This window comes from Ciconia boyciana, chromosome 3, assembly GCF_034638445.1.
Source record: "Ciconia boyciana chromosome 3, ASM3463844v1, whole genome shotgun sequence".
In the NCBI taxonomy this organism is placed as follows: Eukaryota; Metazoa; Chordata; class Aves; order Ciconiiformes; family Ciconiidae; genus Ciconia; species Ciconia boyciana.
In genome coordinates this window covers 91,256,048-91,328,136 of record NC_132936.1, presented here as the reverse complement: position 1 = coordinate 91,328,136, position 72,089 = coordinate 91,256,048, and the positions used below count along the sequence as shown (strand labels likewise).

Below are 72,089 nucleotides of genomic sequence, written 5' to 3'. Positions count from 1 at the left end.
GGCACAGAATTGCTGTGTGACCTGGTAATGTCACTTTGTCTCACCAAGACAGTTTGAAGAGCAAGGTCTTCCATTATCTTTTTGTTTCATGTGTATTGATTGTCTTCCTACAAGCATAGTCAAAGGACAGATAAAAGGACAGAAGTGGAAAACAATATTTTTGATTTTGAGACTGTTTGTTACATGGAGTAATAACATGTGGAGCCAGATTGTGGCCGTGGTGCTCAGTTGTTAAAGTCTTACATAAAGCCCTCAATGTCAGTGGGAATTGTTTCATTGATGCAGGTGAAGCCTGGATCAGAGGAAGGGAGTGAGTGCATGGCTCACACTATTTTTACATGAAAGTCTAATTTTGTTGCCTGAATCTGTATATAAAACAAAGCAGCCAAACCACCCTTCAGCCATGGAAGTTTGCAGCTGAACTAGGTGCACAACCTACACAGAATAAATGTTGCACTTGTGCCAGAGCAAGTGATGCTGTGTTCACACTTGGCATAAGAAAAAGTTGGAGCAGGGAAGGTAATGAGAGCACATGCCCAAAGGAAGGCTACCTAAGAATTTAAACAGTTTCTGACATGCGGAGAATACAAAGTGTTAAAGCTTACTTGTTTAATGAACCCACATAAAATCCCTAAATAATTTCAGCAATAATTATTTTGTACATTTTGAGCCAGAATTTCAAACGATAGTCCCCAATCTGACACCTGCAGTTACAATCACTTGTATATGCAGGTACCTGATTGCATCTGTAAATCAAATAGTTAGATGTTTAAGTAACTTCTGCTGTGCTTGAGAAATTGCAGATGCAAAAATGCAGTCCTTACTGAGGGCATACTGGAAGTTTGGCCCTGCATTTCTGTTAGGTGCCTCTAATGAGGAAAAAAAATGCTCACTGCTGTGAAAACTGATAAATTATTTCTCCATAATGGCAAAGTAGCATGAACTCAAAAAAGAGGTTCAGCATGACAAAAAAGAAGGCACGTGACATCTTTTAATTTTTTTTGATAAATCTTCATCGAACCTAATAGTTGTAAGTTGTGTTCAGAGTGAAAGGAAAGAAAGAGAGTGTGCAGAACCTGTAAGTAGAAGAAAAAAAATGCTTCTGAGTTTTTCAGGATATTATAATCTTTGGAACTTTGCATTACTTTTTATAATGATATTTTCTCTACATGTCCTCAGCTGGTTTTCCAACTTAGTAAAACTTAAATTTTCACCATCAAAGTTCAACCTTTGTTGGACAAGTACTATTAATTTATATGCCATGTTCTGGAGGATGTACTGAAATTTAAGTTTATCACAGAAAATAATTCTACTTGTAATGCCTTTTTGTATCTTACCTGATTTTATTTATTCACTTTTTTACCAGTAAGAGAAATGCTATTTTTCTGCTTCTCTAATTCTAAAATGGGTGCAGGCATTTCCCTTATAATTCATCTTGTGCTTGAATACATTTCAAAACATAAGATGATCTTCATTAAGAAAAAGCTATGAGTATCAAAGTTGAAAATGAGGTTTGAGGAAAAAGTATTTCATGGCAAAATTTTCACTTTAAAATGCAATTATCAGTAATTAAATTCATGAGTGTTTCATGGAAAATTGATAACTTGAGTTACACATGATAAATTTGCATGATTCATGAGAAACTCCTCTGAAATCAAAGATATTACAACAGTGCAAACTTCATGTAGGGGGTTCAGAGTCAAGCTGATAAGGTACAAATGTTATGCTGAGGAATATTCCAGTTTCACTAGCCATTTCTGTCTATACGTAAGGATATTTTCTTATGGCATGCTAGGATAGAGGGGTTCATTTAATTGATTTTCCCTCACCTAAGCAAGGTACTACAGAGTTACTAACGTGCATGCCGTCTTAAAATATCACAGCAAATCATTTTTCCCCATACATTGAAAAGATCTTCTTGTCAATATACTCCAGGCTTTGTACTCTGATAGAGATCTGTAATTACAGGAACCTTTCAGCTTTTTAATGGTGATGCATTCTTTGTTTATTTTTCATACCTTTGGTCTACAACAGCTGCTATCAAACTGTGATCTGTGGATCATTAGGAAACATATGGCCCAATATGATTAATTTAGTCAGGAACAATTGTGGCTGGTGACATTTTGGCTGAAAGGACAAGAAATAAGCATTAGCACTAACTCCTCCAGTGTGCTGGAAAACAACAGCAATAATTTCACTGTTATGTTGTTCTGTGTTACTGAATTGTATAATGTCTCTTCCCCCATCTTCTCTTTCCAAGATCATTGTACATCTGTAAAGCGTATACATAGTAGAATATTGCTAACCCGTATGCTGTGGGACGGTACAATTTTTTTTGCAGTAATGAAAGTTTGAATTAGAAATGAAAAGATTGTGCAATTACATATTCTCAGCTGTAGCATGGACTTTTTTGACTACACATGTTTTAGCATAAGGCAAAATAAAAGGAACAATTACTTTAAAGTAAGTGCATTGTATTTAAATAATTGTGAAAACAGCAGTTTAGTGAGGAGCAGCAGATGCGATGGCAGGTTATCTTAGCTAAGCCAGTTTGGAAGAGGGAGTGATACGATGAAGTTTCACACATATGCTCTTCAGTCCTTTGGTAGCAGGTGACCTTGAAAGTGTGAACTAAGCACACACAGTGCAATATTGTCTTAATGAGTCTACAGACAACCTGAAACAGTAACTCTGAAAGTCAAAATCAGCCCCATCCATTTCACTGGGCTGTTAAGCTTGAGACATAAAGGTGAACATTTGAATGTCATCATTATTAATTCTATCACCAGTGATTATTTTACCAGGAAAATCCAGCTAGCTTAGAGTCCCAACCAGTTTCCATGCCTTCTGTGTACTAAAATGTCAATAGTCATCCCTCCATCCATGGTTCCCCTGATAACTTCTACAATACTGTGAATTATTTGGCCTTTCCAAAACACAGATGAGTTAAATAATTATAAAGATAGTGACAGGGAAAATCCTATCAATCAGATTTAGTACTCAGAGAAGTAACCCAGTTCTGCTTCTTTGATTATTTTACTTGTCCCTCTATTTCATTCACTGGAAAATGGAATTTTTCACTGCTCATGCCAGAATTCTGTGGAATCCAGAAAGAATGGTGCAGAATTTAATTTCTACTTGCTATAGAGAAGTCAGGGTCCTAACTCTACACAAGCTTTTTTACTCACCTAACAAGCATGTTGTGGCTATTAAGTAATGGTTGAGAGCAGTATACATGTTTTAATAAGAAATCTTAGTTGCCCTTTCAGCTACCCACCCCATGTATGGACTTGCCAAACTTTCTCCGTGGATAATTCAGTGCAGGAAAAGAAGAGCTCATTACTCACCAACACAGATTGGTAGGTGGGAAATCCAAGCGTGCGCCCATCAAAAGCTCAGCATTTAAGGAGAGAAGGAACCACTGGATCAACTTGGCTGATATGTATTTTGCAGATGCTAAAATTTCACCGTGCTACTTTTTTGTTCATTGCAGCCAAGCTGTGCTGGACTAAAGTATGCTGCTCATGAAGGAAGAAAAAAAAAAGAAAAAAAAGGGTTCTGACAGACCAGACAGATGGTACTTGAGTTAAGTTGGAGGGCCAAAGCTGGTACCATCTCATCTTGGCACCCCGTTTTCTGAAAAGTGTTGCCTGCCAGGGACAGAGCAGTGCCTGAAACATTGCAGTGCTTAACTTGGCATGTTAAGATAGGTTGAGATCACAGGCAGAGAGGCCACTGTGGAAAAGCAGACTCTTTGGTAGACTTCCCCTTGTAACCTCCTTACATATAAGATGCAACGTTGCTGAATAGCAGTTGTTGCGTGTTTTTCTTTCAAAGGTACCCTCTCAATTGTATGCATGAAACAACAGTATTTCCAAAGGGGGCTGAAATCTGTGGGACAAGGTATTGGTCCTTGAGGGAAACAACTTTAGAGCCATCCCCAGCCAGTTCTAATTCTCCAGAACTGCCAGACAATTCTTAACTCACTTAATGATGGTTTATAGTTATTGCATCTTGCATCATACTAATAACACACATTATTAACTCTCTAATGTTGAGCACCTTGTTGTAAGCTTCATCATGTACCTAGCCTTCTACAGGTCTACAACTACACAAGGTTGCTTTAAGCACCTGTATTCATAGCTGCAGTTGTCTTCATTGTGTATTTGGAACAGAGGATGAGGCCAGAGTGTATTAGTGCTGTGATATTTTTTGTCTCATTCACTTCATATAAATGCTATCATAACTTTGTTTTTTTTAATATATATATATGCACAAGTCCCTTCTTTGTTTTCTAGGCTGCGCATAAAAGTTACCAAAGTACAGCCATATGCATTGCTGTGTCATGTAATTGTTCAGTAGCCAAAGCACTTCAGTCAAGAAGTTTAGAGTTCCAGCTAACTGCAGAGAAAAGAAAATTTTATTGCCAAAACCACATTTATTTATTATATAACCCCATTACTATCTTGTAAATTTCTTGGCTATAGTGCTTGGTTCCTTATGGCAATTGCAGGTACTCAACTACGGGTAACAGCGTGACGCAGAAAATTTGATTTATCTGTACTTCAGTAATGATCATGCCTACTAGTAAAAGCTACATTCTGACAAACCCACCAAGTTACTAAAAATTTTTATATGCATACAAAAAAGCTTCTTAAAGTTTCAGTTCCACCTCTTCGGTGGAGTTTTTGATTGAGTAGTTAATACCTATCTATCTGTAACAACACTGTAGAAACACTAAAGCTGGATTTGACATTGTGAGCCATTTCCAAGGGTATGCAGTACTTCTGATCCTGGTATAATGTCTGTGACTAACTAAATAGGTTGTTTGGTGATGTCTTTAAAAAAACACATGTCAGTGGAGAATATTCATTATGGAATTTATCTGCCTTCCTACCTTCATTTGCTTTACACCTATTTTTTCTATCAGCTTCTGAGAGATTAGTTTTTTGCATGTTCACAATACAAAGTACATTCCTAATCTTTCAAAACCAACAGAGTGTTTTAAGTGCAACTACTGGTTCTTATTACAGGGTCTGTCTATTTATGGGAGTGCCTTGCAAACTGCCTAGGCCTCCTCATTTTTTCTGAAAGAGTGGCATGCCTTGGACCAACCCAAATACTAGAATTAAGGGTCACAACTGGCCCCAGCAGTTCAGGACACACCAGTTTAGGGCCCTGTCCTACCTGAGGGGGCTGAACTCATGTCTTGGCACCATGCCCGCTTACCAAGCTTCTAACTGTTGCAGAGCAAGTTTCTCTAAATCCCTGCTCTTGAAGCTTTTCCCAGCTGCATGGGCTAATAATTCATGAGACTGAGCAGGTCCCGAGCCCGGTGGTTAAGGCACACCACCAGGATGCACAGCACCAGCTTCCACACTCTGCTCTCGTGGTGGGCTAGTTAGTTGCTTGGTTATTTACTCAATGTAGAGCAGGTTCAGTAGGTAAAAAGCTTAACTCAGAAAGCCTACAGCGTGGCATATGATCTCCTATCATGTAGATGTGAGTTCAAGGAAGATCAATTGAATGTGGGATTTGAACATACACACCCTATATTCAGGTTGAGCACCCTGAGCACAAAAGGGGAGGAGAAAATATTATCCTATGTTATGTCCCACTGCAAAATGTAGGCACAAATGGAAAGTTGGCCTGTGCTTATGTTGTTTTTCAGAGCTATGCTCAAACATGGTTTTGCATAATGAGATGCAACCACTGTACCTGTGAAGAAGGCAGAGATGATGTCCAGGAAGCTCCCTCGCTCTTCTGAACGGTCGTTTACCTGAAGTCTTGCTCCTGGCTTGGACCAGAGCAGCATCTGATGTACAGGCAGTGTGAGCTGGGGAGGGATAGGGGCCCAAGCTCACATCTGAGCACCCAGGTAACACCCCAGGACAGAAACCATGGGTACCTCCACCCAGCTGGACAGAAACACTGGTACCTCCACCCTCTGTCTGCCTTGTGAACTGGGCCAGACTTGCTTGTGTGATCTAAATAAAATTTGTGTTTGTGAGAGAGACTGGTATGTATCTTGCGAAGAATATATGAGTGTTATGTGTTTAGGTCTTGATGTGATAATGTTTAAAATATCTGTTTAAATATCTGTTGTCTTTGAAAGACAGATGAGATAAAAGGCATCTGGAAGAGACTGAAAAATCTTGCCAAGGCAATACCATTTTACACTACTGAAATTACCGGACATTCACCTTGATTTCAGAGTTCTCTGCAAATGATTTGTTGATGCCAAAATCTACATAGTTCTTTTTAAATCCTGGCCCATGTTTCCTTAAAAAAATGACAGTATGTTTCATATTTATGTCATATGTATGTAATTTTTCCTAAGTTGCTGTGCATCCCTATGTTGGAAAGAGTTCAGCTATTATTGAGTAACTGGAAGAAGTTATTGAAAGTTACAGAAGGACTATATCCTACTTCTGTGTAAACTCAGATGACTAACAAGAGTTGATGCAGAAGCAACAGATAAAGTGCTTGGAACAAAGAATGCTACAGACCAAAAGCCTTTCTCCTCTGCTACATAAACCAGAAACCTGCCAGGGAGTGATGTCGCTGAATATCATACATCAGTTGACACAAGCTTCTAACATTATTATCCCTTTACACACCCAGTAAATCCCATCCAAATATGTGAGATCAGTAAAGGTGACATTTTAGGCCTTCTCTGCACAAAGCTGAATTAAGTGGGTTGTGCTCAGGGGGAAGCTCCACAGCAGGGACCTGGCTTCAGACATCTCTAATGCTACCAGGCTGCAATAGCTGCTTCATTTCCTTCATTTCCCTGTACACAAAATCTGTTCAAAACTTGTTTTTGATGATTGCCTGCACTGAATCCATCTCTTAGTCTCCTCCACCAAATAACCTTGAGAAACTACACCTGAATTGTTTGTTTAGTTTCTTTAAGTTTACAGCAACATAATTAAGGAGAAAAATTCTTATCTCTCAGAGTCCCACAGGAATGACATCCCTATATGGTATTTTATTGTTGCTTAGGGCAAGGCCAGTGCACTTCGTGGAATTTACTGCAATGTAATTTATTAACTTCATTTATAAGAATAACTACAAATGTGTACTTCACTTCCCATATAGTTCTGGCATACTAATGGTTTTTAATATCCTTTACTAAGGAATATCTGGCGGTCAATACAGAAAGTTATACGAAAACAAATACTCTGACTGTCTTCAGAGATTGTTTTTAGGCAAAAATATTTGACTTTCGCAGTGGTCTCATTAAAAAAAGCTGAGCACCAAAAGAACATATTTAAAAGGTTTAGCAACATTGAAGTTTTACTAATTTCTTGTATTTTTGAGCCCAAGCATATTGTCAAGTTACCAACAGAGAGTAGGGTCAATACACAATGGGTTATGGACATAAGCATCCTGCTCCCTGAATGAGCTGCCAAGCAATTAGCAAATTCTTTTTTTTTTAACTTCTTCTCTTTATGATTTTTCACGTGGAACAAGATCTTTATACCCACATGAAAACTAACTGTTGGCCTAGCAAATTTTGTGACTTGTAATTCATAAGCATAAACATTTGATTTACTGGTGGAAGAAAAGAAAAGAAGTCTGTTCCGGACTGAACCGCTTGTCCTTTCTCAGTCTGTGCTGTTCAGAGCTTCTGGGACTGCTGCCATTGCCTCTGTCTCTGTTACTGATGTGAAGCATATAATATTTTAAAAAATTGAATGACCAAGGTATTTTGAGATTATATCTCGCAGTTAGCCTCCTGCTGAGACAACATGTCCTGGGAATAGAACAAAGTGATGTCGGCACAGGCACTTTGTTTTTATGAGATGGAAAATGACATAAAAGAACATGATTGCCCATTCATCCCCAAAATATACCTTGAGAGAAGGTGAGATCCTGTGGATCAGTGTCAGAAACTATAAATTTCAAGCTCAGAACTTAACAAAAGAGTTTCAAACTAAGAAAACTTCCATTCCAAAATAGTGACATGCTCATCATTCCTTTGGAGTCATTCCAGAGTAATATTTTAACTGCCTCCAATTTTCATGCTTCCTGCTTTTACTTCATTATAAAAGAGATTAGTTGATAGCATAGATGATTTTAAAATGCATATATTTTTGGTGTTTTTTCCCAGGGATTCTTTTTATTATTTTATGGGAAAATATCAACAAAACTTTTAACATAAAAAAATGACAACAGGTACAAAAAAATAACTAATTTGTGTGAAGTAATACTAAGGACATTTTATATCTGTGCTTCATGCCTGATACTGGGATCTGATATTCAGATAACATTCATCTAGTGGTGGCTAAGATGTCTGTGTAAAATGCTACCACCGTTACTGTCACATAGTAAACTTACTTACATTGATTTTAGTGGGACCAGCGTTTCTGTCTTAAGAATCTTTCAAACAAATTGAAGGCTAATTTTGGACAAACTCTAGAAATGCTGATATTTTTTTCCTAAAGAAAAAATACAAAAAATGAAGTATTTTAAAATACTGTTTGTGAGAAAAAAATTGTATCATAGATCTTTCTTTGGGTTTCTCTTTGCAATTTTAGATACACAAAGACACATGAATTGTTTTCAGCCTGCACAGACAGAGGAAATATTTTTTTCCTGCCACACTGTTAACATTTCTAGTTAAGTGGAAGAAGACTTAAAAGCACAAGCAGAACTAATAAATAGGAATTTTGGGGAAGTAAAATTGTAAAAACAGTTCTATCACAGAGTTATTTGCAGGAACATATAGATGATAAATAGGATCCAGCTAATATAACTAACTGATGAACACTTGTGCCCCCGAGAACATCAGCGTGGTTGTTTAAAGACTGCCAGCTCCTTGGACAACATGTAGAAGAATCATATGACCAGAAAGGCTTTCATACAGAATAGACATTTCTTACTTAGAACTAATATTTGCAGAAGTCTTTAAGTTTAGAGTTGAGAGAAAATTGAAGAGGTTAAGAGAGGCCTTCTATTTCTAAGCTCCTTTTAGAAGACTGATAAAGTATTCTTTTTACATATACCTACAGAAAAAATGTGTTGCTGATAAACACAGTTGGCTACAGACAGGGTTGGTTGTACATCCTCTTCAACCAGAAGATCAAAGTTTCTGACCTAAAGGCTACTCAAAAGAAATAAAAGAGAGGTTAGATACAAAGGCTGTGCCTTTAGAGTTTTTCTCACATACGCACACAAAGGAAGAAATAGATTTTTTGGACAGGACTGCTGTCCGATGTTCTGCAGAAAAAGGAAGAGCACTAACTCCACGCACTGGATAGCAAAGCTGCAGTGTACTGGATATTCAACGTATTCGTCAAGAGGGAGTATGGCCCCAATTCAGAGTGGCAGCTCCCATGTGCTTTGATTGCATTCTACACACTTAATGTCCAAGCCACTTTTTTCCTCCATTACCAAGGAAAAGGTCTCTCTAACTCTGCGTGTTAGTGTGTACTATCTTTGACTAACTTGAATACCACCAACAGCAGACTCTCAGCAACCACCCTCTTCAGTTACTTCCAAGTCTAGTGGCAGAAATTCTGCCGGAATTTCTCACTGGGGACCTCCAAGCAGGTAGTCACATGCCAAAATATACATTTAAATGTTTTTTCTGTGTACCATAAGGAAATCTGTTAATTTCCTCCCTCAAGAATTAGTCACCATCGTGATTATTCCAAATCTGCTGTATTACATTATTTGCACCCATGGCCACAGGTGAAACACACTGACAGGTAGTTAGTCACAACAAAATACATTCTCCATCTGCACAATTCCAGATTTCCCAAATTCTCCATTCTCTTGTGATTTTGGACTGCACTGGGCTGTCTGAGCTATTGTCAAGTCTTTGTACCTTACCTGCCAGAATACTTTCTCATGGCTGCGTGGAGCTCCTTTTGGGAAACCACCTGCTACCTCAGTTCAGCTCAGCTCAGCTCAGCTCAGCTCACTTCCATAAGAGCTCCCATCGATGCTGCCATTGCATTCACGTCTAATGGTGCAAGTAATGGCTTCCCAGAAACATGGGATGGGGACTCAAACCGGCCATCTTGGTACTGGCTCTAACCCCTACAGGGCAGAAGGTGGTGGCAAAGGAGCAGATGTCTGTAGGAGCTGTGGGGAGCAGAGACCCCAGGTTTAGTCTTTTCCACCCCAGAATTCTGTGGTTTGGAGGATGAGTCTCCTGAACCAGGAATGCTTTGCCAAAGAGAGATTTCCAGATGAGATAGGAGGTCATTATTAGAAATTTAGCAATCATTTGTTGGTAATTTTGGGATTTGAAATCCCTTCACCTGTCTCCTTTGCATGGTATTTAGAATTAATTTTTGGAAAAAAGGCAAAGTTATTAAAAATATGCAAAAATATTGGGGTTTAATTGTTTTTTCTTTTTTTGTCTTCTTTTATTTTTTTTTTTTAGTTACTCAGGAAAGTCCCTAACAACACATAGCTTAAAACCACAAAGTCCCCACAAAATGAGCCACAATATACCACCTGACAGTTATCAGCATCCAGTTACAGGCACAGACCATGCTTGCAACAAGCACCTGGCCACCGTTGCCATCATTACACCCAGATAATTTCAAGTCTGCCATTTGTGGTGTGCCACAGAGGCCAAAGATCCTGTTACAACTTTTAGTTAAATACATGCATTTCCAAGGACTAGAATTTGAACTTACATGTATTTACTTTGGGCTGAAGGTTGCCTTTAATTCTCATGTACAATTGTCGAGGTCAACAGCAGGAGTCTGCCACACGGAGAAGTCATGATATGGTTTATGGCAATCACCATGCTTATTACCAACTTGACTCACCTTCAGAAATGAATCACGTTAAAAGAAAATTACATGGGGAACATTATGGGGTACCAGGTAACACACTGATGCTGCATTTCATGGAGACAATGCCTTTTTAAATGACTTAATAAGCATTTGTGGAGAATGTGGGTCTTTAAAAAAAACAAAACCAAACAGTAATTCATTTTTTTCTCTGACCTTTTTTTAACTGGGCCAAGCTAGTACTGAGATTCAATGTCTTCAGTGGGACAGAGAAGTGAGACATAGGTATGGAATAGGTAGGCGAGTCTGGTTGATATGACTGAATTGCTAAGGACAGAGAATAGAGTTAGTTGGAAGTCAACTAGATCACCCACTGGGTGTTTTCTCTCAGGGAGTGGCTGACAAGGCAGTCAGCAGATGTAAAACCAGAATAAATGCAGTTTAAAAAAGGACTTAAGGTGCTGGGAACTGCAGTAGAAGCTCTGTAGCCCAGGGAAGTGAAAGAGATGGAGAGAGATCTCGGGTATGCTGGCAGAGAGAGGTGAGTAATGCCAGTGGGGCTGGCCTGCGTGGATGCTGTGGTTTTGCCTTCTACACCAGAGTCCTTACAGTGCCTTATGTCACCAGGCAAATATGAACAGGCCTGTTCTGAAAATGTCTGGTCTGTGTCACTGAAAACACACAACCCTGTCGGTAGTCTGGCTTCTAAACTTGGTAAGCCTCCGGGAGAAGGCTTATGACTTCTTGGAACCCTTTGAAAGAAGCAGGGGGAGAAATGAAGGTGTGGAAGCAAGTGATAATCTTGGAGCTGCGGACTGTACTGGTGTAAAAGTGTAGTGTGACTAGTATTACCAGCAGCCTAGTATTACATGGTCCCCCTCTCAGGGTGAGCACATAAATGCTGAAGGCATTGCATGGCCTGTGGATCTATGATGACGCTGTGACCTCTAGTAGGAAAGATATCTGGTTTTGCGTTATATAGAATATTTAATTTTCCAAAGAAGTGATACTGTGTGTAATAAGAGTTTAAATTACATATTACTGTGGAAACTGGCTGGTAAAGCTGCCTGGTGATGAAAACAGACCTGTTAATAATTTTTTAAGTGAACAATATGTAGGACAGCACTGGCTACCTCCAAATTGCTTATTGTACAGCTGGATGCTGATTGTGTATGACAGGTGACAAAACCAGGTCTGCCAGCCAGATCTAATTCAGTTGCATGCTCTAATTCTGGCTATATGCTGGTGTTTAAAAGTTGTAATTTCTTCCACATAAATACAAGATTGCATTTCTTGACATTAAAATGAAGAGAGTTGGGGCAGAAGCCAGAAGAAACTTTCACAACCAACATACTGGAGTTTAAAGTTATGCAAAAGATAGCTCTGGAGGCTTCAGGGAATACAGCTGAGATCACGCAGAATTGTAAATTATATACTCTACACAAATAGCTTGGGGCCACATGATAATTAATAACTACTGTATTTAAGTAGTTGGGAACTCAGTTTCATTTATTATTAATTATAGCTTTGTTTAGCAAATGTTCTCCATAGTAATTGCCTGTTTATCTTGTCTGCATATGATGTTAGCAGATAGCTTGGATGAACAAACTGATTAGTAGGAGTCTTAATTGTATTGCAACAGTTGTCCCCATTCTAGCAGGTAATAGAAAAGAAAGCTGTAAAGCAGATAAGAAAAGATAAGTTGCACATTTCCAACACTGGCACGCACCACTGGGTTGTCTGCTAGAGCAGTATGGTCAGGTTTTGTGAGCAAGTAAGAGTAAAGGGTAAGTTTCGAATAACTTAGTTCTTAAAAAAACCCCCAAAAACATAAACTACCCCGTGATCAGTGGGGAGTAACTGTGATTATGTAGGAGATGCAATACTGGATTTTTGTAGTGTAGTCCTAACAGTAACTCATGATCACATCTATAAACCCAGAAGGAATTCTCTGAAAGAGGAAAAACAAAAGAAAGCACATTGGTAAGAAATTATTTTCTGGTTTGCTGTCTCTGCAAATGACTACATCTGTACTCACAGATAAACTAGTTTCCTTCTGCAGTGGCAATAATAAAAACTGGCTGTATGAGCAAACAGAGAGAATACATTAAAATTGTTTTACAGCTAATCTGGAAAAATAAGAATTTTTATAATCAGCTATCAAACATCCACTGCTTGGTGCAGGCTTAAAACACTGCTAAAGGTCTGCAAGAGGGTTTGGATAGTGATTAGTCAGCTCTGGATCAAGTCTGCTTTTTCCTACCCAAAATCTAAAAATACATTTTCCCACTATCCAGCCTTTACTGCCTTGGGTTTTTTCTTTTTTTCTGGGTGGGGATTATTTCAGAAAAAACTAACGTTTGGAGGAGAAACCATAAAAATTAACATACTGTGTACCTAGTTAACTAATCACCTATAATTACTTCAAAACAGAAATAAAGATAAGAGATTTACCAGAAACTGCAACTCCTTGTGTGTGCAAAGGCAGAAATGTTGCTAAATGTTAAAAATATGGCCTTCCCCTGGGATTCTTATAACATGATATAATGGTGATTGAGCTGAGAAATTAGGTTTGAGCAAAACCAGCAAATGGACAGTAATCTGCATCACTAATCACTAAAATAAGTGAACTTCCTGTATTTACTGTCTAAAACTATTGTCCAGTCACCTTCTTTAACATACCCTAAGGGTGGTTTTTTTTTCTTTATGTAGGTTTTTCCTTTACAATTTTAATAATGGCTTTGTACATGCTTTTGAGCATTTTTTAATTGTCAGCGACAGCTATTTCTCTTGATCCTGATTCTGCAAAGAGCTTAGATGACATATACCCAAATTTGAGTGTGTGATGAATCTGGTTGGCTTTGGGGGCACTGTGCTGGATAAGTGTAAACTTAAACTGCAAAAATAAATGCTTTAATTGAATCAGTGCTCTGAGAACTCAATCCAGAAATGGGCACTTAATTGCCACTTTCAGCATCATATTTAGGCACCACAGAGGATCTCAAAACCCTTCTCTCAGCAGCTACCTAAATCTGTGAGCAGTCATTTTTCTGGTAGCTGTGCCAAGGTCCTCATATCACCATCATTAACTAATATTTAAAGCTCCGTGGGAGTCTTAAACGAGGTGTCCCTCTAGGTGCAGGACTGAGGTGGCCCTCTGAAAGAGTGGCTGTGTGGCACAGGGGATAATAACAATATAACACAGCAGTGCTGGGGATGGCAGTGCTGCATTGCACTGGTGGACGTCTGCCTCTTATGGTGACTCAGGTTTGAGTTCTGGTTTAGAGCGAAGACATAAAAGAAGTCCTACAAAAGCCAAGAATATTGCCCTGGGGGTAATAATCCAGTCACCTGGGCAGGAAGGGGCAGCTGACTGTATTTCCCTTTGAAGATACGCCATTCTGCAGAAAGGAACAGAAAAGGGGAAAGAAAGGTTTGAGTCTCCTACCAAGATGGTAGGGCACTGATGGTGAAGGGAGGAGGATTGTGTTGCACCTGTCTATGGAGGAATTTTAACCAGGAGAAATCAAGCAAGATGCATCTTGGAGGACTGATCACTGGATGGCTGGGATGTTGCTTTGGGGCGCAGGAGGCCAAGATCCAGGCCCTGCTATGAACCTGGTGGGCTTTGGTGGCTTCTCAGTCAACTAGCTAGCTGGAGCACAGCACCATTGATCTCCATGAGCTCCCTGGGGAGCCTGGATACAAATCTCAGGGTTGCTCATCCCATTGGGGCAGGGGATATTTGCTTTCCAGCACCGACTGTCCCCTTCAGGGAGTTTGTGCAAGTCGAAAAGTGATGGCACCCTGTTTTGTGACAGACGTTGCTGGCTTTGAAAGGGGTCAGCTTTTATGTCAGTAAAAATAAAATGGAGTTAGAATCTTTCCCCAGACCTTGTTCGGAGAAGTATTTTGCAGCTTTAATCTTCTTCCACAACAAAAAACAATCCCAAAACCATATTAAAACCGCTGCTATTGACTGAATTTGGACTTGGATTTGGATGTTGAGCTCAGAACCTGTGGTCCAAGAAGATTTAGAGCTGAGATTTCTGATTTGGTTGATGGTAGAATGAAGATGTCTGGGCCTGCAGTTACAGTTCTGACCTGCACAAGAGTGAGTCTGAGCAGACCTACAGCAAAAACTAAGATTAAGCCTTTATTGTTGGCTGAATGAGGCTCAGTGCAGTTTATGCTCTCAGCATAGCACCATGATTGGTCACAGCCATCCGAGTCCCACAGAGCTGAACGCTGACAATTTAAACTGAAATACAGACTAGCTGGCACACATTTGAGAGACTTCACATTTTGCCTTTGCCTCCTCTCTCTAATCTTTCAATCTCTTTTGGTGAGCTTTCTACAGAGTAGCCATCAGAGCACTGGAATTTATGTGAAGTGCATCATTATGATTTGACCGTCCCTCCTCTGCAAAACTGGCAGACACACCTTGTCTGTTTCAGCAGTTTTCATGTATCTCTGAATTTACGGGCTGGATGGCTGTAATTGTAAAAGAGCTTGAAATCACAAAGTGGCCTTGAATGGCTCCACGACTGCAAAGACAAAATTTGATTTTCAATCACAGTTCAGTCGTGGCAGGAAAAAAGAAGGAAGCAGCAGGTGTGGAGGTTATGGAGGTACCTGAGGGCAGTCAATCAACATAATTCGTGTTGCTGGTTAGTATAAAGTACATGTACTATCTCCTTGAATGTCCATAATGTTTGCATTTAGCAACTCCACACATAATTTGCTTTGTGTAGACTTTACAACATTTTTATTTTCTAAACTGGTCAGACTTTTGGTCACACCTCTTTCACATTCTCCTCTTACCTGCTTGCAATCTGCCTGCCTCCCTTCTATTAATTTTAGCAGAATCTAGAACGAACACGTTTCTGTGTAGCTGGGACCAGCCCAGTGTGTGTGTTTGTGCAGTGTATTCCAACTATTCGAGGCATCAGCCATCACCTATATCACTTTATTTTTTTCCCCTGTGAACTTTAAGGAAGAAAAAGGGATTATGGTACTTCTCCAGCACAAGTTCAGGTGCTTTCTGCCTTGTCTGAGCAGAGAATCATTGAAGATGTTGCATTTACTGTGTGAATGCTGCACAAAGCGTGTATATGAATTGGTGTCTTGGAAATCCTTGACACCTAATGAACTGATCTGCCACTTTTTAAATCTTCAAAGGGTATCTGTTTGGTGGAATAGCTGCCATCACCTTCCAAAAATGACCATGGAATAAGGTGTTGGAGGAAGGAGGGGGACAGTTCACGTTTTCATGAGACAACGTGAAGGGTGAGATGTCAAGGCACAGAGTCTGGGTCACAGTGGAGACAGTCAGCAAAACTCTCCTCACACCTCCTCCGCATGACCGCTGCCCTCCACTTGGCTCTTGTCATACAGGGGCTGAGCCACTTGATGAGGTTGGGTCATACAGCTCAAAGCTTTACGTACTGGTGAGGCTTAAGCTATGCAGAGGATGTGTGGGAGCTTTGATCCTGGTTGGCAAAAGCTGCTCTGTTTCTGTGTCTTGGACACATCTCTCATTCCTAGCTACAGGTGGCTAGCTTTGAGGCACTGACTGAAACATTGACATTGATTCCTGATACACCTTCTTTCTCCATAGAATCATAGAATCATTTAAGTTGGAAAAGACCTTTAAGATCATTGAGTCCAACAGTTAACCCAACACTGCCAAGTCCACCACTAAACCATGTCCACCACTAAACCATGTCCCTAAGTGCCACATCTACATGTCTTTTAAATACCTCCAGGAGTGGTGACTCAACCACTTCCCTGGCAGCCTGTTCCAGTGCTTGATAACCCTTTCAGTGAAGAAACATTTCCTAATATCCAGTCTAAACCTCCCCTGGCACAACTTGAGGCCATTTCCTCTTGTCCTATCGCATGTTACTTGGGAGAAGAGACCAACCCCCACCTCTCTACAACCTCCTTTCAGGTAGTTGTAGAGAGTGATAAGGTCTCCCCTCAGCCTCCTTTTCTCCAGGCTAAACAACCCCAGTTCCCTCAGCCGCTCCTCAGAAGACTTGTGCTCTAGACCCTTCACCAGCTTCGTTGTTCTTCTTTAGACACGCTCCAGCACCTCAATGTCTTTCTTGTAGTGAGGGGCTCAAAACTGAACACAGTATTCGAGGTGCGGCCTCACCAGTGCTGATCCATAAGTCCTTGAACAGATGTAGAGGAAAGCCAAAGGAAGCATGGAAGTGGAAATCAACTCTTCAGCTAGATCCAAGCAGTTTCTCATTGAAGCAATCAGCAAGACAAGGTTAAGTTCTTAAAACTATTTAAGTTTTACAGTAATTTCTGCTTTACCATTTATATTAGAGTATCATCCAGAACCTTACCTAGAATTAAAGCTCCATTACTTTGAGAAGTTTGAAAACAAATACCAGTGGGCATATCCTGATTTGGAGTGTCTACAGGGTCAGAAGTGAGTTAACTAAGCATATCCAAAAGCTAAGTGGCCAGGAAGAATAAGGCATTTAAGCAGGCATAATTTACTGAGTGGTGATTGATACTGTCAGTGGAATATTGGCACTATTAAGACACAGTTTGACTGAAGATCCAGATTATAGGGACTAGTAGAATCTATTTTAAATTACTACAGACAATAACTTATAAACTTGAAAATTTTGTAGGTCTTGAATAACAGTGGAAATAAATAAGTAGTAGGCCTTAATATTCTCACTTTACACTTCTACTTTTTTTGCTTCTTTACTCCTGATTATTACTCATGGGGGAAGCGCAGTGAAATAACCATAGAGGAGGTGAATTTACTGACCTTTGTTTTAACTGTGTTTTGAAAAAAAAAAAGAAGTATTAAGTGTGAAAAAAGTAAATGTTTTAAGCAACATTAAAAAAAGCTTTTTCCAGAATCTCATATTTACAATTAGAATGTTTATTACACCACAAAATTATAGTACTTGGGTGTGGTGGGTTGACCTTGGCTGGATGCAACGTGCCCACCAAAGCTGCTCTATCACTCCCCTCCTCAGCTCGACAAGGGAGAGAAAACATAACGAAAGGCTTGTGGTTCAAGATAAGGACAGGGAGATCACTCACCAATTAGCATCATGGGCAAAACAGACTCGACTTGGGGAAATTAGTTTAATTTTATTGCTAATCAAAATCAGAGTAGGATAATGAGAAATAAAAATTAAATCTTAAAAACACTTTCCGCCCACCCCTCCCTACTTCCTGGGCTTAACTCTACTCCTGATTTTCTCTACCTCCTCCCCCCAAGCAGCACAGGGGGACGGGGAATGGGGGTTGCGGTCAGTTCATCACACCTTGTCTCTGCCGCTCCTTCCTCCTCAGGGAGAGGACTCCTCACTCTTCCCCTGCTCCAGCATGGAGTCCCTCCCAAGGGAGACAGTTCTCCATTAACTTCTCCAACGTCAGTCCTTCCCATGGGCTACAGTCCTTCACAAACTCTCCCGTGTGGGGTCCCTCCCAAGGGAGACAGTTCTCCATGAACTTCTCTCTCGTCCCACTCAGTGGGTTGCAAGATGGGTGAATCTTTTCGATTCCCCAATGGTTTGTGTACCGACAAAGGCCGATCTCTGCTCGGCAGAGCCGTGTGGTCGGTAGAGTCATGACAATGACTCAGAGGAACAGTCTAGCCAGCAACTTTATTAACTGGCGAATTCAACAAACGGACAAACTTAACGAACTGGCAAGCCCAACGAACGAACAGGCGATTTGGCCATGGAGCTATTTTCCGGGCAACCTGTCACAGTTTGTCCCAAACTTACATATATTGGAACAGTAGAGGAAGAGAGAAGTGAGAAAAGCAAAGGTGAAGAGAGGATGAAAGAGAAACGAAAAGTATCACCACCCTTGGATCCCGCAATGACGATGACAGACGTGGCAATCCTCTGGTGGTGGGCGTGTGCGTGGTTCCCGGGGCGGGGGGGGTGTGTGTGTGTGTCTTTTATAAGCTAATCCCCGCCTCCAGGTATGCCCCTTCAGGACTTACATGGTTCTTGTTCTAGAAAGTTCTCAATCTTCTGCACAGGCACTGGGGGAGGGGGATGGTCACGAGGGGTCTCTTGGGTGGTCCCAAGCCCCTTCCTCAGATCAGCTCTGTGTGACCTCTGGCCACATGTAGTAAGGTCCGTCGGAACCCGGAACCACGCGTCCTCCGACGCACTCTCCCCGTCCTCCACATCCCGCTCTTGCTCTCTCCCACTCTGTGCTCGCCAACCTGCCGTCGCCCTTTCAGTCTCTCACAACTTCTCCAACGTGAGTCCTTCCCACGGGCTGCAGTTCTTCATGAACTCTGCAGCATGGGTCCCTTCCACGGGGTGCAGTCCTTCAGGAACAGACTGCTCCAGCGTGGGTCCCCCATAGCTGGGTCCCCCAAGTCCTGCCAGCAAACCTGCTCCAGCGTGGACTTCTCTCTCCACGGGTGGGTCCACAGGTCCTGCCAGGAGCCTGCTCCAGCGGGAGCTTCCCATGGCGTCACAGCCTCCTTTTCAGGCGCATCCACCTGCTCTGGCGTGGGGTCCTCCACGGGCTGCAGGTGGATATCTGCTCCACCGTTAACCTCCACGGGCTGCAGGGGGACAGCCTGCCTCACCATGGTCTTCACCACGGGCTGCAGGGGAGTCTCTGCTCTGGCGCCTGGACCACCTCCTCCCCTCCTTCTTCACTGACCTTGGTGTCTGCAGAGCTGTTTCTCTCACGTATCCTCATTCCTCTCTCTGGTTGCAATTGTGCAGTAACTTTTTTCCCCTTCTTAAATATGCTATCACAGAGGCACTACCACAATCGCTGATTGCCTTGGCCTTGTCCAGCCTTGGAGCTGGTGGCATAGGCTCTATTGGACATAGGGGAAGCTTCTAGCAGCTTCTCACAGAAGCTGCCCCTGTAGCCCCTCCTGCTACCAAAACCTTGCCACACAAACCCAATTCATTGGGAAATGATGCTTTAGTTCCTGAAATAAAGTTTCAGGGAGGCAGGCTTTGGGTAAAATAGCTGATTCCAGTAATCAAATTCTGCCTATCAGTAGGTACCATGGTCGTTACTGTATTGTTAATGTATTTGGGAAAAGCTCATACACCAGATTTTTTACTTTTATGATTAGAAAGTTGTGTTTTAATTACACAAAGAAAATTTGTGTTTGTAAATCTAAATGATATGGCAGTTTTCATTTGTCTGTAATAAAAATTTAGACTCCATAAAATGTGCCTTTATGGACTCAAAACCTCACCCACTTTTTACACAGCTGATCTACTGGGTGCACTGTTTCTAGCAGCAATCGCTATGAAAATCATCATTGTCCTCTAATTTAATGCAAAAGCAAAAAGCATTGTGATATGATGTAGTGTTTCGCAAAGCTTGCGAAACACAGATGAATATTCTAGGCGCACAGCCTGCATCCTCTTCTTTGCTGTGGTTTACTAGTACAGCAAGGCTAAGGGCTCACAGCATTGAAATGTTTAGCACCTCCTTGATAGTCCTGTCATAAAGTCTAGAAAGCATATTTAGATCACAGTGGATTTTACGGAGATGTTATTTATTGCACTCAAGAGATTGACGCTGTATGACTTACGTTCCCAGAACCAGACTTGCAAATGTGCTTCTGTTGTCCTGGATGCAGTGATTTCCATCTTGAAATGGGCCCTTCTGTAAAGCATCTGTTTAAGTTATGGCAGCAAAAGGCAGGATGACTGACAGGCTGTCTCTGCCCATCAGTTCCTAGGATGTTACTGATGTATGGCACTGGAGCTTAGGAGACTCAACAGCAGAATGTCATTTCAAGAATATGAAAAAATAATTTTAAAAGGACCAACAAAACCCCCTGTTTGCAAAATTACGTTTTCCTTTTCTTGAGCAACTGCACCTGCAAAGACAAACCTCTAGTTAATTCTGTGGAGAAGCATAGCTAATTTATCTATTTGTAGAAGTATGCACAGAACAGATAAAGGCAGACACCTGTCTTAAAATGGACAGACGTAAACGAAATAAAATTGTGGGCGGAACTTTACATTTTCAGGATTTAAAAATATATTGTGTAATAAAACCAAATTAAGTAATTTCATGCTATCCTATAAAATGTTTTCTCCATCTGACTTCAAGTGGGAAATCCATGATGATTTGGGGACAGGCAGGATAGTTAAGATTCGCTAGAGTGGAAGCAGTAGTTGAATGACATGAACGACTGTATAATCATTAGATTATTTCCAACATCATGTATTCTGGACTTAAGTAAAATATTATTTTTAAAACAAGAATTTTGAAATGCTTTCAATTATTCTAAGACCCAGGTCATGTAAGACAACCTTGGACAATTAGTAGGCTTAAAGTGTATTTGTTATTGGTCGATTGGAGACGGACACAGGATCAGCTGTGTGCTGATAGAAATCTCAAGTGCCATTGCAGCATTCAGGACTGGCTCCTGGTTGTGGTAAATCCCAAGGTGTCAAGTCTTGTAATCCCAACAGTGCTATACCTATAGGAGTAAGGATGATAGTTAACTCTTGCTTGAAATTTTTGCTGCTTAAGTAGTATATATACATTTCCAGCCTACATTTCCTGCTTCTAACACCTCATTCAGCAAAGCACTCACGTACTTTAATATTTTTAGAACCTTCTGGAATATTGTACCCAAATCCATCAAAACAATGTGATTAAAGGTATATAAGCACGTGCTTAAGTAACTTGCTGAATACATGATGAGAAGGGGGATAAATCAACTTCTTCTGTAGAAACCGGTGTTTGTGGAACATTCACAAGGCAAAGAATGTAAGAAAATTCACATTCAGCCCTGTAATTTATCCTCAGTACCTCAGTACCAAATTCAGGAAACATATGGAGTGATTAGAGTAGCTACAGTAGAATTAAGTTCTTTGTTATGTGTTCTATTTTTTTCCAAAATTTCATTCTGTCATAGCTTCAGAGCCATCCATCTTGTATCAAGAACCGCTTCTCCTTATTCCTCTAGGTCATCTGAAAAAAAAAGCACAAAAACCCAAAAACCAAACTAGCCAAAACCAAATAGACAAAAAATCTACCACAAACCAAAACAGTGGCAAATAATTGAGACATTAAAACTACTGGGCCCATTGCTAATGTTCTAATAAAATATCTGCAAATAAAAGGAAATTCCAAATGTTCAAAGCTGTTTTCAGAGTTTTATGGCATAATAAATGCCTTATGATCTCATTAATGCCATTAGGCTTTTATCTCCTGGAGAAGAGGGAAAAGAAAGGATGTAAACTCTGAACAGGGACTGTGTCAAAGTAAGTGTACAGGAAGAGGGAACACTGAGCAAGCAGCAGCAGGTTTATTCATAAAGCAATGACTTCAGGCTTTACCTGCAGATATCATGCTTTGGAACTATTTTCTTATTTTTCTGTCATTTTTCTATAACTTTCAAACTTCCATAACTTCTCTCCTTTCAGAGTCAAGTAAGTACCTCCATGATTCACCACAAACCACAGTACTTTCTGTTCCTTGCTGCTCCAGGCTTCAGGACTCTCCCTATGCAGCCTCACAGGGCACCCAGCCATTATTGATGCCTCGTCCAAAGTAACCTCTTTTGGGAAGCAGCAGCAATCTTGTTTTAAACTCCACGCTTTTCAAAAGCTCAAAATACAGCTTAACCAAGATCTGAAATGTCATCAAGTTGGTTTAAAAAGAAAGAGATATCATTGTAAAGAAGTTTTTGGTTCTTTTTATTTGCCTTTATTTTGTGTGGAAGCTGCCATGATTCTGTTTTTCGGTTTTTCTTTGTAACCTGTCAGAGCTGGAAACTTTATTCATTTTAAATCTAAATCAAATCTAGGAAGCTGACAATATTATAAGAACCATTCGCTGAACTAACCTTTTCTCAACAGTACATAATGTGCAAGAGAGACAGGGATAACTGAGATTAAGGTAATGCCATTTCTTGTTACTCCAGCACATCTTGTTAATTGAATGTGCAGTTTAGATCTTAAGCTGTCAGTTACAGAAAGTGAATCTATGTATTGCAAACCAACCCACAGAACTGTGGCCACCACAATAGTAAGCCAAGTTCTTTACATATGTCTGGTTCTTATGCATGCTTCTGGTTTTGGATACCTAATACGAGACCTCTTCCTCCAGAAAATTTTTACACCCTTTTAGAAAATAGGTATGGTATCTGAGATGAACACCAAAAAAATTATAAAGCTCCAATTTTATTTTTTTTCTTATGATTGAAGATTTTATTTGTTACAAATAATAATAATAAAAACTGCGACAACAATAAATCTGTAATTCTCAAAATTCCTGGAAACTGCTTTTTTAGGGATTGATTTGTAATTTAATTTTCCATTTGCATGTGGATACTTTTTAGACCTTCAATTATGTGATCATGATAAATATCCCTGGCTCCAGATAGCCTGTACAGTGCTTGCCAAGTTCCCTTCTTCTCTTCCAGCCAGCTCCCTGGTCTGCTTGGAGTACTTTGCAATGTACAATGAAGCTACATAATCCTGATTTGGTTCTCCCAAAGTACTGTTTATAGAGGGACATTTGTTTACCCTATAAATGGATAGCCACATCTTCACCTTGTTCCAGGACCAGCTTCCACCTTTCAAACGCCAATTTTTTAGGAATCCTAGACAGCTCTTAGAGAGTGCCTCATTACAGAGTTTTTGGCTGGAAAATTACTATCAAGAAGCACTTTCCTGGAGACTTCCCATTGCAGAGGATGTACTGCTTATAAATAAGTTTGCATTGGCTCAGGACTGGGGCATTTACTGTGACAAACATGAAAACTGTCGCTTGAGTCTTGTTATCAAGATGCCTGTCAGTGTTGACTCTGAAGTATTAGCTTTTTTGGACTGTTCAGCTAATGAAAGTGCCACCAGTCCTATGTGGATGAACCGCATAAACAGCAGAAGTACTAATGCATGATACTCAGAAGTCTGACACACAATTCTTGAGATTTGTAGAACCAACAGAAATGATTGTAGATGCACCAGGATTTGGTAGCTCTATAGGGCAGCCTCTGAAGAGCTGCTACCAGCCAAGAAGCTAATTTCTTTTATTCAAGCTGTGGAGGTTAGTGCTCTTGGCACTTAAAATCCTAGGTTCAAATCCTTCTCGTGGACTGAGCATAGTCTGTTATGCTGTCTTTAGGCAAATGTCTGCTGATACTGGCCAGGTATGAGGAACCCTGGCAAATGGCACCAGGGTTAAATTCTGCTGAGCAGAAGCCATAAGTATGTAAAGTTTTCACTCAGCTCTTTCAAGACTAAGTTTATATGAATTGTTGCTTGAAATATTCTGGTTCTTGTCTGATTAGTTGCTATGCTCCAGGTTTTATTTCCCTCAAGTTGATAGTTATATCCTCAATGATTTTTACAAGGTGTAAACTGCAGGAAGACGTAAATTCAGCCTGGGCAGAGAAGTTGACAGCTTTAGTCCAAGACAAAAAATGAAGCAGAAAATTTGGGAACAGCATTGATTTCAGAGATAACTGAAAATTTTGGGACAACCTTTTTCAGTAGGGTTTTTCCTATCGACCCCTGGACATTAAAGCTTCCTCCAGCACAAGAACATGTTGATCATAACTCTGGGCTCCCTAACAAAAATGTACCAGAGCCGCCAGATGCACTCTGAAGCACTTCCCTCTTTGCTACAGTGGTATGGGATATTGCAGAGTAAGGGCCTATTTTCCCACCTAAGCAGGTCTTCTCCAGAACAGTGAACCCTTCATCCACTGATCATCTCCAGATCTGGACTAAGCAAACCCTGATGTGTTTGCAACAAAAGCAACTTTAATATGGTGAGTACCTAAAACCCAACAGCCAGGAGACAAAGTTACCACAGGATGTTTTTTTGTGCTTTAAATATAATCCACAAGAGCTAAAATATTTGTCTTCTTTCCTTTCCATATTTGGGAGGATAAACTCATGGCCCATATGTTTAATTAGTATTTAAGCACCTGAATGTCACTGTTTTCTCTGGGAATTAGCTGCCTATGACCCATTCAGAATGTGGATTTTTGTTTCAAAAAACAATAAAGAATGAGAACGTGCTGTACTGTTTCTCTAACAGCATCTGCCTCCATGGTACATGCCTCCTTCTGAGTGGAAGTGGCAGGTACCTGGAGCAAAAAATTATTATCTTTGGAAATAATAAGGACTTAAACCACTAAAAAGACTAAAAAGTATTTCCCAATTCACAAATGAATGCCTCTTTTCACATAGCTTTTCATCTTCTTGTGACGGATGGCCTAGTTACAGGAGCCAATTAATAAATTTTTTAAGTCCATTAATGGGCTTCCTGTTCAGGGAGTTTCAAGTACACACTTGGTATTACACATGTTCTTGTGGCAAGAAAGCTGTTTTCTGGAAAGAAAGCCAACGAACAGACATTGGGCTTTGCCTAGACAAGAAGTAGAAATATTAAGTGCATACTAAAATTTGTTTCTAAAAATCTATTATTCTACAAGCAAAAAGAAAAAAGTTCCTTCCTGAAGGTAGAATTTTATGGTTTTCATCTTTCTGCCGTCTTTCCTGTAAGGAGGTTAATTAACCATCCAAATTTTCTTAGATTTTTTTCTAAGTCTGAAATGATTTACTTAAAGGAATGAAGTCAAAGCATTCAAGCTGAATGACAACACCCTCAGAAATAAGAGCATTTATGGCAAAATAAGGTCAAAACCAAAGCTTGTTTCCTGGATGATGCGTCTAGGTATAGAACTAAGACATATTAAAAAGCTAGGGAAGGAAAAAAAAAAAGGAAAAAACGATGGAAATAGAGGCAATAAGTAAACGTAGCCATGACTTTTGCTCCCAACAAAATGTAAATAGAGTATGAAGGACATAAAGATTCACCTTGGATGTATATTTTAATTACTTGCTAAATTTTAATAAAGCATGATAATTAAATTAATCAGGTAAAAATACGTGTCAATGTGTGGGTGGATGATATTTTGTTGAGCTATTTAGTGCTCACTAATGGAAACTATTAATAGTTGTATACATGTAATTTAACCTGAAATTAGAGGAAGGTCTTGGCATGAGTTAGAGATGCAGATTTACTTCAGTTTTAATTGTTGGGGTTGTTGTTTGTTGGTTGGGGTTTTTTGTTTGGTTTTGGGGGTTTTTTGTTGTTTTGTTTTGTTTTGTTTTCTTGATGGATCATCTCTGACTTTATTGTGGGCCATTAATAAATTCCAGACTGGAAGGCCTAAAAAAAGAAAAGAGAAATGCTTGGAGAAAACTCCAAGAGTACTACCAAAACATTTATAAATGCAGCTTCTAAAAAGCTGCCAATAATTTCCTCTGTATCTTTTCAGATCATAATTGTTTATGAGTTTTTTCCCAAGATGAATACTTTGCCTTATGTGTTATGATGCTTTTTTTCCTGGGATGCATAAAAAAATGACAAGCCAAAGAGCAGCAATCTGGAGCATGACACAGTAATTCTCATTTATGAGCTGTTTCATATTCTTCACCAGACTTTCCATGAGACAGGGGACAGTTCAGATGCTGTGGTTCTGCTGCTGCTGCTCCATCATAGGAAGTAGGACAAGTTTGGGGTAATAAAGTGTGCCTAATTAATTAATAAAAATACTAGCTTAGGCTAAGGTGATGATTTGGTCACAGGTCTCTCAATACTATGTGGAGACAGAAATAAAATAACACGACATGCAGTCCAGGAAATAAAGACATAACAACCTTCAGTGGAGGGAACTCAGAGACAGAACAACTCAGACCAGAATTGCCCTACTTCAGATACAAATTAATGCCCTGTGATATGTCAATGCTTCAGACACTTGCTTCTTCCAAGCTGGCCAATGCCACACTCAGTTGAGAGTGCAAAAACCCTTCAACATTCCTCCTCCTCTTCTGATAATTGCTTATTGTCGCTATATGTACACTGTTTTTCTGTAATTGTAGTTTTATTCCTGTAGAAATAATTTCATATTACATACGACAGCATTATTGTAGCAGTAAGGGAACTAATGGACAAGTTTTCTGGCTTATGAACTGCTAAGTACCTTTTTATTTTAAGCATAAACAGGAACAGAAGATGGAGTTTGTTCATACATGGAGGGAAATCATAAAAATGTTGTGTTCTTCACAGTGCATGATCCACTAGGACACCGGAGGATTGCTAGTCAGTTTACAGTTTTTTGCCTGCAAGTCACCTTTTGAAGAAGTAGGGATCAGGAAACTGCACCAGCTGTCCATCCTGATGTCTTTTTTTTCTGTTTCCTCTTATTAATTAAGGTTACTTGTAGCTGTTAAGCATCCTTGCAGAGCACTGGTGTTGCAGCCCTCTCTGTGTAGGTAGATGCCTTACTTTCTGGAAGCCCATTGACTCCTTTCTAAATTCAAATCATGGAGGCAAGCCTAATCATTAAAATTTTCATGTAGAATATGAGTGAGGACAGGGCACGGGTGCTGGAGAAACTTATTGGGTGAAGTAATAGAGAGCTGCCAGCCTAAATTATCTTTCACACAGTTTACCCAAGAAGGTTAGGGGAGTAAGAAAAATGGAGCCCACAAGCCAGAATAGAGACACAAAGTCATTCACAGAGCCAAAATTTAGAGCACGTACTGACTTCTGAAAATCATGAGGGAATTATGATGGAAAATTGATATCCTCTGGGAAGGATTGTTTATAACTTGGCATGAGTTTTCAGCAGGCTGTTCTCATAACACTCAGTACTGAAATTCCTCTGTTAAAACCCTTGTAGGATAAATGTTGAGCCATCAGAGATTTATCCCCATTCACATTGTAAGTACTTTAAATGTACTGAATTCTCATCAGGTAAAATGTCTTGGTTTAAACAATAAGAATCCACAGAAAATAAGATAAGACGTTTTTAAATCACAGATTTATTATTATGATGTAAAAATTCTGGTGGCATTAAAATTTAAACTTTAGCATTAACTTTAATTTTAATTTGCTCTACTCATCTCTCTTTCAAATCTAAGTAGCAGCAGAAAAAAGATAAGCAAAAAAGGTTTGTATCTCACAATATACAAATAAAATAAGGAATTATATAAAATATTACATTTTCAGTCAGTCACTGCAGTCTTCCTTTTTAATTTACATTCTGCACGTTATTTGTTACAGAGTATGTCCTGGTGCTTTATTTTCACTAGTATTAAGACTTAGCTAAATAAAAATATAACGTACCCCAAATAGTAAAAATTTTTGTGTATTTTTTGCTACTATTAAGATAAAAACTTTCACTGAAACTCTTAAAAATGCATTGCAATATGATATTCACTTCCCTATAGCAGTTTTTTTCTGAAGGACATCATTGTGCCTTATTTACTACCTTTCACTGAGTAGCTCCACACAATCCCACTTTGCCTTGGTGCAAAGATGGATGAAATAATTTCTCAAGATCCTTTTTAGGCCTGTATTTCTGCAAATAGCTTTTGTGTTACCTGGGGGGGGAAGGACCTGTTTCCAAAATTTTACTCTGTGGTAGCACTGCATAACACCTATTGTAAAAATCCCATGGTGTTACTTTCTAAAGGCATCCTTCCTCTTGTAAAACAAGAATTGTGAAAAGAAAGAAATGGCCCAGGGATGGTTCCCTTTATGAAAGCGCCAGGTGAAACTGGGCTTATTTCAGCTGAGCCAACTGTTATGCTTAGCTGTTGTAGAAGAAAATAAATATATTTGATGAGATCTTTACTCTAGTTAAAATCAAGTTTGTGGGTCTAGACAGCTGAGAGGATTGGGAAAGAGACCTGGAAGGTTTCACTACTACCTTGTTAGCTGAAATGGGTCCCACGGTGACAGCGGCGAAAAATTGTAGCTTGGTTGCTCATTTGTCTCTGTGAAGTTAATTGGTGGTCCCAGTAAAAAGTCCATGGTGATGACAGGTATCATTGTAAAAAAAAAAAAAACAACAAAAAACCGGAACAAAACAAATTGGGTATGAATTATCTTGTCAGATAGTTGTTCTCCCTATACATAAATTTGGGGGATGATTTTATTTTGTTCATCAGAAAATCCAAGTATTTCACTTCTGCTGTGTGGTTGTAGGGTGGTTAAAGCAGTTAGGGACAAGGGTGTGAGAAGCAGCATCCCGTCAGCGGTGAGAATGACTGTGCTAACAAAGTGATGCTGCTAATGATGTAAATACACGCCAGACGCTGCTTAAACCTTGGTGGCACCTGCTGTGGAGGCTGGGGAGCTTCTGAGATGCCTGAGAAATGTCCAGTGCCACGGTGCTCAGCGTTGTGCTATTGGTTGCCTCAGGGTTTGGGGCATCTCTGGCAGTGCCAAAGAGCTCTGGCTGCTCTGAGCCAGGGATTGCTTCTGGGGTGGTGAGATTCCTGCTCTGTTGCTGGTGGTGGCACCTGGGGCAGCACCACGACCCATGCCAAACTACAGAAATCAGTGGGTGGCTGGAGGGGACTCAGAGGGAAGCAGAAGAAGGCATTGGAGTGGAAGGAATGGGACTGGCAAGTCTGGAGCTGTGCTTTCCATAAGTCTCCCCTATGATAATAAAGGAAAAACCTGAGGTATTTTAAAACTGTGCCACTCCTAGAGAGGTTATGCTGCTCTTGCAGGTAGGTCCCCATTGCTTGAGGTCAGATGGCAAAGCACAGGCAGTGTTTTCCAGCACTGCTGCAGTGCTGGGCTGCCTGGGCTGCCTGGGCTGCTGTGCCCAGAGCAGCTGCTCTCAGTGAGCACGGGGAGCCTGAGCAGGCTTTTTAATATGATTTTTTTCTTTAGGAACAGTGAAACAAAGATAAAGTGTCACAATGTGCTGTTTATGGAGGAACATGCACAGATATGAAAATAAATTATTGTTTGGGGATGTAAAAAAAATGTATATGTATATTGACTATGTTGCTTTATTTTCCCCTGTCAGAGGTGAAAACAAGCAACTTTAAACAATAACAGATGAAACACAGCACCTCAGCACCAAGGTGATGTTCACAGAAATCAAAGTCATCAGCTTTTCAAGGCAAGAACAGCCATGCATTTGTGCTATACCTGTCACAGAGAAACCCTAGTCCACAGTGAGCATTCCCATATAGTACATAATGCAGATAATAAGAGAGGTAATCATAAAAGTTACAAATCCCCTTGGCTTCAGCAGGCCACAATGCTTTTTAAAAATATGGAGAAGGAAAAAGAACATTTTAAAATGGATTTTCTGAACTTCCCTATCCAGCTCTGTTGATGTTCTGTTATTTCTCTTATATATTTCCAAATTAGAAAAGAATCAAAACCCCATGAAGTAATCAGTCTTCTCTGTTTTAGAGAGACCTGTTTCATTGTCTGGGTAACATGTCAGCCTGTTCTGTCAGTGATTTATACGATCAGTCAGCCTTTGAACAGAAAATGTTGTGAATCAGTTACTTTGGGTATCTAATTTATTCCCAACAGCTTTCGTGAAAAAATTACTGGTAAGAAAAGCTTTGATGAAAAAACCACATTTTTATTCCTGGACAAGATTTGCATGGAAAAGAAGCTCAACGTCTTCAGTCTTGGAATATAGTACTTGCCTTTAGCATTACTGTGAGCTAAATAATGCTTTGCGACTGGTTCACCTTTGTGACCTTTAAAAGTACTTGTCTGTATGGACAGACAACTAATCTGATTTGGTATATTTAATTTCTAAAATGTTAACACATGCTTTCTGGACCTCACCTAAAGTCAAGGCAATCTAATTGATAAGCTATCCTTTCAACAGTCCTTAATGCAATAGGGTGAGATATTAATATGTTTCACATGGCTTTAAAGAAGTATCTCCATTTTCTCAGAAAGGCCAAAAACCTCCTTCTAAGGACATAATAACCCAAATCTAATTTGATTGTATATTCTTCTAGTAATCTCTACACTTGTATGTTAATATTATAAAAGTGATAATGGAGGTAATAGCTTGTATCTGTCCTACTCCTGCTAAATTACAGCACCAACAGGCTCCACTAAGGCTTCATTTTATCGCTGAGAAACTAACTTCACACCACTTGTGAATTAACCCGGGACTCCAATACCCAAGTCTATCATCCTGTCAAATTTTTCTGGCCACAAATTTTCTTTAAAATCAGTCGCAGCAAAATGAAAACCAAGCAAGATGATTGAATCTTCCTGAATCCTAAAATCTATAGGTTTGAGGAAAAAAAGTATGGAGGAAGGGGGGCTTTGTGAATGAATTTGGAAGGCAGCTGAAATCCAACAAAAGCAAAAAAAAAAGTTCTGTCTTCTGTGTTACTCTTTTCCGTTTCCATGGAAACCGAGGCTGGATTGGCAAAAATGGGTTAAGTGCTTTACAGTGATAGAGACTAATCACTGTTATTTTATAACATTACTATTGCCAGTGGAAGGGAGGGCTGCATTCTAAGGAGATGTAGGTTTGCAATGAGTCTACTCCTTGCTGAAACTATCAGACAGCAAAAACATGTGGCATGAGAAATTTTGATTAAATATACAGTAAATCAATACAGATGATACAAAAGCCATAAGAACCTGAGAAATACTGTATATGAGAGAACACTTAATCCCAAAGTCAATGAATAGCAAAATGCAACCATATAACTACTTGACTTTTCTAAATACTGAGAAAACACTCAATTACTTGGTAAATACAGAAAAATTAATCTGTCTGTCGTCTTTTCCAATGTGTGCATTATTCCCAGGCAGAGTTAACTCAGAGAATCTGTGAGTACCTCAGCTTTCCTGGTACCAAGGTCAGGCTGACAGGCCTGTCATAGATACCGTAGATACCTGGAGGCCCTGGCCCTGACGTTTGGTGGGCAAGCCCACCCTGACTGGGGTTCCCAAACCATCCCCTGCCTGGGGCCGTGCTGTGCCACTCTCTTCCTGGTTTGCCCGTGGGATTTAACCGGGCATGAGGGAGGATGAACAGGGCAGGATGGATGGGGCTAGGTGAAGTTCAGGCATTTCTGCCATAGCGAGAAGCCCAGGGAGTGGCCGGCTAGACTGACGTTCAGAAGATTTATTACAGGTATCTGGAACAATTTGTTTACCTGGGCTTTCCAAAAAACTAGGCTGCAGGATACTTGAAGGTGGGGTTGCCCCTTTGAAGTTGTTTGCTGTGATTAAAATGCTTAACTGCTTCTTGGGCTGGAGTGAGAAGAGCCTGAGTTTCAGGAGGAGTCACCACCAGACCTGGGCTCCCAGTGCCAGGTTGCAGTGTTGCTGGCTGGGAAGGGGGAACGACCACCTTTTCTGCCAGGCTCAAGACAGTCGATTCCTCTGAGAACATGTATTAAATCAAGAGAAATAGGGAGAGATATGAAGAGTCTGTGACTTCTGCTGCGGCTTAGGGATCAGTAAAATAAAGGTTAACTTTTCATTCAGTCTCAAGTCTGACAATCCCAGGGGAATCTCTAAAGCTTTGCTTAAAAAAGCCCAAAGTAGGACAAACCCCCTTCTTCTCCTCAGTGTTGATGATTGTCTAATCATAATCCTGTGAACCTGAATGACTGAAGCACCCTTCTTCATAATAAAATGAAAGGATATATCAAAATACCATTTAATCTTATATCAAACTCCATATGCTTAATGCACCTGTTAGAAGTTAATTCACAAGATGTTTTTATTTGAATTATATTTATATTTAAATAACAATGGAAAAGATTTTTCACATCACAACTGGTTGATTAAAATATTTTAAGAGGTGATACAAAAATAAAGATGTTCAAAGTTGGTATTAGAACTTGTGGCTTTGGTAACTGATACACGAAAGCAAAATCTTCTGAAAAAGGACAGAGAATGGAGGTGAAAGGGTAAAGCAAAGTTTGTGAAAACAAGAATTATTAGATTCAGTAAGAGACATAGGGCAGGACTGCATAATTGGGTAAAAGGGGTCAAAAGTAAAGCATGTCAAGAAGGATTTGAAGGGCGAGGTGGAGGCCAGCTTCGACTTTATCCCCTTTTTTAGTTCAGCACAAATGCAAAACTAAAGTGACATGTGAAGCAGAGGAGGGACATGATCAGGGATTGTTAAGGCAAGGAAAACATAAGAGAACAGGAACAGTCAAATCAAGTGAAAAGCAAAGAGAGTTGAAAAGAGAAAGAAAATGTATTGCAACTCTGGACATTGAAGAAAAAGAGAGGAGAGTCAGGACCCCAAAATCATGGTTCTTGGAAATGACATTTGTTGTGGGAATGTGAGCTGAAATACCAATATGGTATGCAGAGTGAGTAAAGAGTAAGGAGGCAAAAGTGGTAAAAGTGAAAAACAGCAAAACAAGTTGAAGGGAAAGCATTCCTGAAAGAGAATGAGATTTTCTTTAGAGAATTTCAAGATGGTGTCTCAGAATAGAGATATTCCCAAAATGATAAAATCGTCAGTATAAAAGAGATGAGAAAATACAGACTCTCTCAACTGGAACATGAAGAGGAAGGACTTATTTACCAGTCCGTACTTGGGCTGAGGGGTAACGTAGTAAATTATCTGGGCAAAACAGGTCAAACTGGTGAAGGAGCAAGATGCCACCTGCCTTTGTGGTCCTGGACAGGTTGTGGTTTACCTAGAGCAGGCATCCCCCAGCAGCCAGACTGCTGCCTGCCCACCACCCAGTGCCCATCATCCCTCTGATGATCCTGTCTGTCCCACAACTGGATGTGGGTGGGGGGGTCCACAGAAAACACCCCTGCACCCAGTCCTACCCCCATGGAAGGGCCTGGCTCAGCCATCACTGCCCACCTCCTCCCAAGAAACCTCTCTTCTCAGCTCACCACCCCATAGCATCTCTCAGGCACAAGCAAACACAGCCACCTTCTGCTTTCTCTCCCAGTGGCCTTTTCCCTTTGGATTTTAAATCACTTAGTGGATTACATCACTAATTACTCCCTCCTTTCCCTTTCCAGCACGCTTTCAATCCTTGTACCTCCAGTGATCCAGCTGTGTATGTCACACTGTAATCAATTCAATGAGACTGTGCTGATATGACAAGCTATACAAGGGTGGCTTTACTGGAAAATAAACTAAAAAACCCTTTAGCAGTCTGTCCTAGAGGACGTAGATTATCTGAGGTTAATCCCACATGTATTACCTTGAGGTTTGAAATACTGAGCCCATTTATATGCATTTCCGTCTGTTCAGTTGTATGCACAATTGGACTCATGTATAGTCACCTATTCCTCTGTAATTTTCACTTTTAAAATCTGTTGTGTGTTGGATCATTAACTCAAGGTAAGATTTCTCTTGCAGTCATTTCCTCTAACCTCACTGCATAAACTGGTCTCCTGGGTAACAGTGTTCATGGATGATCTGAACATCCCTGTTTTTAGGGCAGACTTTGTATTGCTCTGCACCTGTGTAGTCATTTACACTGGCACAATCTGAAATACATATATGGTTTTAAATCAAGCCTGGTGTAAATGAGAACACAGACTAATGGAGAATTAATGGGTTTTTTTGTCAAGTTTTTTGTTCCTCTGTCACCCCTGTGAGAAAAACCAGCAACAGGCAATGTTGTTAGCAGTCTCTCTTTTGATCCACACTGAAGAAATGGAAACGGGAAGAAATGGGGAAAATGTGACAGAGGCAAAATATTGAAAATAAATAAACAAAACCTGATTAAAAACGGTATTAACAGACACAAGGAGGCCTGTAATTGACGGTATCTTCTTCTAGAGTCAGGATGACAAAAGCACTTTCATCAGATGTTCTTTCACACTTGTAAAAGTTATGTTAGGAATATGAAATACAAGAACCCCCAAGACATAGCTATAAACAGAGGATGCAGGAAAGTGAGCTGAGAGGTACCTTTATGGAAGCAAACGTTCCTTGTTAGCTTGAGGAATGACATGCAGGTTAAGCACTTCTGGTTAACAGATATTTCCAGGTGATATCAAATCAAGGTAATCCATAATGGCCTTTAAATGCACTGCAGACACTGCATAAATAACTACATGAAAGCTTGTATTTGGTGGATGGCTTAGCCGATACCTGGCACTGAGCTACATGTTTGTTTACACACATGGAGGTCTGGCTCTAGCAGAGGAAAAAAAGAGACCACGCTCCAGATTAATACTTCCCAGAGCATCACATGCTGCCTTTCATGATAATGCCCAGCCACAGCACCAGAGGGGATCCTTCCTTCCCTTGCTGGCACTGAGATCAGGGCTGCTTCCATCCATGACCAACCTCCCCAGACCTATCCAACTTGGAAATGGAAATTTCACAGCTTTGTTGGGTTTTATTGTACCAAATGTGCAGATGAATTCTTTTATAGAGATTAGGGGCCAGTACCTCAGCCAGGATAAACTGGCTCATTGACTTCAATAGAGCTTAGCTGATTGATGCAGGCTTTGGGAGTCCCCCTGTTTGGTCAAATCTTATTCTGGTCATTTCATCTGAATGAATGCAGACTGGAGGGAAGGGCTAGGAAGCATTTTAAGTGCAGGAACAGTGAAATTGTCCTGTGTAAGAACCCGTGTGGACCAGCTTCCCACAGGCTGTTTGCGGCTCCCAAAATCTGTGGCCTTCCAGGGAAATATCTTACTGCAATTCCCGAGTAAATTTAGAGGAGGAGTTTTCTGAAAGTAGAAAAGCTAGGATCAATGCTGCATTCCTAACTTTTAAAAATAATAGAATGTGGTAGACAAATTACACAAATTTTAGAGAAATAATTATTTTTTTTGTAAAATAGTTCTCAGAAGGCCCAGTAAAGGCTGAGCTCCTATGGTGGGAGATGTCAATTGCCCCATCCCACTGCAAATATGGAGGGGTTGATTTCCAATTTTTTTTTTTTTATGGTGAGTGTAGAAGATAATGTAAATTGATGAATAAGCACACCAACTGGTTGTTACCCGTAGAAACATTAACTGAAGTCTAATAAATACTATTAAAATCTGGATTGCACAGGTACTGCATGTTGAGACTAAGTGAAAAGTTCTTTTGGAGCTCTGTTTCAGGTTATTTTCTGACTCAGGAAGAGTACAGAATCATTTTACACTCAGTTAAGCTAGAACTGTTGTTTTCATAGTAAAGAAAGAAAAAGTAGTGCTAAAGACTCAACAATTTAAATGTACATAGCTCTGCTGACATTCAAGATGCTTCAATAATTGAGAAGAGTGGGAAATCTTGTTTCCTCACCTCTCCTTTCTAAATGAATTTCTGCATCCTAAATTGAAGGAAAACAAGGTATTTTGAAGCATCTGCTGTAACACCATGGATAATTCTGGGCCCCCTGTTAGTTACCATATTTGCACTTTATGACTAGCCTCTAAACCTGTAGCAGTAGCTGGTAGTTTTAAAAGCTGCTAGGTTTCTCTCTTTCCATTTAAAATTAAGAAGATCACAAAGGTAAATCCAAAGTGATATCTAGAAGCAGTTATAAGTCACATTGGTATCATGAGGAACTGGTGTTTTGCAAAACCTGAATGATCCTATGATAGTACAACCAATTCCTATTGTAAGTGTCCTGGTATATTTTGCACTAATATTAGTACATTATGGAATAATAAATAAAAGGGGGATAGCTTTTTACTATAAAATTAAAGAAAACTAAAAATATTCCTTGTAAATGTTTTGACGGGGGGGTTTGTTGTTTTTCTTTTTTCCTCTGCAGAAGGACTTGACTTTTAAAACAAGAGTAGTCTACTTTTTGACAGAAGAATTAAAATGAAACTCCAGATGCTGAAAGCACTGAATCTTTACTGATATTTTTCCTGATAAAGAGATGACTTCCCCTATCCTAATCCTATGCAAATTTTCTGTCCAGTACAAGCTTTTTATCCAACACGTGTGAGTTTTGAATTGTTATGATATATGCAATTATAATGCACATAAAATAATAACATTGTTATTATTTTATGTCTGCTTTATGCTCCTTCCCTTGTGTTGACTTCTAATAATTGTGGAACAGAACTGGTACAAAATGTTGTTAGAGGGGATAACTTTTGGCTCTAATTTTGCTTTTGATGACTGAGTACAATTTCAGTGATGAATTTTTTTGATCAGAGTGGTAACATTATTTAGTTACAAAGCCACTGCATTTTTTTTAAGGGCAAGAACTTTATTTAGTGTGCTGTGAAAGATTCGTAGCATAGTAAGAAAAAGCTGCACCTGAAAATAACAAAAATGGCCCTTTTCCTCATTTTCTCTAAATATCTATTGAAAAAGAACTGGAATGCACTAAGCCTTCAAGATTTCATAAAATCTGGTGAAGAAAACATCTTTTCATAGTATTTTATTGCCTCAGGTATTTCTTTTACTGTTACAGGAAAATTATTAGTATTATTCTTTATTGGTTTGGATACAGAAGGGATTTCTGACATCTAAAAAACATGTATTACAGGTTGCTCAGCTGTAGCAAAGAATTCAGATTCTAAGACAGTAACGTAATATTATTAACTGATCCAAATCTGAAAAAAAAAAATCTTAATTTTCTTGTTCTTATACTTTTCCTAACATTATTCCTGTAAGTAATCTGCATGGTGGGATAAGGGATTGCACTTTTGTAACTGCGCTACCAGCTGGGGCAGGATATAGCTGTGATGAAGGAAAGAAGTTGTGGGTTCTTCCGCAGCGGGCAGTACGGAAGACATGCAGGACTGCAGGTGACTTACGCTCCATGTACCCTTTCCAGTAACATTTCCAGGCTTCTACATTCACATATTTTATTCATAAACATTGAGCAGAGATTGAGCAGGCTAGATTGTGACTTGCATTTTGCACCCCTGCAAAGGAAAGGGAAGAAATAAGAATTCTTGTTGTGCCCCTGGGACTGGAGTTGGGGTGAGCTGACATAAATAAATGCTGTGAACCTGCTTATTTGTCCTCCCTCAGTGCACAGGAATAGGAATGGGAAGACAAGGACAGATCAATACACTAAGTAGAGCAGCTGAGTCAGGCAAGAAATATTGATATTTATTGTTGGTTTGGGCCTGCAACAAATAACCATCCCTTTTCCTTGAAGCCTGAAAAAACAGGGAGGGACTCATGCTGTGGAGGTATGTTGTCTCTTGGGATTACTGCAGAAATGAGGTAGTTTATGCAGTCTTAAAGGTTAGAGTCTCCTGAAACTTTTAGCTCACATTGAGTAACACTGTCCTCCACAAGCTGCTGTGGAGACCCGGAAAGATTAACCTGGAGGCACTCTCCTGAGGAAAGTCTATATCTTAAAAAGGGTTTGGAAGAATTGCATGGAGAAGTTCCTCACCCTCTCAGTGCGGGTCAGGACGTACATATTTCCTTAGTGCAGAGCTCCTCCGTGTAAAGCGGCTTCTCGCAGTGCTCCTTCCATAGAGTGGGGAATGGCAGAACTAACCAGGGAAAGCTACTGGTGCACAGCTGAAAACAGCAACAATCTCTGAAAAAAAATGGCACACCAGATATCATACAGCTGGAAACATTTTTTCTGGCACAAGAAGATAGGATGTTGTTTAAGAGGCTAGGTAATTTAGACATCTCTGGATCTAGGGGGACAATAAGGGAGTTTTAAGTTTGTGCATAGGTGTGGTTAAACATGCAAAAGCCCCTCTCTGGATTTTACTTTGGCAGCGAACCTTCAAAAGATTGGTTTCCTTGTCTGGAGAAAGGGGAGTAGGTAAACTTCCCCCTCCTGCTGATTGCAATTGCCCCTAAAAATAAGCACTAATCATTCCAGTTGTTTTCACTATATTCACAAACATTTATGTGCAATTAATGAAAGCGTATGAAGGGGAGAATGAAAGTAAACGGAATGACGTGTAAGTAGCAGCAACAGATATGTTTTAAATATCTAGGTCTTTGGAGGCTTATGTGGCCAAACTTTCCCTGCTTTTAGAGGTTAACCCATAATTTCTATGAATGTTAAAGTAAATCAACCATGATCTAAATCCTGCTCCCATGAAGTCAGTGGGAGTTTTGCCACCAATTTTAGTGGGAACGGGACCGAGCTGTGTAACTGTTATTTAATGCCACTGCCTATAGGAAAACTGAACACATTTATTTTGGTTGGAAACAACATTATATAATAATTCCCCAAAATTCTGAGGTTAGCTGGCTAGTAGGAAATATAGTTCTTGGGGGAAAAAGTTGCTCCAACAGCTGTCATTTGCAATATATCACAATGTAAATGTTAATTCTAGTTAATGTTAAAGAAAACTGTCTAAAATAATTTAAGATGCAACGAATTGCATTTAATGGAAGGGAACTTAAACATAACATTATGATATACCAACTGGTTTAAGTAAAAAAAATTGGCTTGCCAGGGAGTTGTTCACATTAGGCTAAATCATGCCATGGGTAATGCCCAAAATGAAGACTGTGATGGAAGGACCCAAAACACTGAGCCTCAGAGAAGTTTGTCCTCACTGTACACTGTAGGAACAGGAAGCAATTTGTGACACTTCATTTCTGTGGTGAAGCATCCTTTCCTCTCACAACGCACAGGCTTTTGTTCCTTTCACCAATGTATGATGGTGGTAGAATAGGGTCTACCAGTTCTTCACGTGGTCTCACCATGGCTGGTCCAGGGGGAAACCCTGCTGCCATGCTGGAACAGTCTCTGTGGCCTCCCCCCAACACCTGGAGGTGTCTTTCTCCCTCCTGATCTCCCATACAGATGCAAAATGCAAAACACGTCACTTTTAGAGCAAGTTTTCACCTTGAATATATCCTCAGGGCAAGTACACAGTCTTATGTACAATATGTAAAAATAATTCCACAGAGTAATCTGAGACCACTCAAAAATGTGCATGCAGCAGGTACTTGCTATAAAGCAGTATGCATCACATCTTTGGCTAAAGTTGAAATAATTTATTTAAAACTGGGACAACTGTGCAGCGATACAATTGTAAAATTTCTCTTTGTGTCCAGAGATAAGTATCTGACTGAAAGCTATCAAAATTTCAAGAGTGCTCAGTCACAGACATAATAATACTGTGCTTACTTGTGTGATGAAAATTGCTGTCGGGAGCCTGACAAATCTCAGTAGATGTTATCCAGGGTAATAACCTTGACCAGCTGACTTCTTTCTAACATGATGCATTCATATTTAGATAGGGTATATTCAGGATATAATTTGGATTATATTCCTTCACATACTGAGAAATAAAAGCACAGTGTGCTCAAATACTGTTTATCTCCTGACAGCTTCATGGACAATGATCTGGGGAAGGTTGGTGGTACACAAAACAGATCTGATGATTGCTACAAGCATCTAAGACTTCCATCTCTTTCTTCTTTCTGACTGTGTTTCAGATATAGGGCCAGTTTCCCACCAAGGCGCAGCGCTGCCGTGAGTGGGCTGACCTGGGTGCAGGGCAGGAACGGGACTCTTTGGCCCCAGGGTGAAGCCACAGGCATGGAACTCCTGGTGCAGAGGGAGAGAGAGGTTAAGGACTGCAGCCCACCCTATCTCCAGCGAGGCTTTGTGTCAGTGGATCAATGCTGAAGGAGGAATCGTGTCCTCTGGTGTCATCCATATAATCTCCCCTTAAATGCTGCACTACAAAGCTGTTTTCATGGCAATCTTATGATGCAGTTACCTTGGTGAATCACCGTGTCTCAGGTGTTCCCAATTATATTTTTTTAAGTGGTGGAAACTAAAATACTTTGCTTCTGTGTGCTCTGCATTCCCCCAGTATATACCAGAAGTTCTGAGTTGCACCATTTAAAAGCAGAAGCATTTTTGCTCTGCAAGAAAAGGACTAAAACATAATCATACCTAGAAATTTTACTCAATAGTTGCCTACATGACAGTGGCTCTGCTGAAACACCTTGTTTAAATTAATCATATAACAATGATAATCCAAAAGCAATCTGTGGAAAGTCCATGTATGACAATCTATATCTATCCTCATGTCCACAATCTTTAGTCTCTCTCCACCTTGTATGAGGAGACTTAGATTTCTAGAGGAGCCTGGAGAGTACTGTTTGCATAACGCTGTCATCACAGGGCAGGTCATCTTCCATATTCTTTGTCATTCATACAGCAGATAATATCCTGCTCTGAAAAATAAAACTTCATGTTTCAACACAGTTTTTGTTACACTTGTGGAAGAGATATTTTGCACACACACATGAGCAGCCACGCAGTCTGTCCTCCATCACGGTACTTTTCCCAGTTTGCAGCAGATTATGGGGAAAGCAGCACCAATGCTGGGCTGGGATTCTGACAGAAGATGGAGCCCTACATGCCACCCTCCTCCTATGAAACTGCTGTACATGTGTGCGTATGAAACAGCCCCATTTATAATGTACCTCCCCTGCTTATCTGCTAGGGCTTTACTCAGTGAAAGGAAGAAGAAAGATGTCATGTGGGGTGACTGGTGCCTAAGGAAGGGGCAGTAAGGCAAACGATCAGTATTGTCTTCCTTGCCCACACTTGAGGATGGCTGCCATTGAGCAATCGATGTTTATTGTGGCTGGATGGGGGATCCTAGATAAATCCAACCTCGCACAGAGTGCTGCCCTGCTACTGTTATGATAGCTGTTCAGTCAGGGCTATCCAGGAAGCAGAAGACCTTAAAGACTTTGTCACCTCCAAGGTTTTCCTCTTCTTTCCTTTGAGGCCAGAAAGGCTTATCTTCAGTAGCCAGCAGTCTTGGCAGGAAAAAATGAATACTTGTATTCACATATGAATACTTTTATTTGCACATGAATATCAGTATCTCTGGGAGGGACAGCACCTCCACAATACCAATGACATCCAAAATCTCCCTGCATGAATAAGGCAGATAGATGATCAAGACAGAGAGATGATCATGCCAAACTGAAACTCAAGGAAGAACATACGGAAGTGTTTGTGAGTAAATCACTCCTTTCCTTATATAGCCCAGCTGCACAGCATTTTCTGTCATGCGTTTACTATTTATAAAGCTTTGTAGAGAATTCCAGTTTGTGTTATACTAACTCCTCTGTAGTCTGAGAAATAATTTATAAGAGCATAAAGACAGACTATATTTTAAGAAAGAGGCAAAGAGCCAGAGGAAAGGTTGAGCCTTCAGCCTGACTTCTGCATGTCATGACATTTGAGAACTTGATTTATCAACCTTAATGTTACATTAACATAAGCACATAATTTCCTAGGATCTTCTCATCAAATTTCAGAGGGAAAAAAAAAAAATAAATAAGAAGGTCTGAGTGTAACAGCACTGTAAATCCTTTCCTCTATATATTGCATTGCTTCCACAAAGACAACCAGATTGTGCTTTGTAGCTTCGTTGTCCTATGAGCTTGGAAGGAAGAAAAGATCCTCTGTTCAGCAAAAGGCAGTTGTTGCCCCAGAATCAGAAGAATATAATGGTTTTCTCTTTAGTGCGTTGTGCCATCTGCAAGGGATGAAGAAAAGAGCAATCTCTGATTGCTATCCATACTCCAACCAGTTAACCAGAGGAGGTGGACAGGTACGTAGTAGCAAGGATTCTGTGTATAGTGTGTGGCAGGCTTTAATGCACTAAGGGTCCACATGAACCTCCCTAGTTACACAGGTCAGACAGGCTTGTTCTTAACTGTGGTGATAACTCTTTGTGCATTAGTTACTCTTACAACTACCGCAGTTTCTAACATGGGGCCAAAGCTTACATTCAAAACAGATACATTGACGCTGTATCTCTTTGTGATTTTGTTTTCATTTTATCAAATTCTTCCTTCAGGAATAAAACAAAATCACTAAATACAATGACAAAAATTTATGAAAAAAATCCATGTTTCATTTTGATATTTCCTAGGTTTTGATTTCTCAGTTCAAATGACCTTTTTGGTTTGAGGTTTACTTTGACTATATTTAAAAATAATAATGTTTAAAAATCAGTTAACTATCAAACTGGCATATTTTCCTCCACAATTAATGAGTCATGGCAGCTTGTAGCTAATCTTCTGGACTACTGATCTTCCTGTAGAAGCAACTGAACATTTTATTCCCTGAGATAAATGGGATTCCAGAAGGTTAAATACCCCACAGGAGACTCCATGTTCAGTTCAAATTTCAGCTAGTAAACCTCAAGCAGAAAAAACCTTGCCAACTTTTGTGCCAGATGAATCCATTTATCTCCACAGCTATCTTCACAGACATTTCTTACTTACTTCCTATTGATTCACTGCATGTTTGAGTTTTTCCCTATGCTTTCTTGTAGATGTGTTCTTGGAGTTTGAATGCTCTGAAGAAGGGAAGCCAGGAATTTCTGATAAGTACTCAGGTCCCTGACTACAGACTCTTCAAGGTAAATCTGTGAATTTTACATTTGCTTTAGGAAATTTGGCTTATGAATAACATACTTGTTTATAAGCTGGACGTCTTAATAATGGTTTGGGGGGGGAGCTTCATTACAGTTTAGGCTGGATGCATTCTTATAACCCAGCAAATGAAAGCACAAATATATTGCATTTCTATTTCATCATTTATGTATTTCATCCCTATTTTTCGCTCTCAAAATAATTTTTCTGCCGTTCAGCACCAACTCCTCCATAGCAGTACTAGACGCTGATTATAAATGTGACATACTCTGCCAGCTGCAAGAAAAGCCCTCTACAAATCCCCCTGAACTCAGCAGTGGTAAACTGAGGCCAGCTATGCAAAACTTCTGTCTGAGACAAGCTGAGGTAGCCATGAAGTTCTGTCACACTTCTTTTGGCTTGGAAATGGCTGTTTTTCTTGACGTCTGCACAACCTCAGGCCAAAGTAAATATGCTACTGTGAGCTCTAAAACCTGATTAGCTCACTGTCCTATTTGCCACAGTCAAGGTAGACCACTTGTGTGGGCAGAAGAGGTTTGTTGCTGGCAAGAACTGGTTTAGTTTTAGTGGAAAAACATTGATTAACCTACCAATGCTGCTGGAGATTGATTTGCTCCCAAAAAATGAAGCTAACTATTAATATGTATACACTTTCACTCTCTTCCAGTAGATTTTCTGCAAGTGTGTCGGTACCTTTAGGGGTCTTTAAAATGCCAGAGGGCCTGTGTTGCGATTACAAGTTCTGGAATATTTCTACAGTCACTCTACATCCTTTAGTAACCACTTCCTTAAATCCTGCCAGCATTCCTCAATATAACCCCCAAAATGTTTCTTCCTTGTCCACACTGACTATACAAAATTTTCCAAAATGCTCTACTAATTCTGGTGAAACAAGAAAGCATTTTCTTACCTTCTATTGAAGAAGTAACAGGCAGTTTCTCACGAGGCGTATTCTCAACTATATGGATAAGCAGAGACAATAGATGTTATTACTATTGTCTTGAGGAGATAAATACTTTAATCCCATCACCAACCCCACAGTGTTATTGTCCCATTTGACATATCATCCCTCCAGCTGCTGCCCCATCTGTAACCTCTTTACCTACTGTCTTCTGCTTTACCAGGTTGGGAAAAGATTACAACAGCTTCAGCAGAACATCGCAGGCTGGCCCTCACCTATGTTTTCACTGGGTGCTACTGTAGGGTGTTTGTGAGGTGTGTGTTGAAGGCTGCAAGAGGAAGGGATGGGGAGTACAGAAGTACAATTCCCACTGCTGCAGCTTCTGTGTCTGCAATAATTAAAAGGTTAAAAATTGTAGCTCCTTAATTTCACCTTAGCAGGGTTGGGACAGCGCGCAAGTAAATTCGTCTGCCCTGCAAACAAAAAGCTGAAGTCTGTATTGTGTTATCACAACATTCCTGTCAGAAACTGAGCCAAAAAGGTTTTGGTCAGATGGCTCCCAAGAATGAAATGCGAGTGTAAAGGGATGACTTTACACTTGCTGTCATTAAGTCTATACATTTATTTTAGGCTTTGCCTGTTTTCTGCTGTGGCAGCTTGCTCCCTTCTTAGGAGCTTAGCTGTCTGAAGCTTAGCTATCAGACACTCTGCTCTGTGTTAACCTGTATTTTCACATTCATTCTATAATAGATAGGCCAGAAACTTCCTTTCTGGAAAACAGAACTAAAATACAACATCATGGAAGTACGAAGGGTAATGCCATTATCAAGGGATTCCTATGAACTTTTGCAACCCATTTTGGGATGCGTAGCACCTCCAAGTGACCCTCTCTTAATATAGCTAGTAGGAAATTATGACCTTAAACTTCCTCTACCCTTGCATGCAGAAAAGCTATTAACTTGTGCAGAAAGCAAGTATTTATATCCACAGTTGAGGATTTTAATACAGGTCTGTTATTTCAGAGGTGAATTGAACTACTTGATTTTGAACTGAAAGCAGCAATATTATGTAATGCTTATTAGCCTTCAAATTTGTGTTGGAAAGAGGCATTCATAAGAGCTATCACCCTTTTCCCTGCTCTGATTTATTCCAACATTGGTGTCTCTGGAATTAGCTGTAAATATGTCCTTGCAGCTACGCGAACAAAGGTTGCTCCTGCAGCCTAAATCGTATGAGTTGCTGAGCACTGCTGGAAAGAGGCAGAACACCTTCTGCTTCCATTGTCTTCAGCGCAAATTGACAATGACATGTCACCCTTGCATAGCTCACTGGGTTGCAGGGCTGGGCTTATAATGAATTCACAGGGTTTTTTCCATGCCTTGGTCCAGATCATTGATAAGAAAAATACGCTAAAATTTGGTGAGAGGAAAGAAAATGCGATAGCAATTGTCCTGGTTTCAGCTGGGATAGAGTTAATTTTCTTCATAGTAGCTGGTATAGTGCTGTGTTTTGGATTTAGGTTGAGAATAATGTTGATAACACACTGATGTTTTTGTTATTGCTGAGCAGTGCTTACACAGAGTCAAGGCCTTTTCTGCTTCTCACCCCACCCCACCAGCGAGTAGGCTGGGGGGGCACAAGAAGTTGCGGGGGGACACAGCTGGGACAGCTGACCCCAGCTGACCAAAGGGATATTCCACACCGTATGATGTCATGCTCAGCGTATAAAGCTGGGGGAAGAAGAAGGAAGGGGGGGATATCTGGAGTGATGGCGTTTGTGTTCCCAAGTAACCGTTACACGTGATGGAGCCCTGCTTTCCTGGAGATGGCTGAACACCTGCCTGCCCATGGGAAGTAGTGAATGAATTCCTTGTTTTGCTTTGCTTGCGTGCGTGGCTTTGCTTTCCCTATTAAACTGTCTTTATCTCAACCCATGAGTTTTCTCACTTACTCTTCCAATTCTCTCCCCCATCCTACCGGGGGGGAGTGAGCGAGTCGCTGTGTGGTGCTTAGTTTCTGGCTGGGGTTAAACCACGACAGCAATACCACAGGCTAAATCCTGAGCTTGTGTGAGTCAGCATGGCACAGCTGATTCCAGTGATGCTGTATCAATCCATCCCTGCTGAGGTTCTGCTTTGAATATTTTAATAGCTATCAATTCAGATGAAATACTTCAGATATATTGCTAAATAATGGCTTAGATGCCACAGCAAGAAACAATATCATGCCACTTATTATTGCATTTAAAAACAATATAAGCCATGTGTGAGAAATTAAATCTGTCACTCTGGGAAAGAGTTCAGGCTGTCAAAATGGTAATAGAAATTAAATTCAATTACCTATTTTCTATGTTACCCACGGTAATTCCCCAGAAAATATTAAAGGAAATTGAAGAGGAGATTATCTTGTAAAGTGTTTTCATAATATAATTATTGTTTTAATTACTTTAAGAAAAATCTGTACAATTTTGCACAAAACCAGCTGAAAGTTATAAGAACTGCAGTTGTTTGTCAGATGAAGATTAACTGCCATTGACCATGACCATCGCTGCTGTGACGGCAGCCACACACTCGCTGCTGTAGATTTTCCTCACGCTCAGCCTTGCTGTGGTGATAGTCTGGGAGACTGAAGGCAGGGACGAGACTGATGCTGAGCTTTCAGTAGCTCTGTAGAAGAAGGAAGCCAGCAGGGAAGTACCTTTAGGCCCTTTTTCTCTGAGCAGCCCCATTCAGCTCTACACCCTTTCCCTGACTCAGCCCCACCATAAGTATCAGGGTTCCTAAGGTGGCAAACGCTCACTGAAGGTCCAGTGGCCCCTGGACTAGGTAGGAGCTGGCCTTCATTTTCCTGTGTGACTTTTCCAGCTGTGCAGAATGGAGTTCAGAGACTCTGCTTGGCCCAATTTCATCATGCCATGAGGAGTGGAATAATTCAGCGGGAGGTACTGTGAGATGTCATTTCATACTGCAGCTTCAGAGTGAGCTGTAGCCCACAGGTTAACACTGCAACCAGACGTCACAAAGACCTGAACCTCAATGCATTTGCTAATCATTGAGATATTGCATAATGGGAAAGAGGGGCTCAATATAACATGCAGAATGGACAGTCAGCTGGGATTTAAGCTCCTTTGTAGATTTAGACTTAAACTAATACATAAATATTCTCTAAGTAAAAGTCAAGGACAAACTGCGCTTATTCTACAAAGAAATTAGAATTCCTCAAGGCAGAAATTTTGAAAAGTGAATGATGGTGTCAGGTGTTTGTGTTATGGAAGAGTTCATTTTTTTTTCCAGGTCAAGTTTATACAAGAGGAAAAAAAGACAAGACAATCAAAAGGAAAAATAAGATCAAAAAGAGGCCATTACATGTTGGTGCTCTCAAAGACTGATGATATTTCCCATCCTATCACAACTAAATAAGTTAAAGCCAGCACTGAAAACTGATTATATTCTGCACATTAAGAAAAATACCAAGAACAATGAATGCTTCAGTAAGTGTGGGATCAAACAGGCTGGTGTGAGTTTATGGTTATGTATCCACAATCTCCTTAATCCACCACAAGATTTTCTGTTACCTTCCCAGATCCTTAATGGGAACAAATTGGAAGTTGTGGCAGAGATTTTAAGGGCATGCTGTGAGCTGTGTGTGCAGTCTGCTCGGTGGAGAAGCAGTGTTGGGTGGCTTCCTGCTCTCAGGAGTCTGACCTTTGGGGCATAACCTCAACTGGAGGGTACAGAGCAGCGCAGAGGGAGGCCAAGTAGCTCATGTGCCTGAACCTGGTTTGCCTTTGCCCTACGGACTCCAGAGCACCTGACCTCTAAGTGAGCCCGTGCTGAGATCTGCAGTGCTTGACAAGGCTCTTTCTGATGCTCGAGCTAAACTGTTTATAGCTCGCTTGCTAATTTCTCTACTCTTCTGCAGCCTGCAGCATAGAGATACCCTGATTATTAATTGCCTTCTCGTCACCATCAAGAGGTCTTGGTGGTACTTGGAAATAAATGGACTCAGGGAACCTGAGTCCTCATCCAAACTAGGTGAGAATGACAGGGGGAGTCTGTACCATGAAATGAAGCCAGATGCATCCCTTATCCATCCTGAACAGGCCAGTCCTGGTAGCAGGAGCAGTCTAGCCACAGCACAGTGGCTTAGCTAACTAGCCTTGCAGACCAGCTATGCTAATAAGCCTGAGCATAGCTCTGACGAGGCTGATTTCAGGTTCTCAGTTAGTATTTCTGAGCTCTGCCACACACTGCTGTGTAGAAGTATTGTTTGTCCGGGGCTAGCTTGGGGCAACCCGCATGAGACTGCACCGCACTAGGAAAGTACTCCCTCTCTCTCTCTTTGCAGAAGTTGCTGAACTTCTCTGTATCCCAGTCACTTCATGGATGAGATGAAGGCTCTTGGAAAAGGGTCTAATTTTATCTTCTTTTGGCTCTTTCTCTAAGTGTGGTTTGCGTTTCCCTGTTACCTGGTCGCATGGGAACTCAGAGAACAAATGCCATTCAGAGCTGAGTTAGAGTAGCCAGTCAGGATAATGAAACTTGCATGCTGATAATATAGCTACAAAGAAATAATTATATAGAGCTAGATCATGCCCTCAAGGCATAGACTTGTATTCAGAAGAGTTTTCCTGGCATAAATTGGATGTACTTTGATACTTGGCATGCACAGTGACATGGAAAGTGCTACAAAGGCTGCTGCATCATGCCTCTGGCTGAACCCTCCCTCCTCAGACCACCCTGGCCTCCCAGCAGAGCAATTGGGGTGAGGTGCTTGCATTCCCCCAAGCACCTGGGCTGCGAGTCTGTCCGACCTGTGTGCCACAGGGGAAAGCTCTTTATTCCTTCTCCTTTTGCTGTGACCATGTAGACAAGCCAGGGCAGAACTAGCCCTGTGTGGTCAAACAGTGGTGCTATGCTGAGAAGGTCCAGAGGAAAGAACAAAGTGTATTAATTTCCCTTCCAAAACGAGAAGCAAACTCAAGATCTTACTGCTGTATATCACACTATGTAAATAAAGCTGCATGGTTGCAGCTCCCTTGTTGTCTAAGCCCTCATACCAATGAAGTATTCTAAGAAATTAAACAGGAAAAAAACCAAGGACTGCAACCAAGTAAACCTAAGGCAAATCCTCACAGCTGAGCAGATGTGGTCCTCGCAATACAGTAAACGTGCTTTTAGCTTGGCTATTCAAACTGTCTTTTTTTTGTTTTACATTTTGAAAAATAATAGCTCTTTGAAGACCTCAAGGAAGGTTTTAAGTGTGGCCAAGGAACCTGCTCTTTGTAAAGCAGGAGTCAGAAGTATTGAAGACTGATTCTATTTTCTTAATATAAAGTTAGTGCAGATTTAAGTCCCCAGCTCCAAGTGAACGAACAATGCTGACAGTTATTTAATGGACCAAGAATTATAGGAACAGGAGTCAGAGAATAGCCTCAGCTATCATAAAGGAAAAGAAATGGAGAAATACATTAATTAGAAGTTAAAATAAGTCTAAGTTCATATTCTAGTTTATATTTCAATGTTGAATTTCACACAAGAGTTTCGTTACTTTCATTTTGGGGCTTTTCTTATGACCTTGGAAGGTCCTTGGAGTTAGCCAAGTTTAAATTAGTTTTAAAAACCTTCTCATTTCAGAAACTCTCCAGCATAACATATTTAGGTGCTATCATGCATTGAATGTGCTCTTCATAGTTATATCTGTTTTGCTTGGTTTTGATCATGTTTTATATAAGGTTTCCTGGATATAATTGTATTTCTTACATGTCTACCCCTCAGTTACTATTGTGGGGGTGCTATATGATTTCTTTTTAAGAGCATTTTCAAGTAGAGATTTTACCTGTCTGTTTTTCAAGACAAAATTACACCGTGACGACAGCCAGGACATTGCAGTATGTGTCATGCAGGCAGACTTCTACGAATTCAGAACAATCACCTTTACATCTTAAACCTGCAAATGATAAAAATGCCAGCAAAGTGGCATGACAGTCTACTTTGATAGAATATTCAAAGCAAGCAAATCAGCAATGTATTTCCGTTTTCTAAGTCCTCTGTCAGCCCACTTCTGGCTGACCTCAACTCTGTATTCTAGTGTTGATGCAAATTTGCCAAGTGATGGCATGCCCATCAGACTACATGAAAGAAAACATGACAGCCAGCACAACAAACTCTGTAGCAGGTTAATGACCTGTACTAGCATGACCATTTTCTTTGTTTGCAATAGTTCAAGTCAGCCTTTCATTAACACTCTTTACCCCTATAGTTAGAGGAGATCTTCCAGTCTATACATTGAATTTGTTCTTTGCCATTTTAGTATTACTGGGTTATCCCAACTATCTAAACCCTTTAATAAAGCACATGACTTCTTCCATCTTTTTATTTATCTGTTTAATTATTACTGTAGTTAGTTATTCATGGAAGCACACATACAAGAGTGATTCAAAAAGTGAATGGCTTCCACCATGAAGAAATTATTAAATCACATTCCAGAAATCTCAGCATATGAGAGACATATGGACAGAAAAGAGAGAAGGTGGAAATTGATAAAGAAGAACTGCAGGGAAGACAACACGTTCAAAGACCTTAACGATGTCTTGGTGGAGTAACAGATTTTGAAGGCTAAGATCAGGGAAAATGCATCAGAAGTAGTTGACATGCATGATCAAAGGCATGATTTGGGGAGTGGGGAAAGACAACATTAGTTCTCTATGAAATCCTGTCTCATAATCAAAGCAAAACCTCCCACTAAAATGCCATTTATAGTTTTTGTTGCTTAAATATTCTGTCAACTCTAAAAGGTAAGGCCAACACTGAAATTCCTATCAGTCAATGATTTGCAAGATATAAAGTAAAAAAAAGGAAGGAAGGGAAGAGGTGGAAGTTAAATCTGCAAGCAAGCTTTGCCATCTGTAACCCAGCCAGATCTTCTACCCTATTGTTGTCATCGAACAAAGCTGTACATGCAGTGTAAATGCAACCAGGGCTTTACTGATATTTATGAAAGATAGATCTGTGTTTTGTGCTTTGTGCACAGATATGGACTTTCAACTGAAATTACTTGTCTGAGTTGAAACTATATTATAAATTAATTCTAAATGAGGTGATATTTTACCACAGAAATGTGCTTGCAAGCAGAAATAGTTCATCTGTGTACCCTGTTTTGTTTCGAGTTGCTATGAAAATGTGTTTATTTCTTGATTCACATTTGGATGCAGTGGGTGAAATAATCCACGAGTAATTTATTTAATTAATTTTGCTGGTCTTTGCTGCCCATGAATCACCACAAATATATGAATTCTAAAAAGCATTCATGATTTGAAACCATTTGCAGATTTCAACAGTTTACATAAATAATTCTTGCTCTGTGTATCAGTAAAAACAAAATGGCAGTGCATATTACAACTGGCATCTGTAAACAGGAGTTAATTAAAATGTATCGGGTGACTTTTTTTGAGCACTTTTATGATTTTTCCTAGTATATATTTATATCTTGACTACTCTGTCATGAAAAATATTAAATGCAGTCCATTTAACCTGAAACTAGCTCAGGTATTGCTCCAATGGTGTGACTGTCATGTAGCCAACACCAACAAAGGCCAACAGCCCAAATGTCCACAGAGAGGTCTAGGCAGGATTTCTGAGCTTTATTACCTTGCCCCTGGCAGTCAGGCTAGCCAGGGTAAGGTTAGTGCAGATAAACACAGTATACCCTTCATGTGTACCAGTTCACATAAAGTCACTCTGGGCTAGATTTGAGCTCAAGCAACAAGGAAGAAATGCCCTGAATTGCTCTGTCTCAGAAGTAGCCCTGTGTGAAAGTATCAGACCAGCTGGAGACTAGACTGAGCTTGCTTTTTGTGCTAGGCTTGTCTCTTAGTCACATCGAAAATATTACTGAAAATCATAGGCTTTCTTAGAGAGACATCAAGAAGTACAGTTAATATATTTGTTGTTAAAACTGCTATTTACTCTTACACAGCCTGGCAAAAGTAGGGTAGCACAACATCTGGAAGCGTCCCTGAGGAAAGTGCTCTGAAGAGCCACCTCCTTGAACATGTTTTCTATACCTCTTGTTTACCTACTTCACAATAGTCATTTTCCAGTCATCATAGCCACATTAGTTAATAAATTAAAACACTGGCAGCATAGAACACTTTTATCAAACTTGTACAGACAGTTATTAGCATATTTACCATGGCCAAATTGTTTCACTTGATTTATTTCTAAGTCAGAAACAGTTTCAGCTAATACATCAGCATTCCAGCTCAACAAAAAATGTCTTTATTTCCTCTTTAGCCCAAAATCAAATTTATAATATTCTGAATAATACATTATCTATATCCATCCATCCATTCACCCAGAACTCAATTCTCTTAGGCTGAGCAATGTTTTAGGTTTAAATTTCCCTGTTTGCATTTATCCAAAGGTAAAAAAGATCTTTACAAAACACTGTGAGTCAAAAGGGTCTATTTTCATCCAGCATTGGGAAAGGAATTCTTGTTCCCTTAAGTAGGGAAATTTGTATATATTAATTTACCACTTAGATCTGTGTCCCTTAAGCTCTTCTTGCAGTTACTCCAGCACCTATTTCAGTATTAATCTTACCATTTGTGTTTTGCCCGCTAGGCCTCCTACTGCTTTGCTTTTACAACACTTCATATTTTTCATATTAGCATTAGGAATTTCTTCTGCCTCACAGTGCATTCAAGGCTTTGGGTTTTATTTCACTAATGGGCCCTTTCTGAGAGGGGGGTATTATTCAACTTTGAGCTTTGTGTATTGTAGGGTGGTATTTTTCATCCATGTAAGTATATGCAATGAAGGGGGCTTTTTTGTTTTTTAAATGAACGTAGTTTACTGGGCTTTTTGGTCTTCCATTGCTTCAGAGATTACAATTCATCACTGAAAAGCAAATGCAGCAATCTGTGTAGCAGTTATATAAATCAGCAGGTGAGAATAGCAATGAGGTATGGGAAGAAAAAAAAAAGGCAACCCATGGGGCAGTCAAGACCTTGAGGGAAAGATTAGGGGGCAGATAGGAGGAGTGGAAATAAAGGGGATAAAAGAGAGGGGCCTGGGGAAAAAAAAAAAGTGTAAATTGAACCTCCCTGCAAGGTGAGATAGCTGCTTTACCAGCAACCATGGCTGGTCCTCTGACCACCTTCAACATATTCTGCATAGCGTCAACAGAAAGCTTGTGCATTAGAAACACATTCAACTTTAGCCCCTGTTCAGACTTGGAACTTTCCTTGTGTTTTCAGAGGCTTTTTTCATGTGGTTGAAACTAAGTGCATGCACAATAGCTTTGAGGCCTAAATTCTGAAAGGAGCAGCACTCTTTTTATATGCAAGTAAGCTTGAAAGGTTAGGACATAGCTATTATCTAGCTTAGGTACACAAAGTCATTACTGCTGAAGTGCCTGAACTTCCCACACTATTGCAAGAAGGATTCCTTGCAGGGCAGTGCCAGGTGGAGAAATTATATTGCCTCCATTGCAGCAGAAGGAGGCTACAATGCAGATAGACACGGGTAGGCCCATGGCTCTTATTTTCTGTCTTTTCCTATCTTTTTCTTCATAGGAGTCTGGCTTTTCTTCATGCTTCATGTGTTTACACTGTGCTTTCGAAGACAAAAGTGTGTGGGGGTGGCAGAGGCAGCTTCAAGATGGTCTTCTCCATCCAGACCATGTGAGGGACAGTGCGTCCTGCTAAGGTGCCTGTGTCTGCAGCATGGGTAGGAGGCGAGTCTGGGCTTGGGAACAGGCTTGGACCACTCAGATAGGCAGCACAGGCAAAGCCAGAAAGGCCAGTGAACTCACCCAAAGTCACGGGGGGAGCTGGAGATGGAGAAGGAATAGAGCTGAGATCTTCCAGGATATCCAGACCCCATTAGTTTTGAATTATCCTTCCTTACTGCAACAGGAGAAGCACTGGAGTCTGGGACTCAGAGAGCGAGAGAGAGAAGGCATTCAGAGAGTTCAGAGACTTCAAGTATATGTCTGTGTGTATGCATAGACATATCTTTCAAGAATTACAGAGGTAAGTGCATATAAATTCCTATCTTCTGATAAGAACTTTTCCTCATAGAAGAAGGAGGAAATTTAAAACTCCAATTTTCTTTTGTTTTCTGAAGCTAAATGAATTAGCAAGCTAAAATGTAACCATGCTGCAACAAAGAATTTACATCCATGGAATGCATTAGTAAGTGAATACAGTTTTCATGTGATTGCAGTCATGATGAAGAATAATGCACTGTGATCCTCTTGTAGCTTATTTCTGCAATAAATTATAGAAGCAGGTTTTCCATCTTTATTTCTTTCCTAGACTTCGGGGTTCTTTAAATCTTTGGGAACATTGTACATATAGCTAGTAATGTGTAAAATATATCTACATTTACCAACATAACTTTGGAAAGCTTTATTTTTCATCTTTAAACAAATATGGTCATTTATAGAAATTCATGAAAATGTAGTTCTTGTACACCATGTGAGTCATGCTCCGGAGATGCTTATGAATTATATTGCCCCTGTCTCATAGCTCTACTAAAATTCTTTACTGTGTTACTTCACTGTGCTCTGTTCTGCAAATTATAGCCAACCTCAAATTTTATAGGTATACATTTTTATATTTAATGATAGTTTTTATGGTTGTGTTTATTTTATTGTTACTCTATATTAATTCTTATTGTATTTAATTTTTCAAATGCTGTTGAAGCTCATCAAAACCATCTCATTCAATTACTCTTCTTATTTGATCAGGGACTCCTGTTGTTAGTGGTCAGACAGACAGGGAGATGTCAGCCTCCTCCCCTCCATGGTTATTCATGCAGTCCTTTTTGATCCTGTGAAGGAAGAGACAGTACCTACCCACTGCAGATGGAATAGAGAAATTCTAAAATTTCAGAACTTAAGAAAAAGAACAAACTCAAAACTTCAAAAAAATAAAAGGAAGCATATGCTAAATTTTAATGTCCTCATAAGCCTAGTAAACTTACACCTTAGCATCTTGAGCAAATGGCCTCTCTGGACTGCTAATGGAAGTTCTGGAGGCAGTTTGAAAAAACAGGAAAATTCCAGAGCAAAGGAGAAGTACTAGCCTCCTTCCAGTTTTTAAAAAATGGAGAGTTGACATTAGCAAATATAACGAAGTGGACTTGATGTTTATCTTTTGCAAAATAATGAACTAATTTGTAATGGCTTTCCATACCAAGACTACTGCCTCACTCTAAAAGGTCCTACTAAAATTTGAGGAACTACTGGGTATAAGGTATAGTTAAAGCAAAAGCAAGTACAAAAATATTCCAAGAAAAGAGATGTTAATCCTAAACAATTTTAAACTAAGGAAAATGAATTATCACAGGTAGGAGCAATGGAAGATTAATCTACTTATCTGTTCACTCATTTAACTTCCTTTTGAACACTGAAGCTATGACTGAATGAATTTATGAGACTCAAAAGGCAAAACCTTTCTTTTTAAAACCTGCAAATTCTGAGCATGCACCAATTTGTATGTGCAAAGCTAGAGGATCTTGCACACAAGTACAAGTATGCAAGTATGCAAAACAAGCACCGGCATCCATCATTTGCCATTTCTATTAACAAATGCTCAGAAGTCCAGTCTTGGAGGCCTTTGAAGATTCAGTCTGTCCAAATGGCAAATAAGTAACGAGTGTGACACTAATTTCTAGGAACATGCAAAGCTTCCCTCTGCCTCATCCCTTTCCAAGACATGATGAAAAGACTTTCAAGGCTTTAAAATGAATGTGTTTAAAATGTCAGAGAAACTGGACTGTTGGATCTGTTGGATATTTCTTTCCAATAAGGGGTGTAGTCTTATTTATGCATAAAGGAATATAATCAGAGGAGAGTAGTTTTATGTGTTTGTATATATACATAAACTGGATCTCTTAGAAACTAGCCTTGCTAGCTTCTTTCATTACACCTCCTCTAGTTTCCCTGTCTTTGTTTGGAATAGCCTCACATCCCAGCTGTCCTTCATCAGGTCGCTCTTCTTTCCCAATAACATTATATTGACAAAAACTTAGTTTCTCTTGTCCTTCAGACCTCCATCTTTGCCCAAGGCAAAGAATTGAGGGCACAACATGTGGTCCAGTACATCAAACTATACTACTGCCTTAAAAAAAGCCCCTCAATAATAATCACCCTTTTACTATTTAAAAGTTCAAATTAATGATATATCTTTGCAAAAGGTGACATATATAGTACCTATGTGTAGAATTACTTAAAAATCTTCATTTATTTTATCTTTGCTTGGTAAACATCAGTTTTGTTTCTCCTCTCTGCTTCCCCATGCACCAAAGAAGCATCCTGATTCATGATATTTGTACATCTACCCACGAGTGCAGAAGCCGCAAATAGTTCAGCAATGAGCTCAGCCTCTCTGCTAAGCCTATGGGAAGGAAGGAGCAGCTAGTAAAAAGGAAGTGCAGCTTGAATCATAGCTCTCCATTTTGCCTGATAAAACATCACAGGATATGAGGCTAACCAACGAGTGGCCCTTTCTTTGTATAGCAAGCATATGAGATCGTGCTAGCAAGATTCATCTGTTTCCCATTTGTCACCCTTTCATCGCAGTGCGGGGGCTCTGAATTGTTACATATCTTTAAAGCAAGCTTTAGGCATCAAGCTGGGCACATGCAAACCAAGAGACCCAAAATGCAAGGCCATTCCCCCGCTGAGCACTTTTGCTGCCCCTTCCTTCCCCCTCTCTCACCAGAAGACCTGTATGAGCAAGCAAATCCCCACTGCTACTGTCTCATCCCGCTTCTGCCCTCAGCTCCCATGCAGCACTCACCAGGCACCCGGCTAGGGGAGCAGCATCCCCGCCGGCGTCTCTGGCTGTCCTGCTGCAATTACCTGGCATGTTTGGGAAACTACTTCCAGGTACCTGGCTTCTGAACTGCTAATTCTCACCAATTACATTATGTCTCACCGCTAATCTACTGCTTGATCTATTTATTTGTCCATTTGCTGACTCATCTCTCTTCCCATCGATACCTGACGTATTAAATAACTTAGCTAACTCTTTCACTGATATGCTGCTGTCCGCTACTTATCTGCTGAATCAATTCATTGCTACTTGCTCTTTTGTTCCTCTAGGTAGCTGACTTAGACAGTAACTTAACTGATTCCCTTCCTTTTAAACAAACATTGTTGCCAACTCTGCTTCCTCCATTAATCCTTTCATTTAATCTGTTAGTTCCTTTTTGTCAGCTGCTAAACTACGTTCTTCACTGCTTGAGTCCCACCCTGCAAACTCACTGCCCTGTACATTTGCTCTCCTGTCATCATCCCTGTAACAGTTTTCCTTTCTATTACTCTCTTTCCCCCTTCTCCTTGGTCCTTCCTTTCCCATACTTTCTTTCATATCATCTATCATTCGTACTGTCTTTTCACTCCCTTTCACTCCCCATACCACATCACACCCTTGGCTACCATTTTGCCACCCAAAGCAGTCCTTCCCCTCCTTTTATCATTACATTATTTGTCATCACAATATATAGAGATAATGCAATTACATAAATTATACTTGTAATTACACTTTAAATATGTGGTTTTGATACTTGTAATTGTCATGAATCCACAGGTTGGAAAGTTTGCAATGTGACTGGCAGCAACTGTAATATACAGCTTAATTATTAAACCTGGTTTGGAATAGCATTTTTATGAAGCAGGAGAGCTGGAGGATAATAAGAAGTCAATAAAAGTATATGGATCCCTAGTAATAATATACAGAAAAGCAAAGCAAAAGCTAATTACTAGAGCTGATGAATAGATCATTTTAAACTTGTCAAAATACCCTTTTGCACCCAGGCTGCAAAACAAGCAGCTTTTCCTTTTGCAATAAAATGGAAAATTGAAAGCAATGATATTTTTCCTGGCCCCCTTTTTTAAAATTTTGCATTTTCTTTTGTTACTGAATGTAAATAGGGGAGTCATCAGGTTTCTCCTCTCTTTCCAACCTCTGTATAATTTTGTAAAATGCCTATAAGTTTTAAAAGTTACCCAGAAGAAAAATAAAGATAAAGTTGGTAAACTTCCAACTTTGTAACTTTTCCAAAAGTGGTAGAAAAGTTTCAAAGTTAGGAAACCCAAGGGTCTGGCCGATTCTGAAGAAAACAAAATTATTTGTGAAATTGGATTTGTTTAACATAAATTCACCATCTTAAAAAAGAAAAAAAATACCAAAATCATAAGAAATTCTCCTTTTGAAATTATTGCTCCTTTTGTTATTTTAATTCTTTACCACAATGCAGTATTTAGAAAACTGAAGTCAAGCACCCTTTCAAACTTTTAAAATCTTGAGTAAGCTACTCCAGTTTTACTGAAATTTTCATTTCTAGAGATTTTAAAACAGACAAGATTTCCTCTCTTCTGGTGCCAAGCCAAATTATGAAATCTCAGTAACCTTTTCACAATACATTCTTTTTGCAGCTCTAGTGATGCATATGCTTTACAGGTCATCCTTTTTGCCTTCCCTTATTCCACTGTAAATTTATTTTATCTGAAATAAAACCTGTATTTTTCTTGCAAAAATAAATGTACTTTTTATTACTTAACATTCTATGCAGATTTGAAATTTGTAATTTTCTCTACTTTCTGAAATTGTAAAGCAGAATAAAAATAGTTGAAGACAGTCCTGAACAGTATTTTCAGTTTGTTTACTCAACGAACATACAAATGTGACATTAATGTGGTGGGACTGTTAAACTACTCACTGCCTTTTGGAATTCTGTCTCTTCTTATTCTCAGTCCATATCCTTTTTTCTTGACAAGTCAAATTTATTGTCATTATAATTTTGCTGGATGCCCCAGCTACAAACTCTATGAGGAAAAATGGGTTCGATTTTTACTTCCTAATTATTTTCAAGACTGATAAAAGTGGCTGATAGCTGATAGGAGCTGAAGTTCTAGGGAACCAATATTTTCCCACAGAATCAATAGATTTTTAACAGAGCATTAATATTACCCATTCATTGACAACATATTGGCAAAGATCAGCATTTCTAAATATCTCATGCTGTCAGTCTTTTGTTGTGGCTTTTTTGTGTTCTTTAAAAAGATCCACTCTTAAATAACCAAGAAAATATGGAAACACTCAAGGAAAACATTTTCTTTTATTTCCCACTCAATTTCAGAATGCCTAATGATGGCTTGGGCAAACACATGAATGTCTGGCTTGGTGCTGATTTTAAGTGTGAAAGTAAATTGAAGAAAAGCTGATGTAGTGTGAAGACATCCAGCAGAGCAGCCATTAATGCAGATAAGAAAGTTTATTATTACAAAAGGGTAAACCAAAGAAACGTGTGATTCAAATATAAATAACAACATCTGAGTGGTAATTAATGAGATTTGTACTTGGGGGGAGAGTCTGAAAACTCTTGCTTTAAGCACAAAACTTGTGAATAACAAGCCAGTTCTACAAAGCAAGCTGGACACTTTTAGTGATAAGCCATGGAAGTTAACATAGATTCATAGATCAATAATTTATAGGGTGTGATACAGTGTTTTGGAAAGGATGAGTTAGAAAAGAACCTGGTGGTTGTAGGGGGTTGTAGCTGAACATGGATTCATGGTAGTTCAGAGCAGAGAAGGTGCCTGTGGATGCTCAAACAGGGGCCTGTGAGTAGAAGTGGAAAAGTTACAATTATTGCAATAATGAGACCATTGCAGTCTCTGGTGTACTGTATACCCTACAGAGTCCACACTTTGGAAAATAAGTTAGTAAACAGGAGCATGTATAAATACACACAGAAGAGTATTTACAAGTAGTTTTCTGTTTCTGGAAGATGTGTCTTCCAGCTGGATGCTAAAGTTCTATATGTTTAGCTTAATACAGAGAAATTTGACCTTGTTCCCTCAGTACCCTTAAATCAAGATAGGATGTCTTCTCCAAAAAAGCATTTCTTTTGTTCACCCAAAGTATATGAGCGCAGTGGAAGAACTATTTGGGGAAATTTTGTGTCCTGTGTTGTAAAGATCAGACAGAAGAGGTAAATATAAAAGGGAACAGGTATAACCCCATTTTTGCACCCTTTACTAGCATCAAGTATTATGTGTATATTTATTGGCAAAACAGATATGCAAGACTCCTGCATTCCTGGAGTCTTGTTGGTCTTGTGTACTGGCTTCTCTCTACCTTTTTCATGATTCTCTAGACAAGAACCTTCTCTGACGCTTTCCTGTCATTTCTGTATGAACAAACAAAATCAGAAGAATGCCTATGAATGTGCAAGTGAAGAATGTGAACCCTACCACATCCGTGAATGAGACTGTTGCAGAGTCCCTGATTCTGGGAGCCTGCTTTGTGATTCTTTTGCTGTTAAAACTAATTTCTATTCCAAGCTACTAAGTCAGCTTAGAATCATTACAGCATCCAGTCACCAAGTTTCAAGTCACTGCACAGTAATACCCTGCTGTGCCTGTAACTCAAGCTTAGCTTTTGTTTTCAGCTGTTTTAGTCAATGGTAGGGAGGTAGACCTGCAAGCTGACCTACAATTATTCCCTTTATTTCCTTCCCACTGGGAGTACAGAAAACCAGGGAAAACATTTACATACATGGACTCTCTTCTTTCTCTCTAATGTCATTGATACTCATGTGCAACAGGCCTCTTCTGAGACAGGGGTCACCTGTTTAATGTGGTCATTTCAGCCTTTCAGGCTATGTTTGCTGCTGCAGATAAAATAGGCCTATTCTCTGGTTCATAGGACAAATGGCCTGGCACAGCTCCCATCTACAAAACCTAAACTATCTTCTCTCTTAAAATACTCAAAAAGACTTCATCGTGCAGCCCACTGGGAATGGTCCTGCCACATGCAACTGCCTGAACGGTTCCTGGGTGCTGCCTGGAGGACTGACAGGAGCCGGCTTGCAGGGAAGATGTGAGCAATTATGCAATATGAATAGTCACATTTCAGTACTACAGCCCATGCCTTGGACTACCCATAGTAAGGTTGTAATCTTGGTGTCTTTTGAGCTTAGATATGCCTAGAAGCTTTTTCCTGGCTGTGGTCACTAAGAGAAAGAAGAGAAAGACCTGCTATGATCTGGCCTATACCTTCAAAGCAGGAAAGAATTGTGTTCTTTCAGCATGAACATGTGTCTCAAGAACTGCAATAAACAAATATAAGGGTTCCTTGCCTCTCTGCTCTACAGTTTCTTGAGCCTGGACTTTGGGCCGTGCCCATCTCTGAGTTCATTAAAAATTGTCCATGATCATTAAATATAAAAGCACCAGCTGTCCAGCTGTACAGAAGACAAAATCAAAAACTGGGAGAAAGAAAATACTACGCCTTCTTTCTGCCCCAATCCTGTGGGCTTTACTTATCAAAAAAATTCTCCTACTGGCTTCCATTTTCAGCTTCTTATTTGTCCCTGCGGTATACTACAGTCATATCAAACTTTTGGGGCTACGTGGATCTACTGCTGATTCTCAAGGCATTGCAGCTGCCTCTCCTTACTAGGATGGGATCATAACGTGCCCTCAGAATCATCGTAACGTTATCATTGATTGTGCCCTTGAGGAAGGGAGGTGTCCAGTGCTGGTGTGCCTGCAGCGTGATAAAACCTGCAGTGATGTGGGCCCGATGACATTTTGACACCATTTTCTTCAGGACGTGTTTTAGTTCCCTTGGGTGTCTTGGAGTGTGGTTTGCCAGGGGTGTGAAGTAGCAGCTGCACGTAGGGCTGCACAGTGTCTCAGCACTTCTCCTAGGCCAGGATAGTATGGACAGTCAGAGATGTGCTGTCAGGGATGCCTGTGGCTGAGCTGTAACAGCTGCTATCAATGATACTTTGAGATCTTCTGATGAGAAATACTGCAGAAAAGCTAGATATTATTACTAGTTTTAGCTCTGTGAAGAGATGTGCACTGTCAAATTGTGATGGTGTGATTGTAATTGTTCTGTATTTTAAACACTGGCTCCAGTCAACAGACACATCCTTCAAATGCCTCTGTTTCCTTCCTTCTACAGTTTTCTGGCATGCTTATAGGTAGCTGTGTGGCAAAACAGACACATTGTTCTCCAAGTACTGTAAATTCTTAACATGGATTAGGAAAAAAAGAACTAAAGTTTTCTTTTGCCACTGTCTTTAAGAGCATTTTCCTAGCAAAATTGTTCTAATCTCTGAACATAGGTTTCACATTTTCCCTTCTAGTCATTACTGGAAACAGTTCATGTGTCTGTTGTATAAAAGTGGGTATTTTACCTTTTGATTTTTTTGTGTTTTAATTAGGAAAATTCTTTTTCTTTTTCTCAGCTCTTTGCTACTTTACAATCCTATCCTCAGTGTTGTAGTTACTGGAATAAAATATTTTCTTATGCACTGAAAGAAAATCTTTAGGACATGATTTTCAAAAACATTTGGCATTTACTTAAGCCTGCCTTCTCTGATGTTTATAGCAGAGAAGATTTTTACCATTGATGAACACTGGTAAATATTCCTCCCCTTGGATTCATTTTGAACTGTGCTTGTTCAGTACCACTGCAGATAGGACCTTGCAAATTTTTAATTTTTTTTTTCAGACTACTTCACCTGAAACAAAGGAGAACACTCAGTAATGAAATAATCAGATCCCATATTCTCATTCGCTGTGTCTATATGGAGCAAGATGCTCTGAGCATACTCAAAGACAAATGCACTGGCCACTTGCAATGTTGAACTCCAAGAACGCCTTCAGGAGCAAGATGATGTTATTCCAGCTGGTGTCATACAGGCAAATGTCAGTCACAGCCATACTACAACACCCAGGCTGCTTGCACATAGCCAAATAGAGATGGTGCTCACTTGGGAATCACCCTTCCAAGGGTGCTCCATGTTTTCCTGTACCAGAAGGTGCCATGTCTATCTGCACTTATTTTAGCAGGACATTCAAGATAATATCTGTCAGCACACCCTCCTGCCATGTTCCAACACCAAGAAGCTACTATACCCAGTCCATATTTCACAAATGATATGTCCAAGGCAACATACCCAGCATCATTTTTACTAAGCTTCCATGTACCACAAGAGCAGCCTGGTGCCTCTGAAAGGGTACCCTTACACTACTATATAATAGGATAAGACACTGTCTGTATATCCAAGAGTGTCACTGAAACCTACTTACTGAGACAACTGCAAGTGGAGTGACACCCAGATGGACCAGATGATACAGACTCCATCTGCAGAAGGTAACGCCTTTCTGCAAAGCAACATGCATCTTCACATACACACCTCTGTTTTGATTGTTCCATGAGAATTCTTGGTCAGATGTCACTGGGCTGGTGGGCGCTTTCATAGGAGCTCCTGAGGCAGATGGAGGCAGATGAGTAATGATCACAAGCTGAATACACATCTCTCTTTTTTTAACTCTGGCAGGATCTTCACCACAAATCCATTATCATATTGCTGCATATGCAGTGAGCTGGACAATGCCTTGACTAAGGCATTCAGGAAAGTTGGCCAACTGAACCATCTCCAGGTTGGCTAAGGTAGAAACATAGTAAGGAAGAGAACCTCTAGTTTCACAACAGTTTTTCTAGCCCCACCCTTCTTCTGCCCCAGAAACTGTTTTCTCCCTTTATTTCTCAAGGTGCATGTTAGAAAGTTTTGAAGGATTTGTTTTACAAACTCCATATCAACCTCCCCAGCTCTGGGATGCCTGAACGTTCCTGACAGTGGTTTCATCCCTCTGCAAAAGGAGTCCTATCTCATCCCCATCGCCCTGCACTTTCTTTGGCCAGTACAGGAAGAAGACTAAAATTTGGCTTCGTCAGGGGAGGAATACAGGAGACAATAATTTCAAACAAATACGCAGGAGAGCTTACATGGCAGGCAATTGACATTGCTGCATTTTTTATTCTCTACAGATCCTTATCTGGGAGTTCATGATTCTCAGCCTACTTTTAGTCTTCATGTACAGGATCAGGACGCAGAGGGAAGATGGCAGAAAAAAGTTGAGATCACTCCTACAGTGTCTATCATTTATGTGAATGCAAACATTAATTGTACAGCATGGTTTTCTCTGGATATTTTGGGGTGAGACAGTTTAATGAGTAACTGAAAGATAAACCCTGATTTCCAGCTTGACCCAAATCACAATCTGTTGAGCATTGTGAAGTTCTGCTTTTACAGAGCCAGGTACAATGCCACAGAAGAATGCTAGTCTGAGGTTTCATTTCAAGAAACACAGCTGCAATGGGTTTTATTGGCATTCTTGGCTCAATGAGCAGCCAGTTTTGATCTGCTTTTCGTCCAGGGGTTAACTGACTGTGGCAGAGCATGCTACAGTGGCCCAGAAAATAAATTCCTCTATGCAAAGGGCATTGGTGTTTTTCTAGAACTGTGGCCGTGAGGCCATGAGAGTACTGTCCTTGCTGTAGTTGTGGCAAAGGATCCTCCTTCATGTCGCCTTTCCTGGGAAAAAGGCCAGAGGAGTCTTGGGCTGAACTACATTAAAAAGAGAATCAGATTTCCTTCACTTGATGATATGTCTTGTCAACAGGGGCTAGACCCTTCATTTCTACTTCCTATCCTCCCAAGCCCCACAGAAAAGCAGAGCAGACTGAGGACTTGATGTGATTAAGTGCAAGCATTTCCTACTCTTCAGCTTTCCATGCAACCACAGGCCTGCCCTGCCGAGCAGGAAACACAAGCAATACGAGCTGTTAGCCAAGGACCAGAAATGGTGTAAGCTGGAAGGCTGGCTGCTGCTGTTAGTGAGCATGGCTGGACCTCACTGTGGAGCTGGGCAAATGGCAGGGCACAGTGACATCTGAGGTGTGACAGCAGGAAACATAACTTCAGGTAGTGCCAGTATTGGTGTAAGTATCACTGCCAGGCTTCATACTGGGCTTGGGTCTTTCAGGGTATGTGTACACCTCAGCTGAGTCTCCTTCCTGCAGTCTCTAACCGGCTACCTGGAGCTGGTCAGCATATACTCAGGCCATGAGATAATCATGGATGCTCAGTACCAGATGGTGAGGCAAGCGTGACCATTGCTGTAGGGTAGATAGGTGTAGTGCTTGGGAGCCTGGTGGAGTGTGAGCTTCTCTATAGCTTTGCTGGGTCATGACTTGGGGGGCTTGTGGGATCATGGCATCCCTCAGCACTAGAGAGAGCATGGACATGAGCAGGTCCTCCTAGAGCTGTTTTAAGAGTTGGTGGTGTGGGTGCAGACAGGGCACTGCAGTGTCTCAGGGCAGACCTTCAATACTTCTCAAATACCTGTGTAGACATAACAGCTGGCTTTTTGACTCTGCTAAAGCTGTGCGAAAGGATCTTCACATGGGTGTAACATTTATTCCAATCCTAAATTTCACAGTGGTGATATCATATCTCCTTCTACAATACTGCACCTGAAGTAGACCTTAAAACGGTGGCTTATTGAGTGTCTGATAACCTAGTGAGTAATCCTATGATCTTGCACAATTTAGGAGTCATCCTCAGCAAGGTGGAGGTGGGAGGCAGGGAGCAATATTGCATTGATCTCTAATAACTTGAGAAGTCATTTGGTAAAACAAGGACAAACAGTAAAGCGAAAGTCAATGACCACAGGTTGCAGCTTGGAAGAGTCAGTCTGGATAGAAGGAAAAGCATGCTTGCAAATATGAAGTACAGCTTTGGGCCAGGTCACCAGGGAAGTCATAGACTCTCCATCCATGGCTGTTTTCATACGCAGCTAGGCAAAGCCTATGTGACTTGGTCTCTTGACAGCCTAGAAATCCTGTTCAAAGATCTGACTAGATGAGCTCCAGAGGTCTCTTACAAGCAGTCATAAAATCTCTTCTTATTTTGAAAAGGCCATGCAAAAAGGTACCATGAATCCATTTCACCGGAATATTATAATTTACTGTTAATTTGTGGTTCATCTTCACTGACAGTTAATGGAAAACATATAATATTGAACATCCCCAAAACTTTTGACTCTGCTGCCTTTCACTGTGAAAGGTCTACCTGGAATCTGCAACACATATTTTAGTGCAAATGTAGTCTAAGTGCTGCTCTTATTGCTCCATGTTTCCAGATTCCCCAAAATATTCAGATGCATATGGCCCATCTTTTCTCTCTCTACATCTGTAATTTATTGAAGAATCTGAGGCAGCATTCAGAAAAGAGATGGAAAGCATCATGTCACCTTTCCCTTTGAACAGCTTTGAATTACTTTCCTGTAATCATTACTGCAGATTAATGCCATCAAAGAGCAGTTCTGCAGCAGATAGAATGAACAGCTTCTGATAAATTTATCATTATAGCAAATCACACCAAGTAGGATTTCTTTCCTCAGCTTGCAGAATGTACAAATGATTTTTTTCCTTTAAATTTTAAAGGTTTCCCTAGCAGGCAAGGGCACCCTGAAAGTCAGTATGAAAGTCCTGAAGGCATGCTATTCTGGCCATGCTAGGGGAAACCTAATAAAATATATTTGCCTAAAATTTGGACTGTTGTACTGTATCATTGTGTTGAAAAGGAACTCATCATAAGTTTAACCTTCTTTAGAGAAAATTTTAGTGCCTAAATGATGATACATTTGGGAACGAATACCGTTAGGGAATTCTGTATCATTTTTTGGTTTTGTTTTGCTTTATCCTAAGTCATCATCACTTGCATTAAGTAGGATTTAGAGGGCTTCCTGGTTACCCTGTGAAAAAAAACAGAGACACAGTAAGGGTCACCAGGTTTCTCTGCAGAGCAAAATCTGCTGCGCATGCTTCTCTGTCCTTTATCTCTCACCCATTCCTCTAGCCATTAAACATTAATGACTATTGAGTGACTCAGAAGAAGGGCAAGGGGCACTTCTGGAAGAAGTTCAAGTACTCTATTGATGAGAGCAGTACTAGCACCTGAACAGCATAGAAGATATGATAAGATGCATACCCAGTCATATTCTTCCTTCTACACAGAAAAAGGAAAAAGAATGTTAATGCTAAATAAAGGAGAAGGAGTGATCATTTAGGCTGAGGCAAAAGTACAATGCAATCAATGGGATCGCACTACTAAACACTATAGATCTAACATGTAGCACTGTAAAGACAAAAAGAAGCTGTTATGGGACTGAAAACTGAACTGAAAAAGAACACCTGAAACAATTCTTGTGCTTGCTTCTTTGCAGTCTCAGTTATATGATGTGTTTGTTGGTGACTGTGGAAAAGTTGACCTGAACCTGGAGGGGCTCCAGCTTTCCCACCAGAAACACATAGCAGCTCTCCTCGCCTACCATCTCATGGTGTTCCACCCTCTTTTTTCATGACTCTTTTCTTTTTTTCCTGATATGACAGACATATAGCACACTGAAAATTTCATTAATCATATGCCTGCCAAGTGATAAAATGATTATTACAACCCATGTACAGAATCTTATGCTATGTTGCTGTATAGTATCATTAAACAGGCAGTAATTAAGCAGCATTTAACACCCTATTATAGCATCATAGTTCTACATTTTCATTGCAAGCTTCATTTTTCAGTTAAGTATAACTCAGAATAATTCTCTTTCGATCTATCATTGATTCAGTTTTATCCCTGTCTATGACATAATTGGATGGGATAATTCTGTCAAAAATCTCTTAGCCATTTTTGATCTATCCTCAAACATGGTTAATCAAAGCATTCTTCATTGGTTTCAGAGAAATAATCAAATAACTGCAAATTTTGTGATTAGACCACTCAAATTCCTTTCATAGTTGACAGGTATATTGTCTTCAAAGAGCGTATGTCATTTTAATACGTTAGAAGATAGTTGAGTTGCAAGGAGCTGAGGGAGGAAAATATTTCATGTGCACTCTTGGTGCTACACTTGTATCATTGGGAGAGGTACTGGGAAGCAATGGGGCTGAAGAAAGGATCTTGGTGTTATAAGACTCTGAGTTCTAAATCCTGGTTTTAGTACCAACTCAGTATACAGCCAGGAACAAATTATTTTACCCTTTGGTCTTCATTTCCCCTCTGTAAAATGAGGATAATAGTATTTACAACCCTTGCCTGACTCTTTCACAGGAATCCTGGGGTTGTTAATGAAAAAATATATAGCAAGACACCGTACTGTGAACAACTAAGGCATTGTAACAGAGATACGAGAATATCTCTGAAAACAAGCACACCAGTTTCCATAACAGAGTATGCCTTTCCAAAGATCACATTTTCTTATTAACTCCATTTCTATAGATGGACACTCTGAAAGCACAAGAGTAAATAGGTGAAAGCAGACAGGGAGTTTTCGTCTCCAAGAGTGATCCCAGCTTTCCTCTCCAGATCAGAGTTTTAGGTGATGACACAAAAGTGTGAAACTATGCTTTCCACCTTTCTTGTGTTTCTCCATTGCCCAGTAATGTAAGGCAAAGAAATCTGCCAGGGTAAAAAGTGGTTTGCAGTTACTGTGTTTGATTCAATTCATTTCCAGTTTATTTTTGTTTAACTAACCTCTTGGCATGTTTATATCCCAAAGGTACTTATCTCATGAAAGATGGCCCAAACTGGGGTGGGCTTAGGAGGTGGGGGAGATTCAAAGTTGCACGTTACTAGTTAGAGTTGCACAAGTTACTAGTCAAAGAATGATAAATTCATACTTTGCAAGTATCTGCGCTCAAAGCTTGTTTTTCTAATATGAGAAATGAAACAATGTGTGATGTCTCTTTATTCCTTGCTAACCCTACCCATGCGCATATTTACCTCAGTAGCTATACCACATCTCAGTATTGTTGGTGGCTTCTGCTTTGCTGTCATGTCCTCTGGGTTTTTTTGGATTTGATTCCCCTTTCAGTCTGTGCCCTTGAAGTTTTTCTCCTTCCTCTAACCTAACCTCTAGTCCTTGCCATTGACAGTGAAACCTAAACAGGTCTTAGGCAAACTGTTACTCAAATAGTTTCGGAAGTTCTGGGAGGGGTGTTTTACAGCAGAAGAGTTTGCAGTGTTGGAGACCAGTGAATCACGGAACAAATCTCTGTCCAGACAGTGAGATGAACTATTTTTAATGGCATTTATCATGCTCTTGTGCACATTTGTCTCCCAGTATAGTGTCTCTCATGAAATCAGGATCAGGCCACTCTCTGTGACATGACCTGATCTGCTGTGGTATTTTTCCTTCAATTCCATCTTCTTTTATTAATGCTTTTTGCCCATTATCTTTGTTAAAAAGAAAATTAAATTAAAGCAAGCAAAACTGAAAATAACCATATTTTCCTGTTAAGAGGAGTATGAAGTAGACGTACAGGGATGAGTATAAACTGGCTTTTGGAACAGGCCATTGCATAAGGAGATCTTCTTCAGAAAACTGTATCAGCATTTTTTTCAATGTGATGAGGCACAACTGAAGGTGAGCCTGGGTTGTATTTTTTGGTTCTACCAGGCTTTCTCTTAACAGCTCAGGAAGACCACAGAAGTGTATCTGCAATGAAACATCATCCCCTTCACGATTACACAGTGGGCTAAACATGACATACCATAGTCTGAGGGCTAATAAGTGCAAATAGCAGAAGGAAAAAGATGGAAGAGGACCTTATGTGTGTTGCTTCATACGAGAGACAGTGGTCTGATGTAGGTAAAATATTAAGGACGGGATATTGAGTTCCTAATAACTCTTTTGCAGAAGTTTCTGTGGTAATGAAATAAAGTGATCCTGAATGGTCTTTATCATACAGGGCTTCCTGAGGAAGTTCATGATTCACAGAGCACTGGAAGTTTCCCTGTTGTGGGCTGTTTAAGCATCTGCTTCTAAATGTCAGGACAGGACAGCTGTCATATTTTATAAGTGTCCTTAGAATATATACATGTATTAGTCATTGCCAGAAGCTGCCATTTCAAGTGTGGGAGCAACTAGTTTCAGGATTGATTTGTGAGGAGTCTTTCTTGTTCTCATACTATTTTTTAGCTACTGCCTTAATGATGGGCTTTGTTCAGAAAAGAATAATGCCAGAGTGTACTTTTTGCAGGTTCAATATGAATTATAAAGAAATAATGCAATTATTCTTCCTCCATCCACCCACCGGTCACCGACAAGCTATCTCAAAATCAGGTTGAGTCTCGGATGAGTTTTGTGGTCGTTTGTCATGCATGTGGGTACAGAGTATTTGCTTCATCTCCCATTTCTAGAGGTGTTTTTCTTCTCTCCACATCTGTCTCAGGCGGAAGCTAGAAATACTTCCATTTTCTGTTCTTAAGGGAGACTGTGAAAGGAAGACTTGGTTATTTTCCCACTAAATTGCTTTCCACAGGGGGGAGGTGAAGGCAGAAGGAGACACAGAGAAACACCTGTTTACTTGAAGCAGTGAAATCTGCCTTCTGGTTACACGCTTCTGAACTACTTCAGACCACTTGTCCATTCAGATGTGGATGGCTGTGGGCAGCCCACTGACAGTTCCGAGGCCGGCAGTACGAGGGAAGCAGGACAGGAAGGGGATCTGCCAGATCCCCCTTTGCTGCTGGAAGTCACCGACTTGGGTGGCATTGCACTGCCTTACTCTGGGATGCAGCATGTGTTTCCCAGCGCTCATGATATCATTGGTGTACATATTAGTTCGTTCCCATTTCTTTGATTTTTATTCTTTTTTTCTGTCAAGATTGGCCTTTAAGCTTGTTGTTTAAATATGGGACTGAATACTAGCAGAAGCTGAGCTCTGTTCCCAGATGACTCTTTTTCTGTGGCCTTACAACAAGCAACTGAACTCACACCATTAATGTCCCCACCTGTCATTGCGCTATGGAGGCCGGCGGCTCCCTGGGACCACAGTAATGGAGCCTGGGCCCGTCTCACCACCCAGCCAGGAGCAGGGCAGCCAGGGAGCACCAGGGGCAGCCCCAGTCCCCGGCACCGCGACATGGGCCTGCGGGTGGGCCTGACTCAGAGGGCCCCATGACCAGGCAAGGCAGGGCTGTGGGGAGCTCAAGACCGGCCATGCTGCAGCATCGTTGGGGCGGGGACTGGCGGCCCCGGAGGGCTGAGATGGCGTCCTGGGCTGTGGGCAGGTGGGGAGAGGCTGTGAGGGCCAGCGAGGCCTGTAAGTGCCCTGACGCCATTGAAAAATGCAGTAATAATATATAAAGGGCTCGCACAGACTGACTGGGTTATAACTGTGTTTATGGTCTTAAGGCTCCATCAAAATGGCTCCAGCGTTAGAGATTCTGCCAGGAGTCCTGGGGGTCAGTCTGGCAAATCCACAAGCTGTGCCTGGCCGGGGAGGAGGAGGGAACGTCGTTTGGGGCCAACCCCAAGACCCTGTCACCCTGTCACCCACTGCTCCCCATCCCAGTCCCTGTGCACAACCAACGCAGCAGCAGAGCCTGTTCCGGGGCTGGGGAAGGGATGGCGGGGGCCTCTGCCTGCTCTCCTGAAAGGAAATCTGCTCTTCCCTCCCAGCTTCTCTTGTGTGAATGATGCAGCACTGTTTGCCCAGTGAGAACAAATATTTTGCCAGTAAACCACAAAGTCGCTTCCCCAGTGTTTACAGCTTCTTTTTGCAGGAGCACTATAGTCACAGGAAAGCTTACTGTGAACAAGCAGGCTGTGCGTACTGACATGAATAACGTCGTGAGGTGCACTCGTGGCTAAGCTAGAAAACACTCATTTTATTATTAACACAAAATAGTCATTGTACCGGTAAGCATGCTTGTATGGAAATTATTTGCACCCAGAAAAGGATTTGCCTCCGGTTATGATGATTCAGTCCTCCAAGCTGGAAGCAGAAATAATGCCGTGCCATTTAGGTAACTAATTATCAGTCTTTAATTATGAATAACAAATAGCCGCTGTGACTGCATTAAGAACAAATCACAGCCTAAAATTTGTCTTCACAGTGTATTTGTAAAAAAATAAGAAATAATTAATATAAACCAAACTGATTATGCAAGATTCGGAAGCGGAAAAGATGCTTAATTCATGTCAATAGTGTTTTCATAATGAAAAATACAAACTGCAATTCGCCCTGGTCTGTGGTGGACTTCCCATGGGCCTGCACCACTGAAAGGACTATGACTGTTCATTCACTATAAAGTTAAGCACAGGTGAAAGCTTTAGAAGGCTTGGAAAGAACTAACATTCTTGGGCACCACATCAAAATAATAATAAATGAATAAGACACAAAACAGTAGTTATTACGGTGATGAGGTCTGGTGACCTGGAGGGAAGGAAGAAAAAAAAGAAATAATTCAAGGATGATTGATTTATTAACATTCCCCTTTCTGCAGTTTGACATCTTGTTTTGTTTTCCTCCCTGTTCCCCCTTTCTTTTCTTCCTCTTTTTTTTTTCCCTCCTTATGTGCAATATGAAGTTTTTCACACCACAGCAGAGGTACTGAGGATCTGGATTACTGCTTTGCTC

General features: G+C 40.3%; 1 long non-coding RNA gene across 1 annotated transcript; it reads right to left on the bottom strand.

The window, feature by feature from the left end:
* Nucleotides 1–37,119: 37,119 nt before the first annotated feature.
* Nucleotides 37,120–56,704, bottom strand: LOC140650151 (uncharacterized). Its single transcript, XR_012041864.1, has 5 exons — nucleotides 56,592–56,704; nucleotides 53,597–53,714; nucleotides 43,790–43,837; nucleotides 37,880–38,029; nucleotides 37,120–37,397 (listed from the first exon to the last, which is right to left on the bottom strand). It is a non-coding gene; the product is annotated as an uncharacterized lncRNA (long non-coding RNA).
* Nucleotides 56,705–72,089: the final 15,385 nt, after the last annotated feature.